We start from the raw sequence: 71,840 nt of genomic DNA, 5'->3' as shown, positions 1-71,840 counted from the left end.
ATTACTTTAACGAGCGCTTTCCAATTTAATTCCAGCAAGCCACGGCTTTCTGTGGGGAAGCAAAATGCATTAAACCTCCAGACCTTCTCCTTCACCTCCACTGTTGTGAGTTTCCAAAGCAACTGGAAGGTGAGCACTTTGGGCCCTCCTGTCATTCCCATTTGGCCCGAAGTTGTTGGAGAGGTTGTGGAGAAAGGGGAACCCTCTTACACTGTTGGTGGGAATGCAAGCTGGTACAGCCACTCTGGAAAACAGTGTGGAGGTTCCTCAAAAAGTTAAAAAGAGAGCTACCCTATGACCCAGTGATTGCACTACTGGGTATTTACCCCAAAGACACAGATGTAGTGAAAAGAAGGGCCATATGCACCCCAATGTTTATAGCAGCAATGTCCACAATAGCCAAACTGTGGAAGGAGCTGCGATGCCCTTCAACAGATGAATGGATAAAGAAGATGTGGTCCATATACACAATGGAATATTACTCAGTCATCAGAAAGGATGAATACCCAACTTTTGCATCAACATGGAACTGGAGGGGATTATGCTAAGTGAAATAAGTCAAACAGAGAAAGACAATTATCTATGGTTTCATTTACTTGTGGAACATAAGGAAGAGCATGGGGGCATTAGGAGAAGGAAGGGAAAAATGAAGGGGGGGATATCAGAGGGGGAGATGAACCATGAGAGACTATGGAATCCGGGAATCAAACTGAGGGTTTCAGAGGGGAGGGGGTGGGAGGGATGGGTGAGCCCGGTGATAGGTATTAAGGAGGGCACGTACTGCATGGAGCTCTGGGTGTTTTACAAAAACAATGACTCATGGATCACTACATCAAAAACTCATGATGTACTGTAAGGTGACTAACATAACATAATAAAAAATTATAAAAAAAATAAATGTCGAGTCCCGTCCTACACCGGTCATGCTCCGTTAGGAGCTGGATTCTGACATCAGCCCTGCAGGACTGGCCTCCTAGCCCCACCACTTGCTAGCTGAGTTCTCTTCGGCAAGCTATCTAATCTCTGTTACTTTCTCCTCTGTAAGATGGTGATGAGAACAGTGCCTTATCAGTAAGGCTGCCAAGAGGAGGAACTGAGATAGAGCAGGAAATTACCAGCACTAGTGTCTGGGAGCACAGGAAGTAGTCAGAAAGCAGAAGGGGTGATTGTTACCAGGCAGGTTTGGTTCAGCGGTGACTGACCAGTCACGGGAAAGTTCTAATCCACGGTCTCTTGTTGGTGCCTTATACGTACAAAGCTCTGGCCGGGAAATATGGAAAGACGTCGGTGATCTGTACCCTCACAGGGTTCATCTGTGCCTTGTAGCTGGCTGGCCTCCCTGCCTTCCCTGAATTCCTGCTCAAGAGAAGAGCAAGTCCTTCCTCCAGAGACGGGGGAATGGAGACACCTTCAAAGAACCCAAATTTCTCCAGCTGCCCATTTCTGTAAATGAAGTGTCACTGGAACAGAGCCGTACTCAGGTATACAGAGTCCTCTCTGGAGGCTTTCAGGCTCTAACAACAGAACCGAATGGTTGCCTCAGAGGCTGTATGGCCCGCAAAGCCTAAAACATTTACTGTCTGGCCCTTTACGGAAAGACATAGTCACCTCCTGCTCAGAACCACAGCTTCACGCTTCTTCTGGACAGGAGACAGGACGGCCCCTGCCCACTGTCTTCTGCTATAGATGCTGCTGCTGTGTAGTGTTACTTGGCTTCTGTTAAAAGAGGTGGCTGGCTGGCTCCGTCGGTGGAGCATGTGACTCTGGATCTCTCAGGGTCATGAGTTCAAGCCCCACACTGGGCATACAGCTTACTCAAAAAAAAAAAAAAATTAAAGATGTGGGGTAGTGATGATAAAGGACAGTTCTATTTGTTTGGTTTTTTTTTATTTTTTTTAAGATTTTATTTATTTGTGAGAGAGAGAATGAGAGACAGAGAACATGAGAGGGAGGAGGGTCAGAGGGAGAAGCAGACTCCCTGCCGAGCAGGGAGCCTGATGCGGGACTCAATCCCAGGACTCCAGGATCATGACCTGAGCCGAAGGCAGTCACTTAACCAACTGAGCCACCCAGGCGCCCAAGGACAGTTCTATTTGTCCCTCCACCATTCACCCCCATTCCCTGAATAGAGAGATTTGTCTTGAGATAGACTTTTTTTTTTTTTAAAGATTTTATTTATTTTATTTGAGAGAGAGAGAATGAGAAACAGAGAGCACGAGAGGGAGGAGGGTCAGAGGGAGAAGCAGACTCCCCGCCGAGTAGGGAGCCCGATGCGGGACTCGATCCTGGGACTCCAGGATCATGACCTGAGCCGAAGGCAGCTGCTCAACCAACTGAGCCACCCAGGCGCCCCTTGAGATAGACTTCTATGACTGACCAATGATGGTGACTTCTTAGCCGACTTTCTCAGTGCACCATCTTGGACCTCCTTCTCAGAAATCAGCCAGGATGCTTGTTAGAAATGCAGATTACTGGTCCCATCCCAGACTTCCAGAATCCGACCCCCCGAGATGGACCAAGGAAACACCATTAAAATGAAAACAACAGTAAGTTTCCCCCAGGTAAATCTTCAATCCATTCTGAGTTTGAGAATCTTTGTTCTTGGGAGTTCTGAGGTTATATCTTATTTAAATGTAAGCCTCCACACACAATGCCTGGCACACAGCAGATGTTCCAAAGACACCTGCTTGTTAAATCATGAAAAAGTGGTTAGTGGGAATGTGTGCTTGCAGTGCCACATGCAGACCAGAGTTGATAAATGGAGCCTTCTTTGACTCCTTGACCTTCAAAATATCCGAGATGTTTATTTACGCTTTAGTTGATTTCCCATGGTCAGTGACTCCTACCACTTCAGTTTTGAGGTTTTCTGCCTCCGAGATCTTAGTCGAGTTGCTGACTGACACTCATTTAAAAGGCTCTTCTATAAAATGAACAACCGCCTTCCAATCTGTCACTTGAGTTAAGGCTTTTGCTACATGGGGGACCCTGAGAGCAGAAACTCCTAGAGGCAGCTGTCCTCAATGACAATAGCCTACAACCATGCCTCTGTCAGCATTCACATTCTCATTCAGCTCCGGCCCCACCTTGCATGGGAACTCCAGAGAGGGGACATGACTTGGTCAAGGTCACCTGAGGAATTTCAAAGTCAGAGCAAGAATAGAAGTCTAGGCGCTACTGGGCCTTAGTCCCTTAGTCAGCCACATCTAGCCTTCCTGGAGAGCCGATGTTCTCCAGAAAACCTCCTTAGTTTGCTTGTACCATCAGACCATGTGGCGCAATTTTTTACTTGGAATCCACGGTCACATGGTCCCAAGCCAAATTAAAAGAGAAGAATGCGTGAGTGCTAGCTTCGGCAACACGCATACTAAAAGAGAAGAAAGCATGAAATTCCTCAAATTCACCAGTATAACTGACCCCCGAGTGCACACACACATATACCTGCACCCATATCTAGCCTCACCTAAGACCCACCTCTACAGAAGAGGAGTTGCTCTTCTCTTCCAAGGCCATTCCATCCAGTTGTGTTCAGGAGACCTGTATTAACCATGTCTTTTGTTTTCTGCATTTCTTTTGTGTTGACCTCTGGGAATTTGCTAAGCCTGGAGAGACTGCCCCTCCTGGGGCTAGCCAATTCCTAGAGATAGTAAACAAATCACCTGTGAGCATGCTTTTCAAATATAAACCTGCCCATCCAGACTCTACACCCCCAATCCCTTTAGGTCACTAGGTATATCAGGCAACTAGGGACAGCCTCTATGCCCAGAGCCTGCTAACATCACTAAAGAATAGCTCATCCAAGGCCTCCTCTGCCTTGCTCATTCCCTCTGCAGAAACCACAATAAAGGCTCTTGCCCTCAGTTCCTCCGCTCTCCTTCAACTTCCAGATTGCCCCTAACCCCAGGCTTTCCTGTATTGTCACTGGTATGAAATCTCAGCATTACCTCCCCTATGACATCTTCCTAACAGCCTTGGCATCCCCAGGCAAGTTTGGGAGAGTTTTTTTTCCCATGCTCTCATCATATATTGTACACAGCTCAATTACAGCCCCAAATTATAATATACCATGTAATTGCTTCTGTATCTTTTTTGCCATTAGACTACAAACTGAAGTCTGAGATTATTTTTTATTTTTGTCCACTTCTGACATATAATAGATGTTGAATAAATATTGAACAAACAAATGAATAAAATGAGATTTAGTCCAAGAACAAAAGAATCTTCCAAGAGGTATTCTGTACCCTTACCCCGTGAACCCACATTCCCTGATAGATTTAACAAATATTTATTGAACACCAACCACATTCCAACCATCCCATTCGGAGCTGGAGCCACAACAATGAATAAAGTAAACACAGCCTTGTCCCTATGGCATGGCAATCTCCCAGAGGAGGTGGACAATTAAAAGCAATTACAAGAAAGTGTTGAAGGGTGTTCGGGGAGCTGGAAGAAGTCCCGTCATCAAGTGCATGGCAATGAGAGAGGAGGCTGGAAGGGAAACGAAGCCGGGTGGCAGAGGGCCCTGTAAGCCTTGCTCAGGGATCTGGACTTTCTCCCAAAGGCAAGGGAGGATCACTGAATGTGTATCAGTACAAATGGGAGAAATCCCAGCCACACCAGCTTCAGCAAAAAGTCACTGGCACCAGCAGCTCATACCGCGGGGCTTGGGCGCTTTTATCCAGGGTCGGAATGCGCTGGGCTCAGAAGAGCCACGGGGACCTGGCCTGGCCATGTCTCAGCTCAGCTCTGCTCTTCTCCAGGAGCTGACTTCCCTCTGGGGCTCCACAGGTGAGGCCACAGCTGCGCTCGCCTCACAACCTCCGGCAAATCCTTTCTTAGCCGATTTTTCAGGTGATTTGAGCGAACGCCCTGGGCCTGGCCTGGCTTGAGCAGCGGCCCATCCCTGACAACCACTGTGGCCTGGAGAGTGAAATGGGACTATCTGTGAGCCAGGAGGCTTGTTGCATCCACCCAGCCCTGGGATGTGGGCCCAGAGAGGGGCTCGGGGAGGAGGTGGTGAGGATATTTGTTGCCGGTAGAACGACACATGGATACCGGGCAGCAAAACCACAAGAACAGAAACGGAAATCCATCAGGAAAGATTTCTGGCAAGGAGCGGCTTTGTTCTCAGATTCGTAACTAAAGAGGAACCACGGAACAAGCCACACTGTTGTGGCCATGTGGGGAGAGGTCGGGGGGAGCGAGACCGCAAGCAGCACCAACAGTGAGAGCCAGGGCCGTGAACACGTGATGGCTGCCGGAGGGCGGAGGGGCAGCCGGACAGACAGAAGCGGCGCCTAGAAGCAGACCTAATAGAGCACAGAGACCGCAATGTGGAGGCTGCCAGGGGTAGTGTGGGTGGAGGGGAGGAGAGGTGAGGTCTGTCCGGGTGATGTGGAGTTTGAGAGGCTCAAGGAAACTGCATGGAGAAAGATCCGGAAATTGGTTATGGAAATGGGTCTGGAGCTCAGGGGAGTGACCTGAGCTGAAGATACAGATTTGGAAGTCACCAGGATATAAAAGGCAGCTAACGCCAAAGCTGTGCAGGGCATGTGGAGGACCGGGAGAAGGCTGACTCAGAAGCACGGGGAGGACCAAGGCCTATGCAGTGAGCAGAGGAAGAGGAGGAGCTCAAGAGGAGGAGAGGCCTGAGCAATAGGAAACCAAGGGTGGAAGCCAAGAGAAGAGACAGTTGCAGGAAGGGGGCAAGGTCAGCAGGACCAGATGCCGCCAGGAGGCCGAGAAGTACTGCAGGGGGCCCACTGAATTTGTCCACAAAGAGGTCCCCACATCCTTGGGCAGAGCAGTTCCAGTGAGGGGGGTGGTGAGGCGAAGAATGAGTGGGAAGTGGGACTGCTTTTTGCAGAAGCTGGGTTCTGAAGAGAAGAGAAACAAGACAGACTGGTGAGGGACCGTGGCGCTCTCGTGATTCACAGGAAGGCTGTGCATTTACGAGGAGGCACGCTCTCCTTTGCACCACTGACAAGTACTGGAGGCTTTTGAAATCATGCCCCTGACTTATCTCCAGCGCCATCTCTTTTGACAAGATCAAAGCAGAAAAAAAGTTTTGTGATCATTCTAACCCCATGCTTCGTTTCTCCAGATGAGAAAACTAGATCCACAGTAATTAAACAACTTGTCCAAGGCTTCATAACAAGGTGGCTGTAGAGCCCAGGACTTCTGACTTCCAGGCCAAAGCTCATCCATTCTCTCTCCTCCCTGTGTGCCCAAGATGCCCTGATATAGGACCTCTGCAAGATCCAGCTGCCCAGCTGGGTCTCTGGCTTGGACAACCTTGTTCTAGTTGGAACGCTCAGGACTCTCATTTTGCAACGTGATGCCTCAAGACCGAACTCCGACAAAATTAATGCACGCCAGTAGATCCCAGTGTCTGCCTATATTCTCATAGCACCTTCTGTACTTTAACCATGAACTTGGAAAGTCATCTAAGGGTTGGAACTTCAGCCTTAGGTGAAGCAGATATGTGGGAAAGTAAGGCACTTCAGTTTTTCTTATATCCTGCTAGGAAACGTGTGTGTGTGTGTGTGTGTGTGTGTGTGTGTGTGTGTGTGTGGTGCTGTGTTTGGGAAGAACAAGGCTGTTCAAAGCCATACCCCAAAGAAGAGAATGTATTTCCTCACCCAGAGAGCTTCCCTACCTGTGGAATGCTCAAACACTCGCCACACCAGCTTTCAAAGCAGATGGGTATTTACTGCGCACAAATGTTACATTGACTTTGGAATGTTCTCACATGTGCTCTTGTGGATTAATGAGCTCCTAATATTGTGATAATAATCATTTTCCATAAATATGCATAGTCAGCTTTTAAAAGTGTCACATGGGGTAATTATTAGCTGTCTGGGTGCTCATCGCTTAGGGAAAATGTTTACTTGCGTGTGAAATGGAACCTGTGTTTGTTTTGTTAAGTGCATCGCCTTACAGCAAGCCCAGAGCAATTACCAGCTTGATTTAAAGGGACTTGGGATGCCAGGGAACCAGGATTGAGGGATGAGTCTCTGCCAGTTATCTTGGGCCTCATCCAGCTTCATAACCTCATTCACTAGGGCTTGTGAAGTGTTTGGTTGGATTTAGTTCAATAAAAATATTCTGAGAACCTACTATGTGTGTGGTATTTTTGGAAAGAGCACCATCTTTGAAGCTAGTAGAATGAGCCTAAATCCTAGTGCTTTCTGACTTCGGGTAAGTTAATTCACTTCTCTGTACCTCAGTTTGCTCATCTGGAAAATGGGGTAATATCTACCTCCTAAGGTTTTTAGGAGGTTTAAAGAATATACATAGAGTACCTAGCACAAAGTCTGACATGTGTTAGGCCTTCGCCAAATGAAGAGGTCTTTCCCTCTTCTCACTATGACAGACACATGGATAATAAATGTATAGCCCACACCTTCCTGGATTCTTCCCAGTCAAGTACCCACATGACCGAATCCAAGGAGAGCATGATGAAAGATGTTCTAGTAATTGGTGGAGGATGTGGAAGTAGGAAAGGTATCATCTACTCAGGGAAAAGTCAAAAATGGGTTCAAATCTGCAAGGAGACGTGGCCTTGCCCATTGACAGAGGACAAGCCTGGTTTGGGGAGTTGCCTGCATCTCCGATATGTCCCTCACGGCCACCTGAAACTTTTCCCTTCTTCAACTGATGTCTGTGATGCATTACACTTTCCTTGCATAAACCTGCCCCCACAGGAGTGGGACAGGGTGAACAGACGTACCCCAGTTACAGGGCAACAGGATCAAGGGGGCTGGGGTTGAGGAAAGGGGGATTTAAAAGGCCCTGAGGGGGGCAGATGAGGGGAAGGAAGCCCATCTTCTTATCTGGGCTGCCCCCAAATTGTCCCCATCCCTCCTGCACACTGGAGAAGAGTGTGTGGAGGATGACTCAGGGTGTTTTAGAGGCCGGGTCTAGAAGCAGGACACACACCTCTCGCTTCCCTCCACCGGCCAGACTCAACCGCACGGCCTCAACCAACTGCAGGGGGGAGGCAGGGAAATGCAGTTTCCGAAGAAAAGAAATGGGGTTTGGTCGCAGTGGTCTCTTGATGCAAGAGAAAGGTGCCAGAGGGAGAGAGAGCTGGAGGGAAGACGAGGGGCCTACGGTCCCCATCTCACACCCTGCAGAGTCCAAAGATGCTGGCGAACATCAAAGAAACAAAAGCCAGATGTTTAAAGTTTTAAGGATCACTAACACTAGAACCAAAAATAGTCCTGTGACTTCTGAGATCCGTCACCGAGGACCTTGCTATGGATTGACTTATAGACCTCAAAATACATGTTGAAGTCCTAACCCCTGGTCCCTGTGAATGTGACCTTATTTGGAAATAGAGTTTTGGCAGATGTAATAAAGTTAAGATGAGGTCATTAGGATGGACCCCTTACTGATGTGACTGATGACTGATATCCTTACAAGAAGAGGACAAGACAGAGACATACGAGAAGATGGCCACGTGACCAAGAAGGCAGAGACAGGAGCACCACATCTACAAGCCAGGGATGGCCAGCAAACACCAGAAGCCAGAAGACGCAAGAAAGGATTCTCCCCTACAGGTTTCAGGGGGAGCGTGGCCTACTGACACCTTGATTTCTGACATCTAGTCTCTAGAACTGGGAGACGAGAAATTTCTATTATGTTAAGCTCCCAGTTTGTGGTCCTTTCTTGTGGAGCCCTGGGGATGCTAATCCAGACTCACTCTCACCAGCCCAGAGCTGGAGACAAGTTACTAGGAATGCAAGCCAAGAAAACTTCTTCTCAGGAAGAAGACATCAGATGGGGAAGAAGCAGCTGGCTATGGAGGGATTTGCACTTGATCTTGCATGCAATGTAGGAAGCACCTAGAGGCTCTTCCCAGGGCAGACCTGGAACCTGCCACAGCTCACTCCTCTCCCATCTCTTTCCATGTGACCAGGGGAGCTCCCCAACCTGCTCTTGACATTAAAGGGCGTCTTGACTTTAAAGACTTAAAGAGATAGGAGTTGACTCCTTCTCTGGCGTTGCATAGCCAGCATTGCTAACTTCTAGAAAATAGAGGAGCCCCAGGGAAATCTAATAACAGCCCTACTTAAGAGCACACGACAATTATTACCTCCAACTGTGAGAGAGGCTGAGTAATTAAAAAGGGTTCTTTATTTTGATTAAAAAGATTCCTTTTAGTGTTTCTGAATCTTTAGTGAAAGCCTAGAACTCTATTTTTAGACACAAAACAAGATACGTGGCCAGGGGCAGGGGTGTAATTTAAAACATGGGATGAGCATTTGTAACGTGGAAAATGAGCACGCGCCCCCAGTGGCCCCCAGATCGAGCCCGTCCCCACCCCATGGCTTTCAGGAGGCACAGCAGCATGGCAGATCCAACCCCGCTGCCTGGATGAATAGGAGGCCCAAATTAATTGGTTTTAATCACTATAAATTTCCTTCCCAATAAAATTTCAAGAATTTCCAATCATGCTGATTTATATGTGTAATTAGAAATCCATTCACAGATGTCACACTGCTAGGTGGTGGGTAGTATAAGCCCCAGTTTAACTCCAGCTAGGGGCCTGAGCGATGAAAAATGATGAAGGGGAACTTGGCAGGAAGCTGGGACAGGGAGCACGCCCCCGCCCGTGGAAACTCTGCCCCCAAGATCACATGGGGGCTACTGACCGCCAAGCACAGACTTTGTCTTCTCTGGCCCCGACCCCTTCCCTGCCCAGAGACCCCGCCTAGACAGGAGAGGACCAGAGGAGCTTGGCGTGTACCAAACAGGTTGCACCATGGTAAGGACACTGGGCAAGGCCACACTCCCAGCCTCCCAGCCTCCCTTCTGTCCAGAGTAGCAGGGAGCGTCATAACCGTGGGAGGACAGGACCCCAAGAAGAGGGGAATCAGCCTACCATCACTTCCAACAGGTAGACTGTTGCCTTGATGAATTGACCCTATTTCTGATTATCCAAACGCAGCCTTGTCTGCAGAGGCTGGCACGCCGGATGGACTCTGAACTGCTGGCTTTCTGTCCTCCTCTGCTGCTATCCCCCCTCTGCCAGTGGCCCGTGTCATGGAGGGAAGAGGGAGCTGAGAAGAGAGGACAGAGACAGAGAACAGAGAAGACTGCATCATCCTCTCCCTACAGTGACCCAAAGGCACAGGAAAGTCTACAGGTGAAGGGAGATGCACCAAGAGTTTTATGAAGAACTTCACCAGCATGGAGGCTGATGGGAGAGGAAAGGAACATGGAAGCGGAGACAGGAGTGGCTGTGTGGCTTTTTGAGGTCACTCTCAGCCAGCACAGAGAGGGGAAGCAAGGACGGACATTCATGTTTCTTGAGCGTCTCTCCTATGCCAGGTGCTTGTGGTGGAACATCCTCACTGGAACCCTAGTGAATCCTGAAATCCGAAGAGGACAGAGAAGTGAGGCTCAGATCAGTAAATATTGAAGCTCTTGCCCACAGCACCACAGCGGGTTGGAGCTAGAGCCATGGGTACTCACCCAGAACAGAGCCAGCTCCCGGCGCCCCAGCGTCACATGCAGGGGGGCGGGAGAGGGTGGTCAGCAGCTGGGCTGAGTTTGCCAATGTGGGGCCAACACAAGTTAGACTTGCAGCTAGACTGCGAGCAGCCTGCGAGCAGGGACAGGTCCTGCGCCTTCCTCTTCTCCCACCCACTGCCTCAAACCCGGCAGGACCTGGAGCCACTTCAGCAGCTTTGCTCTGAGTTTAGGTCCAGGGACAGGGATGATGGGTTTTCTGGGTGCAAGAAGACTGTGGCACCGGGAAGTGCTCAAGAAGGGAAGACATAAGAGGTCATTCAGTGCGGAACTAGAGGGTGTCAGACCCCAGGAAGGAAGAGCCAGATCTGGGCGTCGATAAGAAACACCCTCCTCTTCTACTCCATTTCTGAATCAATTGAGAAATAAGACACAAGAGCCAGCCAGAGGGAATCCAAAATAACGGAGTTCTTGGTAAAGCTGGCTTGGAAATATGACTTGAACCACCAGCTCCCGCATATTGACTCCTGAATTAGACACGGATCCTCTCATCCCAGGTATAGCAGTGCCCCCCCCTCCACCACATCGGGCTGGACCTGCCTCTGTAAACTGACCACCGGGAGGGGAAGGTCAGGTTGCACCTGCCAGGTGAGGCCAAGCTGAGAAGAGAATGGACCTACGCCTCCCTCTGTAGAAGCCAGCTCGCCCATACTTCCAAACGGTGGCGCACCTGTTCTGTGGGCCAAGGCGGGAACTCTGGAGTGGCTCCCGCTAAGAGGTGGACAAAGGGAAGCCGGCACTGGTGACCCTGAGGTCAAACTTTGCCTCCTGCCCTGACCCAGCTGTGCCTGCTATTCATGAGCCCGCCTCCCCCGTCTCTCTGCGGGACACAGGAACACCCACCTGGGCTCAGCAGGACCCCCCACCCACCCTGAGCTCACCCCCAATGACATGGACACACTCAGAATTGTTTCCAATACTGCTCTGTCTGCAAAAGTGATTGGCTGGTTTGCCCGCTTAGCCCGCCTCCGCATGAACTTAGAAGAAGATCGTCTTTGCTTCAGCCTGATCCCTTAATGCGCCTGAAAGCTGTGGTTCTGGTCTAAAGCAGACCCTGGCCCGAGCAGGGAGTAGGTGGAGAGGTCTTAATGGGGAGATTACTGTCTGCCCGGGGGCCATGCCAGAGCAGGGTCCTAAGAGGAGATTTGAGAGGTTGGGCAATTTTTAAGGGCTTAAATGTTTGATAATGCAGGCTAAGTTCCGTTTATACATGTTGGGGCCCCGGCAGCAACGTACCGTCCAGGGCATAATGGATGTTGCAAGATTTGATTTTAGTAGTTTAAAAATACCCAAGTAGTCTGCAGGCTAATGGCCATCGGACAGACTCATTAGTATATCAATAATCATTCGGCATTCTGAAATCCTTTTAATGCTCCGGGACATCAAGAAGCGGGGCTGAGGGAGGGGAAGAAGGTCAGGAGGGAACGTGCAGGCCAGTTAAACAAGCGAAGACAATGAAGGGCCCGGGCATATACTCCGCGATCTGCAGCCTGGTTTAAACTGTGTCTGGTGGGGCCTTGCTGTAAATGAGCAGGGACGGGAGGTTTAGGGAAAAGCTTAACACCTCGTGCAGCTCCTCACAGACCAGCAGTCAAAATGGATTCCACCTTAATCTTGCTCTGGCCGACCCGTTCTTTACAGCCTCACAGCTTACACATTTCCTCCTCCTCACCTTGGCTCATGACCCCAGCTGGTAGAGTAACTGCCTCCAAACAGCTGACGTGCTGTCTAGCCTTCAAGTTCCCATCTCTGCCCAGGCCTTCCCCTGCTCCCCAGGCCACAGAGCTGCTACTCTCATCCATGACCTCGTAGCTGGTTCTGGACCGTTACCGGGCATCGCCCCCACTGAAACGTGAGCTCCCGGTCAGTCACAGTCCCGGCCACGTGGTAGGTGCACTGTTAGGCTTGAGAGCATGGTTCCGAATGTCGCTATTGTTGTTCTGACCCACTGAAGGCCTCTGAGCATTGGGCAAAGCTATGGGCTATCACACACGTGCACAGAAGCCTGCAGATGGACAACACAGTCCACGGGTTCGGGGGGCATACCCGTCCTCGGTCTCTTCCCAAAGTTCTGGAAGGATGATTAAGCCTTTGCAGCCTGGGTGGTTAGTTGTAAAGCTCTGTCATGTGAACAGGAGAAAAAGACTTCCCTCAGCTAATAAGCCACGGCCCTGAGGAGCACAGCATGTGATCAGGTTCTGATTTTGCACCTTAGGAGTCCAAGAAACGGCCTAGGAAAGAAAGAGCTTTGGATACCCTTGCAGATGGAATGCTCTATTGTCAAAGATGCTCTTAGAGCAACATCCCTTCTCCATGGAGCACTAAGGGGCAGGGACCACCAAGGTCTAGACCATGGCCAAGGGAACTGTGTCCACCTCTCAGGGTCCTGTTCACTCCCACCCTGAGGCTGGAGTCTCAGAGGACCTGGCTGGGCCATGGAGGAGAGGTGGAGGGGACAGAGGGCAGGAGGGAGGTGCTCTACACAGATTCCCTGGCCCGTCAGCCTTGCTGAGGACAGGCCTACAGAAGCCTCTGAGCACGAGTGAGCCTTATCAGTTTGGTCCCAACAAGGGTGCCTGTTGGATCATCACTGTACTGGAAAGATGACCTCCAAACACCTGCCCTATACATCTCATCAGGCGTCAGAGCACCAGTCTGCTCCCTACTTTTTTTTTTTTTTTTTTTTTTTTTTTTTTTTAATTTTTTTATTCTTATGTTAATCCCCTTACATTACAACATTAGTTTTAGATGAAGTGTTCCATGATTCATTGTTTGTGCACAACACCCAGTGCTCCATGCAGAATGTGCCCTCCTAAATACCCACCACCAGGCTAACCCATCCTCCCACCCCCCTCCCCTCTAGAACCCTGTTTGTTTTTCAGAGTCCATCGTCTCTCATGGTTCGTCTACCCCTCCGATTTCCCCCGCTTCATTCTTCCCCTCCTGCTACCTTCTTCTTCTTCTTCTTCTTTTTTTTTTCTTAACATATATTGCATTATTTGTTTCAGAGGTACAGATCTGAGATTCAACAGTCTTGCACAATTCACAGCGCTTACCAGAGCACATACACTCCCCAGTGTCTATCACCCAGTCACCCCATCCCTCCCACCCCACCCCCCACTCCAACAACACTCAGTTTGTTTCCTGCGATTAAGAATTCCTCATATCAGTGAGATCATATGCTACATGTCTTTCTCTGTTTGACTTATTTCACTCAACATAATACCCTCCAGTTCCATCCACGTTGTTGCAAATGGCAATATCTCATTCCTTTTGATGGCTGCATAATATTCCATTGTATATATATACCACATCTTCTTTATCCATTCATCTGTCGATGGACATCTTGGCTCTTTCCACAGTTTGGCTATTGTGGACATTGCTGCTATAAACATCGGGGTGCACGTACCCCTTCGGATCCCTACTTTTGTATCTTTGGGGTAAATACCCAGTAGTGCAATTGCTGGATCATATGGTAGCTCTATTTTCAACTTTTTGAGGAACCTCCATACAGTTTTCCAGAGTGGCTGCACCAGTTTGCATTCCCACCAACAGTGTAGGAGGGTTCCCCTTTCTCCGCATCCCCGCCAACATCTGTCGTTTCCTGACTTGTTAATTTTAGCCATTCTGACTGGTGTGAGGTGATACCTCATTGAGGTTTTGATTTGGATTTCCCTGATGCCGAGCGATATTGAGCACTTTTTCATGTGTCTGTTGGCCATTTGGATGTCTTCTTTGGAAAAATGTCTGTTCATGTCTTCTGCCCATTTCTTAATTGGATTCTTTGTTCTTTGGGTGTTGAGTTTGATGAGTTCTTTATAGATTTTGGATACTAGCCCTTTATCTGATATGTCTGCTCCCTACTTTACTCCACAACAACTTCACTGGGCAGGGACCAGGTCTGAGAGTCCCTGCTCTGCAAGTCAGGGAAACTGAAGCGCCGACCAAGGATAGAAAGCAGCCAAGAAGCAAACTCGAAGTCGACACTGTTGCTCGAGGGGGAGATGGTGAATTAGCTGCGTTGCCTGCCTTCCTCGTTGTGTAAGTCTTGTCTCATTCTTCCCATGAATCCCACCAAAACTTCCTCCTGCTGGAAACAGTCCCTGGTGGGCTGTCCCCCATCACCGCTCATCCATCCATCCATCTGTTCACCTGCTCATCCCAGCCTTCCGCCTCTCACGTCCCGCTCAGCCCCCGTCTTCACGACATGTTTGTGAGCGCTAGTGGGTTTGTTCTCCATCTACATTTTGCTTCCATGGTTTCTGGTGGTGTCCTGGCCCTTCTTAGATCGTAAATTTCTTGGTAGGGCATCCCATCACCAGGCTCTTACTGTATCTTTCCTTCAATAAACTTCAAGTACCTCCTATGTTACAAAGATAAATAAGACAAAAGGCCTTCCCTTAAGGAACACACAGGCTGGTGGGGTGCTGGATGCATGCAGCCACCCGTGAGGGGACTACAGGGGCAGGAGAAACATGGGGAAGGAGTCCACTAGGACGGGGGTCTTGGGGAGGTTTTCTGGAGTTGGGGGGGAACCTGAGTTGAGTCTGAAAGGATGGACTGCAATGCCCAGGCATAAGGGGCGGGCATGGGGAGAGTGGTAGAAGGTCTGTCAGGCACAGGAGCAGGGCCAGGGAGATGGGAAACACCATGGACTGTTGGGGGCCCACTGGCCGGAGCTTGGCCTTGCGGGTAGAGAGCCAGGAGAGCTGAGATGGGGGCAGAGGCATGGGGCAGATCCTCTCCTCACTCAGTCTGTCAGTTATTCTACAAATCTGTTCTGAGCCAGGCCTCCCTCTAGGTACCAAGGATGCAGCAGTGCTCCTAACAGTCAGTGCCTGCCTTCCTGGAGCCTCTTCCTAGAGGATGGGGAAAGTCCATGAACACACACACACACACAAATAAATATGTAGTGTGTCAGGGGACAACATTTTAGAGCTGTCAGTGGAGGGGTCCTGGAGATGAGCATTTTCGATAGACTTCTAGAGGAGTTGGCCTCCTGTCCTCACTAAGCAACTGAGCTGGTGAGACAGGACAGACCCAGCTCTCTCCAACCCTGCTTCAGAAGATGTCCTTGAGTCTTGGGCAGGGCGGGGAGGCAGCTTGCTACCACCTTGCTTCCAGCTTCCCTCTGAGCAGCTCCCACGGCAGGGAAACTAATAAGGCCAGCATTTTATGATCCCCCCCACCTCTGACGACAAGAGGCAATTTGAAGTCAATAAAAGGTGTGCTGTACCAAGGTGTTTTATGGCTCATCAAGCCATAAAACCCCACAGCCATGTGACCAAGGTGCGAGAAGGCGGCCATGGAGTGGATTCATCCGCCCTCTGTCTAGGAAGGCTTCCAAATGAGGACGGGGATGGACCAATTACAGCAGGAGGGGGCGGTTCCATGAAGGAAGCCTCCTGAGCATGCTGGCAGCTGGGCCTACGCTCTGAGGGGCCCCTGCCAACAGACAGAGCCCTCCTTGTGTGATTACAAGAGCCCCTGGGGATCCCCCACATTCTCCTGCCCCAAAGCACCCCTCACCCTGCCTGGGATGTTTAAAACCCCCTTCCCACGTGCCCAGATCTCTGACCACCCGAGGGCCTCTGGCCCTAGCACGGTAGCTGCCTTTTGGTCTGAAACTCACTCCCACCCCCCACTGCTCTGCGACCTTGAACCAACTTCCCATTTCGCTACAACTCCGTTTTCTGCCCCCATGGCTGGCTTGTTTAAGAGGTGCTGGCTCCTCGAAAATGCTCACGTTTAGAACCTGCTAGACCAGGAGAGGCACAACCTCCCTGAGACAGAGAGCTCAGGCCCCCGCACCTACACTCAGTGTCACCGACAGCCCTCGGGACATTTCCCAAGAGCACCCATCCACCCACCCCGTTACCCACCCATCCATTCATCGATCCGGCTGTCCTTCCTTCCATCCCTCCACCCTACACTGGGCACCGTCTGTGTGCCAGGCACCGTGCAGGGGCACGATGCTGAGCCAACACCAAGCCCCCGCCTGATGGAGGTTACATTCAAGTGAGCGGGAAGAGGTAGTCAGGTGGGAGTAAGTACTGTACGGAAAGACACCGCAGAGAGGAGTAAGACGAGGATGCCCTGTATCAAGACACTTGCCTGCTAGTGACAGGACATGGGCAACGAACCACGAGCAGATCAAATATGCACATGTGTGGGCGTGTGTGGGCACACGTGTGTGTGTGTGGTATAAATAGGGTGCCCTGACCGAGGATAATGGGCATGTCACTTAGATAGAAGTGATATTAGGCCAAGGACTGAAGATGGCGAAGGAGTAATGGAGAGCTATTCTAGGCAAGGGGAACCCTGCCGTGGGGAGAGGGACAGAGGTGCCGCAGAGGGCCCCGGATATCTGAGGTGGCATGGGACGCGGGCACCGAGGCGGAGGGAGCCTGGCCTGCTGGCAGCACCATCTGCAAGCACACAGCCCTGGGGCTCCCCTGATCTCCGGGGGGCACTAGCTTCCTGTTCGCTGCTCTAACAAGTTTCCACACGCTTAGTGGTTGAAAGCAATAGCGACTTACAACCCTTACAGTTCTGGAGGTCAGAGACCCCAAATGAGTCTGAAGGGGTTTGAATGCAAGTGTTGGCAGGGCCGGTTCTCCCCGGAAGTGCCAGGGGAGATGTCCCCTGGGTGGAGACGCTGGGGCACTCCTCGGCTCCTCCAATCCCTGCTTCCGTTGGCATCGACTGCGCCGATGCTGGCCCTTCGGCTTCCCGATGGGCATGAGGCCCATCCAGATTATGCAGAATAATATCCCTCTGAAGAGCCTCCACTTAATCACCTGATCCAGGGTGCCATGTAAGGTAATATTTGCCCAGGTTCACAGGCATCTTTGGGGGCCATTAGCCTTTCTACCACAGTGGTGCCTGGTGATCCCTGTGTGGCTGGCAGGGGCTGAGAAGGGCTGCAGTTTCCAGGGCCCCCTGGGGTAAAGTGACAGCTCTGTACCCCAAGCCAGAGCTCCCTCTCTCTGACCAAGGGGTGTCCTTTCCACGCTGATGTCACTTCCCTGCCTGGACATTCCTCCCCAGCCCCACCCCACACACTCTGCCGCCCCTCAAGGCTCCAGCGCCTCCTCTCTCTGGGCCTCCACCCCTAGGGCGCCAGCAGCAGTTCTCAGGAGAGGAAGACCCCCTCAGGCTGCCTGACCCCTTTGTGTCCTGACCCGGGCCTGTAGGAGATCCCCCCTTCCTGGCTTCCCAGGAAACGTGTCCAGCCCTGGCTCAGGGGTCTGGCCCCACTCACACACAGCCTGCCACCAGGCCCTCTCCTCAGGGCCCCATTGAGCCACATCCCCTCCACTCCTCACTGCAGTCACACCTCCTGTGGGCACCCTTCCTCGCCATTGATTTACTTAGTGTAGATGTCCAGTGGCAGGATGCGGGAACACTGAGGCCCCTTCATCACAGGCAGGACGAACAGGTAGATATAGGGCAATTTTCCAGGGAAACATGGGGGTGGAGGTTGCAGGAAGTCAGAGGAAGCGCACATAGCTGGAGCAGGTATGGGGGGGTATTTCAGGAGAAGGAGGCAGGAGGTGAATCTGGCAAGCCCCTCCCTCCAACCCTCATTGACCCTCCCTGCTCAGCACACCACCCGCATCCTGGCTTGCTCTGAACAGTCCGCACAGGTGGGCATTTGGAAGGAGGGATCCCGGGCATGACTTCTATCACAGGCCAAGACACAGCAGGTGCCTTCACAATCTCAGCACCCACCTGCTCAGAGCCAGAAAGGTCTGGAAGGAGGAATGAAGAGAGGTGGAGAGGCGGTGGGCATAGGGCCAGTCAGGCCCCTCCCTTGGCTACCCCCTTCCCTGCCCCAGCCAAAATTGATCCCCCTCCCCCTCCCGCCCTCATTGATTTTGTAATCACCAGTGCCCCTGGCTCCTCGTCCCCACCAACGTAAGCCAGGAGGCCTGGGCGGCAGCTCCATCAGGCATTAGGTTCAGGCATTAGCTAGCCTTGTGGCTCTGTGGGGAATGCTAATGCACCTGTTCTTTCTAGAAGTCAGTTCCCCTGGCCCTCCCCGCTACCACCTCCTTGCCTCCACCCCCACACTAGGCCCTTGCTGACCTCTGCCAGAGAGTGAGTCGCCTGAAATGATGGACCACTCCATCTTTCCTAATCCCTACTTCGCAAAGGCTAGGACACGGGTCCATGAAGCTGCTGTGCCCTTACCCACGGGTGGGCCAGAACCAGCGGTGTGCTGTTAAACATGTAACAACCAGCTCCCTGGGAGGAAAAGCCCCGACGTGTATCACTGGCCAATTTCTATGGTGTAAACAGCCCCGCCGCTGGATGCAGACTTGGGAAGAGATGCCCTAAGAATCCATTCCAGCACACAGCCAACCAGGCAATGCTGAAGTCACCTGCCGGCCCCCCAGCCCGGCACCGCCCTCTCCCGCAGCCGCTGCTGTGCAGGAAGGCACGGGCCTCTCCCCACCAGGATGAGGTGCTAAGGGGATGGCCTTTAGAGTCTGATCTAGAATGAAATCCCAGCTCTGCCATTTAATGAGATGGATGGTTTGGGCAAGTTACTTAACCTTTCCCTATCAGTAAAATAAGATGACTATAGGGCGCCTGGGTGGCTCAGTCATTAAGCATCTGCCTTCGGCTCAGGTCATGGTCCCAGGGTCCTGGGATCGAGCCCCGCATTGGGCTCCCTGCTCGGCGGGAAGCCTGCTTCTCCCTCTCCCTCTCCCCCTGCTTGTGTTCCCTCTCTTGCTGTGTCTCTTTCTGTCAAATAAATAAAATCTTAAAAAATAAAGATGACTATAACTCCTATCCCAGACACAGGAGGGTCACGAGCACCTGTAACAGAAGTAACTTAGCACAGTGCGTGCATAGGAAGAACTCAATACACGTAGCCAGTAGTGGGGAGTGAGACCCACGCAGCATGCTGCTGTCCGAGGAGTCTACCAGCAAATGCGGAAGGAGCCCCAGCACCTGGCACAGTTTCCGGCATCCTGTCCGAGCCTGCAGAGACCTCTTAAGAACTCGGCCGGGATTGGTTCTTTGCCTTAAGATCGGAAAGATGTTATTGTTCTATCTAATGTGCAAAGAAAAAAAGGTCGGCGGTACATATAGAATTAGTCTCCTACATTTTGTGATTTCAAGGGCACCAAGAAGCTCTCCTGCCCCAAATAATACCTTTCACACCTGCTCGGTGATGCTGAAATTCCACCATTGTGGCTTCATCCTGACACTGAGCGGCTGTTGTACGAATTCCTTGGGGGTGGTGAGCATCAAGGTGAAAGCATTAGATAGAAGAGCCTGAGGTCACCTGAGGTGTGCTGGCCACGGGAGGGCACTGGGTGTAGGGGACAGTGTGTGGAGAAGATGAGACCGGGGAGGGGACGGGCCTCTAGACCAATGTGACAGTGTCCCAGTTTTGCTCAGATGAGCCCCGGTGCAGAGGGAAGGTGATGGCAGCGGCTCCCAGGACCTTTGTTATTTTGGAGAATGTTCAGTCTGGGGCAGTGGAGGAGAGGAGCTCAGAAGACAGAGAGCCATGCAGCTGGGAGCTAGTGCATGGGCAGCAAGGGCCATGCAGGGATCTGGGCTGGTGGGATCCCCGGGGTCCAGAGAGGCTGAGAATTTCCTAAGAACACAGGCTAGTTTGAGTTCCTTAAACTCACTCCTTCACTTTCAAGATCCTTTTAGAGACGTCTGTGGGCAGGGGAGAGGAGGAAAGACAGGGGAATATAATGACAGAAAGAAGCCATCACTTAGGAGTTTGGTTTGTTAATAAAGTCTTACCCACCTAATGCATGGGCCAGGCAGGGCCAGGGACTGACAGGAGAGGGGCCCCAACTTCGAGAAAAGACTAGACAGAAGGAAGAGGGGGAAGGGAGGAAGGAGGAAGGGGAGAGAGAAAAGGTGAAGGACAGAGGAAGCCATCAAATAAGCCAAGGAAGGGGAGGAGAAGAGGCAGGAGAGGCAGCAAAGGGAGAGGAGGAGGAGGGTAGGCTCGGCGAGGGAGGAAGGAAAGCGGGGAGGGTGAGGGGCCTCGGAAGCAGCAGGAGGAAGAGCCGGAGACAGAAGACGGAAGACCTTGAGAGTCTTACATCTTGATCAAGGCATGACTGATAACATTCCAGCGGACCATCTTTCAGCCCCCTTGTTTGATGACAAAGCTCATCCCCTGTCCGCCATCCATTATCGGTTCTCCCTCCCTGAGGCGAGGGCATCAATAATGCTCTCTCTCCGAGATGGTGCGCCTCCCCCACGCTGCACGCAGGCCTGGCCATCGCTGGTGGGCATTCCCGCCGCACATCATTACCGCCCGGACCCGGTCCTTCCCCCACCTGCCGGGCTGCTGACCACCCTCCCCTGATGCCCCACTCCTGCAGCGAGCCCCTCTGCGGAGCGCTGGGCCCCAACCCTGGACCAACGGACAGTCCAAGTCTCCACCAGTGCCGGTGGATGATCCCTGACATCTTGGTACCAGGGCTTGATTTTTAAAAATGATTGTTTAGTTTTGTTTTGTTTTAATTAAGAGGGAGACTGAACTTCCCCATTCTGGTTGGCTCTTCTAAGAGACCTAACAGTTTGAATTTGAATGCAAACATTCTCAAACATCTGTTGCCGTAATTTGGTTGGATTAACTGTCTAGTTTGCTGGGCCATCTGCTGTTCTCCCCAAACCCCATCACTGCCTCTTCCCCGGGCTGGGCTGGCTATCTCACCTGGTTATCCCTCTGCAAGCATAAGGGATCCGGAAGGTAATCCCAGGTCAAAGCACCAGGTCTTCTCCCAGAAAAATCTGGAAACAGGCTGGCCATGCCCGACTGGGTTCCAAATGCCAACAAGGAAGACCTGAGGAGGAAGGGTGCATGTCTGGGCAGCTGGGAGGTTGGACCTCAGAGCTGTGTGACCTAAAAGAGGTTTTTCCTCTGAGGCTATCTGAATCCTCCTCTCCCAGGCCAGAGCTGCCATGCCAGCATGCTGGGATTATACCCCATACGGCTCCAGGAGTGCTGTTCTATATGAAAGGCATCCCTGGATTTGTTCAGTAGACAACCTGTGCAGCTGTATCGGGCAACCTTGCTCTCAGTCCCTGCAGAAACTCTTCTCCCTTTGCTGGTCACTCTTTTATAGGACAAAGGCAAGTGAGTCAAGAAATTTCTCCTCTGTCCCAGTGTCAAGCTAATGTGACAAGTACCTCCACCCAAGAGAGGCTCTCCTAGCTCCTGCCTGGACCCACCCACTCTGCCTTGGAGACGTTCTTCCTGTGTTGAGCTGACATCAGGTTCCTGCCCCTCCCAAGCTCCCTGCTCTGGCTCTGCAGGGGCACAGCCCAGGATGCCTGAGCTCCTGACCACCTGCAGGCAGAGAGCTGCCTCCCAAACAGGATTAAAGGCACAGGTTCCGAGAGTCCTGCAGCCTGCTTCAGGGGGCTAGCTCAAGGACTCTGTGCTATCACATGTGACCTCGGGGAGCCCCAGCCAGGACACACACACTTGGTTGGCCTTGCTCGAGTGTGGCATGCTCAAGTAGGGTGAGGCAGCAAAATGAGCAAAAGAGAGCAGGGATTCGGATCTTTGGATGTGCTCTTCCTCCACAGCCCTCCCCCACTTGTCCCTTCAGCCAGATCTCTGTTTCCTCACTGTCCCCGAGGCTGTGTTCACACTGTGGCTCCTGCCATTTTCTGACCACGCGTGCCTCACTCCATCTCGGGTCCAGCTCAGGTGCCTCCTCCTCTATGGAGCCCCCAGAAACAATCTCCCTGTTTCAAACCCCCATGAGGCCTGTCAGTGCCACGTGGGTAACAATTATCGTCCAGCTCCTTGTGTTACTTAATTACTTGTTTTCATCTGGACACACATGCTGGTGCAGGATTTGTAAGCATGAATGGACCGATGAACGAAACCTTTTGACGTCAGCATTACAACTCAGGCCCCAGGACCCCTGCAAAAGCCGAGTGCACGTTCAACATGGCACCTCTGAACCCCGGTAACTGATTTCAGGGCGTGCACAGGTTGGCGGGTGCCACTGGGAGAGTGGTCCGTTTCACTGGTAGCAACGAACAAAGTCAGCCAGTTAATAGAAACCTATTTCTAATTGCTCGACATATAATAGATACACCTCCAACCAGCTGAGACCGCCGGATCCCATTCAAAGCCCCGCTTCCCGGCTTACACCTAAGCCTTCCATATTTTATTAGAGCCCTGCACATTTCATTTCCTTTTATGTGGGGAGGAAAATGGACCCTTGGTTCTAGGAGGAGACACTCACAGCACACTTTTACTTGTCAAAGGGCAGCTCTGTAGAAAGCTGTAGTCCCCCTGTCTCAGATTTGTGGCTTCAGTTTCAGCAAAGGTGGAGAAGACAAGGGTCACTTTCTATCCCACAGTAGCATCCAGAAGCATGAAGATCCCAACTGCATGCAGGCCGGGGCCAGATCGCATATGGACAGAACAGTGTGCAGCCATTTCCCAGCCTTGCATTCCCACTCATGCCAAGAGCAAAGCAGTACCCCAACAAATCCCAAACTAGGAGCTGTGGCTAATATCTCAGCAGAGTTGAAAAAATCAGCCAACTCAGTCACAAACAGGGCTCTTGTGGCAGCCCTGGGGGTCCCTGTTTCTCCCAGCCTGGACACTGAGACCACCCCTAGCCACACTGGCAAAATGCCAGTAACCTTGATCCCACCAGTCTGTGGCAGCCTGGAATCCGTCATCATGCTGACCCTGGGGCATTGGCTGGGGCTCTCAGTGGCCCTCGGCCCCCGAGGGGGCCAAGCGTGGCAGGATTTTCTGAGAGCATCCTGAGGCACTTGTGCCCCAACTCCCTGCCCTGTCCTCCCCTCCCTGCGGGACTGGGGTCCAGTGTGGTGCATGGTGCCACAGGACCACTGCAGTCTGGCATCGTGGAACCACAACGCTAGTCACAGCCACCACCCCAGTTCCTGCCGCAAGTAGACCGCTCTTCCCCAAACGTGGCGTGGCGACTCGCTCACCTCAGACATGACCCTTCGCCCACACCCAAGCCTCTGCGGTGTGGACCCATCAGCAGAGAACCTCCAGGACACTGGGACACCGGCTGGTGGCACTCTGTCGTTGGCCAGGGCCTGGCACAGGAAAGCCCTTGGTTAAGTCTCCACGTGTTGGTGACAGGGAAGTCCTTGAAGCTTTATGACACCACGGGTGAGTGATCCACACCTGTGATCAGTCCCAAGAGCCTCGGAAGCTCCCCCTTGAGTCTCCTGTGCAGCAAGTCACCCGTCCCAACCGCACAGCACCACGTGGCCGAGGGGGATCTGACCCCCAGTGTCTGAAGCCCAGGGGACCTGAATGGACTGTGTCGGCCCCGCAGATCTCCACGGTGCCCTCCTGGCCTCGGTGCTCCATGTCGGAGCCTCCAGAAGCAATGAGAACAGATGGAGCAGTGACCTTCCCAGTCGGACAGGGTCGTGTTTCCAACAAGGGTAAATGAAGAACTGGGCTTGTCTGCTAGGGCCTCCAAAAATAACCACCGCAGCTAAAGCGTTTTAGAGAAAGGGGACAAGGGCAAGTGTAGAACTGGACCCAGATCAAGGACAGCAGCCCCACCGGTTCTGTGTCCAGGCAGGGAGAAGCCGCACAGAGCAGCGAGCCCCGTGGCCCTCGCTTCAGCCATGCGAGCTGGCGGGGGGGCAACGTGCTCCCATCATCTGCCTGCTTAAGACCTTCAGTGGCTTGCCGGGGCTCTCAGGATAAAGACCACAATCCCTGGTGGGCCTGGTCCTGCCCACCCCGGGCTTCCTCACGCACCAGGGCCCCCTCACGCAGCGCAGCCCCGCCCCACCCCAGCCCTGCTGCCCCCAGCTGCGCCTGCCCTCTGCTCACACCTCAGCCCTGTGCTGTGTCCCTGGGGGAGCCTCATCTGAGCTCTGGAACAGATGACTCTCCCCACACCTCCCGCTTCTCTCTTGTAACCCTCGAAACCACTGGCATCTTCCTTCAGTTGCCGGGCTATTGGGTTAAATCTGCCTTCCTCTGGACTGTCAGTCCCATGAGGGCAAGCGCTACGGGGTTCACTCGAATGTCCTCAGCCTCTAGCACAGCGCCTAGCACAGAACGGATCTGTTGCACAAGTGAATGAATCCAAGAGTGCTCCATTGACAAGCAAAGGTTCAGGACTGGAGAGATGATGGGGTGGGCCAGACGCTGCCTGGCAAACTCCAGGGCTTTGGAAGCATGAACCCCACGCTCAGATCCTTCGATCTGTTCCAACCCTGCCCTGACTCTGCGCGTCTACTCGCACACTCTGTGTGTCTACAGCGTGCAGCTGACATCTGACAGAGCACTCTCAATACAACCTACTCCAATCCTAGCATCAAACAGTCTCATTTCTCAGATGAGAAAATGGTGTCATATGGTGCTAAGTGCCAAAGTCAAAAGTAAGCCTAGGGCTTCTCCCCACACATCAGACATTATTTTTCCCCCAGCACCCACCATGTAAATGATGTGGGTAAAAGTAGGGGTGGGGGGAAACTGGGGGTTCAGTACAAGGTCTTTCACAGAATCCCCCTGTGTTCAGCTGAGTGGTGCACTGCACCCTCCACTGGCCTGTTGTTTAGTATGGAGCCTCTCTTGTCCAGAAAATAAAATACCTCCACAAAAGGGAGGTGAGTGGGAAAGAGAAGGAGGTCTGCTTGCACCGGCTGGGGAGGAGGCCTAGGGTCCAACTCTTGGTATGTAAACAGACTTGCAACCAATCCTGCTTGAAACCTCACACCTCCTTCTGGAGGAACCTGCTGGGGTAACCTGAACCTCCATGCGTGGGCCCCTTGGAGGTCCTGTGGGACAGACCCGTCACTTCTCTTGGCCCTTCTCCTGTGTAGAATCTTAACATTGTGGTCTCCTCCTCTCTGAGATCTGAAGCACGTGCTTCAATCTACCTTCCACTCCCAAAATGTCATCAAAACCCTCTGTGCACCATTATCTGCTCTCCTATTCACTTTGAACTTGTGACTTCACCTATTTTTTATTTCTCTACTACCATGGTAGTAAATATTTTAAGATAGAAGAGATAAGAGTGTTTTACTGAAAAAAATGTTTTATTGAATGAAGCCCAAAACTTGGATTCTGCTCAAATCTTCACTCTAACTGATTGATAACCAATTGATAATGGTCAAGTTATATCTCCAGCAGCCCTATCCCACCAGACCTCCTGCTTCTGGATGAATGTTCCACCTGCCACATGACGAAAAGCACCTGTAATCTTTCCATTCGCTGCCTACAACCCCACCATCTTCCAAAATACTCGGGCATTAAGAACGTGAAGACCTCATATCCATTTCCCATTATCCTGTTGGTGAGAGAGTGACTCCCCAAAAACCGTGTGCACTGGAACCTAAGAATGTGACCTTACTTGGAAATAGAGTCCTTGTGGATGTAGTCAAATTAAGATGAGGTCATTTGTGTCCTCACAAGAAGAGGGAAAATTTGGACACAGAGACACACACAAAGAGAAGGCCATGTGATAGAAGACAGAGACTGGAGTGACCATCTACGAGTCTAGGAGCACTAGGGATTGCCAGGAGCCACCAGAAGCTGGAAAAAGCAAGGAAGGATCGAGATTTCAGAGGGGCATGGCCCTACCGACACCTTGATTTTGGACATGCAGCCTCCAGAACAGTGAGAAAATAAATTTCTATTGTTTCGAGTCACTCAGTTAATGGTATTTTGTTGTAGCAGCCCTAGGAAAGCAATACAGTGACCATGACCATTGTTTTCTTCACAATGTTCTTGAGTCTTACCCATTTTTCTCTCTTAATCATTACTGAACCCCTACTATATGCAAAGCATAGGCTTAGGCTCTGGAGAAGCAGAACTGACTAAGGTCAGGGAGTACAACTCAACACCCTCAAGAAGCTTAGGATTTAGTCAGAACCAGAAGATTCATCTGGAAATGGCCCAGGTAACAAGCAGTGTGCAGTGTGGCCCTCCGAGGGATGAAATATTTGCCAGGGGAGTTCAGGGGACGGGGGTAGGGGGTGGAGGGTGGTGGGGGTGGTCTCTACAAAGAAGGCACTGTCTTGGAAAGAGGGAGATTTAAGGCACACCTTTTAAGGATGGCATTGAGTTTGGGCTGAGTAAAGCTGAGAAGGATGTTCCACATAAATGCAGAAGTATTCCATTTGGGGAACATTTGGGGAATGGCCAGCCCGGCTGGGGTGGGGAGTCGTGTTGGGGGGTGGAGCTGGACAAATGCATGGAGCCTGAAACACAGAGCACTGAAATGCCAAGCTAAGGATTAGGGCTGCGCTCCCAATAACTGGGGTGAGGGGAGAAGGGTGCCGAAAGGCTTCTGTTGCGGGCTGACGTCATACTGTCATGCATTGATGGGGGCGACCAACCTGCGGTTGTTCCTGCTATTTTAAAGTCTTGGTGAACGAACCAGTAGAAATGATGGTTCTATAGTGATGGGTTAGAGACCCACTTCTCTGCTCTACCATTGGAGTGACCAGGCACCAAGTCCACTGAATGGTTTCTTCCCAGACGAGTCTTGCCCTGACCCTGGGGAAAGGTGGGACAAGAGGGCCGCTATGGTCTGGGTCCCTATTGGAGTTCAATCAGAACAAAGAGAACAGAGCTTCATGTCATTGCAAAGTGGGATTCCAGTGCCCAAAATGCAATGTGCACCTCACTTTATCTAGCACATGGCTCCGGGGGAGTCTACACGCTGGGCTTTAGAGAGAGCCCTGTCCTTCCACATGCCAGGACAAGTCCCGGACTGCCCGGGGACCCTCTCATTTGGCTTTTGCACAAGTTCAGCACTGGTGTTTAACTTTTTTCCCTTTTTTTTTTCCCTTCCCTGTTATTTAAATGGTTTTAAACATGAAACTAGGCCAGGAAAAGGGGGTAGCATTGTTTTAATAATTAGCAATTATGATCGCTGCAATATTAATTGCATATTTCCATAGCAAACACGTCCCCAGAGGGCCAAAGGGAGTGGTGGTTGGAGACTGCCAGAGCCTAAAACTGGAATTCCTGAGAACAGAAAGTGGAGAGGAAATCAACTTCTTCCATTTAAGCAAATTACCACGGGGACCGCAAGGCCCCTCTAATTAGCCCAGCTCACAGGAGCTGGGGAGCAGGCTGGTGGGGAGTGGTGCTTGGTACCGCCGGGCCTGCCTGTGCGGGGCCCTTGCCCTGTCATTTCTTTTATTTTTGTCATTTGGGCAAGACGGCAGCTTGTTTCCAGGGGGCAGCTGGGCTGGGTTGGAAGATGATGCTCCAGACCTCGGTGCCCCGGGCCCCCAAGCTGGGGTCCTGGGTTCATCTGTGCAAATCCTGACCACAGAAGGGCAAAATGGGACAGGACCGCAGGCGATTCCGCGTGGTGGCGCTCCAGGGAGGCTACAGCAGGAGAGGCCGCCGAGCCTGCCTTCCCAATTCTGGGACACCGATTGAGGGGTTCAGGGTGGAACAGGGGTGGGGATGGGGGACAGGAAACAGCAGGGGGCGTGGGAGAAGCAGGCATGAAGGGCAGAGAGGGGGGAGACAGGAGGGCCCCCAAGAGAAGGTGGTGCTGTAGAAAGAAGCGGCAGCAGAGAGAGGCAGGCAAGGGAGTAAGGGGGCCCGTGAACAGAAGGCCAAGGAAAGAAATAAGGGACAGCAGGATAGGGATTACCAAGAAAAGGCAATGGAGTCATCAGGCCAAAGATGAGATTAATCAGGGAAGAATTCCTGGAAGTGGGGTTCTTCATGACTGCTGTGCACTCACCCCAGGAAGGGCGTGTATAAGAACGGGGCACTCCCGCTGCAGCCCCCAGTTTCAGGGACAATGACAGGCTCATGAAGAAGTCCCCAGATGAGGCTGGAGAAGCAGGACAGTGGCAACAACACCAACTAGCCTTTCCTGGTTATTCTCTGTTGGCGGGGGGGAGGGGGGGGGCACGGGGAAGAGATGAAAAGACAATGAGCTCAGAGCCCAGTGGTACCCCAAGTTTGCAGATCTCGCAGGTGCCACATGCCACACTCAATTCATCTACAGTGTGACAGGAAGGCAGCAAGCACTATTTCCATTTTACAGGAGGGAAGACTGAGGACTCCTGCCCAAGATCACATACTTAAAAGAGGCAAAGCCTGGGGCTCTTTCCAACACATCACACCCCCTCCCCAGCATCACCTTTCCTTAGCCCCTGAGTTCTTAAAAGCAACCTTCCTAACAGAAGCACGCCCTGCCTGGCTGTGTCCAGGGCCAGGGGCCACCTCACGGGATTTGGGAAAGTCTCATCCCCCTGTTCCTGGTCTCACAGGGTACACGGTCTTCATTTTCAAGTTAATTTGCTACGCAAAACTCCAAATTCACAGATAGAGACATTACAGGGCAATAATTCTCATTGTAAAAGGGATTGCCCCTAAGGTGCCTCTAAATGGGGGAGCTCCCCTGTGCATGGAGGCGCTTGTTTACAGGTCATCGACTCCTCGATGGAGAAGCTGGGAGGCTTGACAGAGAACCTTACAAACAAAGTGTCTCTAGCTGCTTCCAGTGGAAAAAGATAAAGGATGAAAATAAAGCGAATGGGCTTCAGGAGCAGGGAAGGCAGTCGTGGGACAGTAAGGACCGTGACAGTCCTCGGTGCACATGAGCACCCGCCACCTCGCAGCGCTCCCCGGGCCCCCCGGCCCCTGCCAGGACAGTGGCGATGCTGTCACCCATGCACTGGCCATCTCCTACGGGAGGGCAGGGATCAGAGTCCCCAGTGGGCAGGTGTGTGGAGACAGAGAGCCCACCTGAGGTCACGGCTTGCGTGGGTGGACTCCGACCCTCTCCCACCCTGCTGTCTCTGAGGCTGTTTTCATCCCCTCCTGCTCCCCGTAGGGACGAGGGAGGGATTCCCGCCCTAGGGGACAATTCAACACAACACCCGGCACCAGGCAAGCGAGCTGGGCAGCAGCTCCTTAGTCCCACAGACTCAAAGCCCCGGGGGAGGACGACGCCGCACGCTGTGCAGAGCCACACGGGGAGGCCCTCGGTGACAGAGGGGACAGCAGGTGCCACGGGAGGCAAGCTTTGTAGTAGGAAAAGGGCGAGGTGTCCCCTGGTTCCCTAGGGAAGGTGTGCTCAGCTTGTTCAAATAATTCGGGGACAAGCACGAACAGTACCTGGTCCCGCCAATAAGGAGGCTAGTCTGGTTGGGGAGCCTTATGTGTGGAAGCAGAGTGGGCAAGGGAACATTAGGTTAGGTCACTGGGGCCCTCCTAATTTCACCAGCTGTCAAGGCAGCACCTTAATCAACCTTAATCTCAGGCCTCACACCACCGAGGTCCCCTTACTGACCAGGTCCTGCATCCTGCAGCATTGCAGACAGCCCATTTTTCGGTAACGTGGCCAAAGGCTTCTAAGAAACAATACCAACCAATGCCCAAACCAGGTCAGGAAACAATGCATCCCAAAGGCAGCCCAGGGCCAGCAGCTCCGTCCCAGAGCAGCTTCCCCAGCCCCACCGCCCACTCTGGGCTCGGGTGCGTGGGTTATTGGCACCCCGGCCCATAAAACGCATTGCCCTCCCACCTTCCCCTGTTAACAAGTCTGGAAGGCTTTGCTCATTCTGTGTGTGTACAAACATTACCCGGTCTATTTTTTATCCCTGGGAATCTATCTCAAAGCCGCCACTGGAAACTCCTAAGCAGGATGTAATGCATGGATTTCAGCCTCTGCTCGATAGTTTGCAATGTAGTTATTCCCCAAGCCTTAGCATGCGGGAAGAAACAACCAAAGCACAAATGTGTTTAACCAAACAGCAGCTTGGAGGTGGGGGGAGATGGGGAAGGAAGGGAGGAAGGGAGAAAGGGAAGGAGGGACGGAGAGGGAAGGCCCAGAGCAGCCCTGTGCTTGCTTCTTCCAAGAAGTCACTCAATGATTTCTATCTATGCTCCCCAGTAGAAGCTGCCTGCCTCAGCCCGAGTTGCCTTGGCTCCCCTGGGCCAGGGGTGCCCACCGGGCACCGTGGGCAGAGGGAAGTATGGAGGGTGGTCCAGGGGCAAGCAGCGGGCAGGAACATGGAAAAATCCTCGACATAACATTTGAAGGTATTTTCAAGTTTAAAGAGAAGAACATAAGGACATAAAACATGATCCCGGGGCATCTGGGTGGCTCAGATGGTTAAGCATCTGCCTTCAGCTCAGGTCATGGTCCCAGGGTTCTGGGATCGAGCCCCACATCGGGCTCCCTGTTCAGCGGGAAGCCTGCTTCTCCCTCTCCCACTCCCCCTGCTTGTGTTCCCTCTCTCACTGTGTATCTCTGTCAAATAAGTAAATAAAATCTTTAAAAAAAAAAAAACAACACATGATCCCACTACCATAACTCTATGAGGTGAGCATGAATAGGAACAAAGATGAAATGGCAATCTAGAAAAATTAAAGCACTTTGTAATAACCCTGTGGTGGGTGGGATGTTGATATTTCCCCCTTTGAAAAGGCCTTTATTATAATAAGAGTGTTTGGATAATCATAATATTTTGGCATGATTATGAATAGTAACTGGTAAGAATCGGGAAGGAAAACAGGATGTGGGATCACCCCTCTGAGAACTCATCATCCAGACGAAGATGCCACTTGAAGCAAATCTCTCTTAATTAGAAGCAGGCAAAGGGAATGCTGGGTAGGCTTGAGATAAAGGACCGGCCTATAAGAACAGGTGGCTTCTGGCAGGAAGAAACAGCCACACGGAGTCTCCTTCAACTCGCCTGCTAGCCAGGCCAGGTCTGCAGATGGGATTAGTTTGTCCCCAGTGTCCTTTATCCTTTGTGGAAGACCAGAGCACCACCCAAATCACCAAGGACCCAGAGGTTGCATGACCAGGTCCAACCTGCCCTAGGACAGGCCGCTGCGGGGACAGGTGCAGAAGGTGAGGAAGCCCAACCGGCCATAACCAAGGCTTCCGGAAGGGCTCTGGGAGTCTCAAGGTTAGGTGATGAGGCTCAAATGCTCCCTGCTGAGCTCTGGTTGCTCAGTACATCTCTCCAAAACATGTCCACGTTGCGTTGCCACGCATCGAGGTTTCCAGAGAACCTGGGGGCTGAGGGTTTGGAAGAGATGGCGGCCACAGGAGCTCCAGAGTCTTCATCACATGGATGCCACACAGAGAGCAATCCGTGTTTACTGAGTGGAACGGGGAGGGAACAAGGCCACCAGCGGTGGGAAGGGGGTCTGGAGTGCTTCGTGGCTGAGCCCTTGGGCACAGATGCTGGGAGAGGCTATGTTGGGCTTGTAGCTCAAAGCCCTGAGGTCCTATCCAGTTCTTCATAATCCTCAACCCCAGCTCCCACGACACAGCTCCCAACATTACTTCTGTGCCCGGCCAGCTCCCCATATCCCACCACTGCCCCACCCCCACTCCATGCTCACTACACGTCAGCACACCCCAGGGCATCCCATAAATTGTTGCTCTCCCCGTTGCATCTGTGTGGACTATTTTATATTAAGTTATGTTACACTGTATTATAGTCTCCAATATCATTGTTATTATATTCTCCAATATCACTGTTATCTCCAATATTATTATTATTATCTCTAATGAGTGGATTAGTTGTTATTATAAAAGTAGATATCTGGGTATGTTTGGGCCACAAAGGTGGACCAAGGACAAGTCCACGCCTAAGTGCCAAGTCCATTTGGATGGGCAAGGTCAAAGGTCAAGGAAGTCTCAGAGATGAGCGAGGACCTGAGAAGTGAGCTGCGGCAGGCAGAAACAGCTAGACAAGCCCAGGTGTTCGGTGGTTACCTGCTGAGCAGAAACGCATGGCGAGGGCTGGTGAAAGGGCAGGCCTGGACGGGGGGATGCTGAGGACAGAGAGCTCTCACTTCCTCTGATGCCAAATGCCAGTCCCACTGAAAACTTGCAGACACTATGTGCCATGCAGGGAAAGAATGTCAGAGATGGACAACAGCCTTGAATTATTTTGGAAATGAGTGGAGGCAGAAATAAGTAAGTAAATAGGTAGATGAAATAAAAAGTAAATTTGAAAAGATAGAAATGTCAGAGCTGGGAAGGAATATTAAAGATTATTCTGGTTGAACCTCCAAGTCAACAGACAAGGACATCAGGCGCCATGAAGCTGTAGGATTTCCCCAAGGTCAGTAATAGATCCAGGATTCAAAACAAGGACTCTTAATCCCCAGGCCAGTGTCTGTCCACTCCCCTTGCCCAATGTCAGGATACTGTTTACCCTCTGTCTCTTCCACAGAAATATGAGCCACCTAAGAGCAGGGATGGTCTCAGTCTTGTCTGTCTGGCACCTAGAACACTGCCTGGCACATAGTAGGTGCCCACCAAATGGAATGGAATCCAATGGATGGACTGGAATAGAATGGGTGGAATGGAATAGAAGAGAAGAGTTAGCAGAGCTGGGACTGGGATTTGGGCATATAGGCAAGAGAACCTCAAATGCCCTCTCTCCTGTCCTCCCACCTGTGGGATGCTCTACGTCTGTCTCCACTTCCCATGTCTCCAGCCAACTAATCTCTCACCCCAAACAAGTAAGGAAAGGGTCTCCAGCACATGCTGGAGTGCTGGGAACCAGGAGCCAGCCCTTTGCCTTGGGGATGGCGGACAGAGAACTAAAGTCCACATCCCTTGTGAGAGCAGCTTTGGAAGGTGACGGGCAGTTGGCTAGTGAGAGGTAGAGAGGCAGACCCTAATCCAAGCTGACTCTTTTTAGCCAGAGAAAGCATGAGAGACAGAAGGAAGACTCAGGAAGTAGGGCTGCGGGCCGTTCCTGAGCCCCTGCTACAGAGACTCTGCCATCTCTCCTGTCTGCTAACTTCTCTTCCGAGGTGCACAGCAGGGTCATGGCCAATCCACCAATCCCACAATATTTACTAGATAACCTCGAATAAACTGGATCCTTGGACTTTGAAGGAGTTTGGGTGAGGAGTGGGGACTTTTTACAGCAACCGTAGTGATAACTGCTTCTAATTCCTTGACTGTGTTAGGGTGGCAAGATGCATGTTTCCAGCACTCACATCTTGACCCCTCCATTCTTCCTGATGCTGGGGCGCTGGCTCTCTGTCCATTTCCATTCCCTCCTCCTCGATGACCAACCCCACAGTCACCACTCACGAGCCGTTAACTCTTCATTGTTAAACCTGCTCCCGCTGGCAGAGCCCAGGCTAACCACATCCTCAAAGTGACTCTTGCCAGCGACAGAATTCAAGCAGAGCTTTTGGGGCTGAGATGGACAAGAGCCCATTGTCTAGTCCTCCTGTCAGTGCTCTCTTAGGACTTAGGACTTGTTGGGACTGCCCGCTGGAGCCATGCCCTGACTTCAGGAATCTGTGTGTCTCCTGGCTTTTTAACACGGGCCTCACATTGTCCCTAAATCTCTGTTCTCTTCGTGTCTCCCTGACACTCACCTCCACCAGCACCACCACAACACCACTGAATGCCCACCACTACCACACCACCCATGAGGAAAACCCTGGGACCTCCCATTGCTATACGTTCAGTGACCCCATTGGCCCCTCTGGGCTTCAGAGCACCTGCTTGTATTGCGACTGCTGTCTCCCAGGTCCGCGTCCCTCTGGTGTTGCTCCCAGCCTTGCCTCAGCATCTCCGGCTCTGACTCCCCAACCGGTCTGCCCACAAAAGCCCGCCACCCAACATGGCGCCCCTCTACCACCCCACTCTTCACCTAACCTGGGAACTGGCAATTGGCATCCAGCACTGCTCAGCAAGGGTGGCAGGGTGGAAGGAAAGAGAGCCAGCAGAACAGTGGGCTATTGACTATGAATTCCATTCCTCTTCCCACCTGGGGCTATTTAAACAGTTAGAAGACAGGCTTTGATCACTGTGTGTATACACATATTAGCTACACCACTGCCTATCCTACTTATCCTCGGGAATTTGTTTCAAAGCCGCCTTTTGGAAACTCCTAAGTAGGATGTAATTCGGTGGATTTTATGTTCCGCTCGCTGGCTGGAAAAGTCGTTTATTCCGCAAACCCCTGGCATAGCAGAGAGGAAGAAGATGCATGGAACACGGGGTTGCTCGAGACCCACATGCCCGACGTGTCACAACCCCGGGCTGAGGGAGGCACCCCCCTGCCTAGACAGAGTCTGCGGAAAGTTTCTTCGTGGCGAAACTTCTACATTCTCAACTTCAATAACTTGGGTTGTTAGTATGAAAGAGAAACAGTCTGTAAATGGCATTTAAAAGCAAATTGGATTTGCTTCCCCCAGCTGATACAGCCCCCAGTGCTGCCTGCCAGAGGACGCTGTTCACTTCTCATCTGAAGCAGCCATTTGTCATGTGTCAGAGGATCTGAAATAAAATTCCTTTGTGTACGACTGGCTAATAAAGAGGTTCTTAGCGTTAATAATTTACTCTAAATGCCATTCACACATTGCTTCTCTCATACCTTCAATCTAAGGTATCGAGGCTGAGAGGTGTGCAAGGATTTCCGAAGATCCTAAATATGTGTTCCGGAATAACATTTACATCAAACATCCACCTGCTTTATATGCGAGGCCAGGGGCTCTGCGGGTAGGTGTTAGCACGCATCAGGAAAGCCATCCGCTTGGCAGGGAGGAAGCTCAATCCATGGGCCGCGGGAGGGGAGAGGGCAGGAAGACGCGTTTGTGACACAGAAGGAAGAGAATGGGACAGGGGTGTTCGGACACCATTCGACCATATCTGTTGAGGGGCTCAGTGGGCCAGGCTCTCTGCTTGGCAGTGGGGCCACAGGCACCAAAGCAAGGCCTTCCTCCCCTCCAAGACCTTTCTGGAATGAGGTGAGGCACAAATCAACAAAATTAACAAACGTAGACAAAACTATTCACCTTTGTAAACAAGGCTTACGTGTTGCTGTCCTGGCCCTCCCTGCCCCAGCGATGGGTGTCCTTCCTCTGGCTTCCTTTCCCTTAGGACCCCCGGCACTGTCACTGATGTGGGTATCCTAGTCAGTCTGGGTGGCTGTAACAGAATACTCTAGACTGGGTAGGCAGCTTAAACAACAGACACTTAATTCTCCCAGGTCTAGAGGCCAGGAAGTTCAAGATCAAAGTGCCAGCAGACCCGGAGTCTGGTGAAGGCCCGCTTCCTAGTTCACGGACACATTGTGTCCTCACATGGCGAGAGCAGAGAGGTGGAGAGCAAGCTCTCGTGTCTCTCCTCAAAAGGTTGCCGATCCCATTCCTGAGGGCTCCACCCTCATGCCTGATCACCTACCCAAGGCCCCACCTCCTAACACCATCACACTGGGGGTGAGGTTGGATTTCAACATGCAAATTTGGAGATGGGGAACACAAGCATTCAGTCCATAGCAGACTGGACGATGCAAGGTCAAGGACTAATCTTTTTGTCTCTGCATCCCCAGGGTCTAGCACGGTGCTTGTCACATAGAGAGCACTGAACAAGTGGTTGCTGGACAAACGAAAGGCCCCATGCCTGCCCTGACGTCTAGTGCAGGGGGCAGGACCTAACCAAAGCTGCAGTGTGGGGGCCGTGTACCCCATCGGGCAGCTCAGGCTAACAGTGCTGCAGTGAGCCCAGACCGCATGGCTTCCAACAGCAGACATTTACTTCTTACCCACTTCCGCGAGCATCACAGCTGGCTCTGACCCTCTGTTCTACACCCTCTTCATTTTAGTACCAAGGTGGAAGGGGCAGCCACCATTCCAAGCGTGCAGGGCCTGTGATGAGGGGCGGGGAGAGAGAAATAACAGAGCAACCTGAAGGTTTAGAAGCATCTGCTCCAAAGAGGCCCGGGTCACTTCCACCCACATTTCATTGTCCAAAATACACTGCATGGCCCTGCCTGCTGTCAGGGAGCCTGAAATGTCCTCTCCCACCAGATGGCTTGGTCGGGATGGGTAGCAAACAGGGAACCACAGTACAGACAACCCCAAACACCGTGCTAGCAGGCCACCTTGGGCCTCAGTGATCGGTCAGGGACACGGCATTCGGCTGAGTATGAAGGGAGGACTGATTCCAGAGAAGTGAGGTCTTCGGTGACAGCTGCCGGTCCTGGGGTCCTAACCTCAGGGAGATGTCCCCAGCGGCCATGTGGAAGCCCGCACATTTTCCACATTCCCAAGGATGGAAGAAGCAGCAGCTGTATCCAGGGCTCGTGGCAACTCTGCCCCAAAGCCGGTGAGATGCTGAGGAGTCACTGGCTTCAGCCCAGTCCAAGGATGCCCGTTGGGCACCCTCCCTGCCTCCTGACATGGCACACCCATTCTGAGAGGTGCAGAGCTCACCCTCGCTCTCGCAGGGTCGGCAGGGGACAGTCGTGGCTGGAATCAAGCAAGGGCAGGGTCACAGAACCTCCGAATGACCCTCTGTGGTCCCACGCCGGGGCAAGTGCCTCAGCATATCCTAGAGATGTCCGTCATGTCCGGATGCGTCCACGCCCTTCCGAGGGGCCAGCACCAAACACCTGCTGCCCCTCTGTGTGTCTGGACCAGACGTGGGCACCCAGTCCAAGGGCAGCCACACCGCAGGAAGGATGGGGACCTGTAAAGGCCTGGTGGGAAGAGATAAGCTGATCCCCCTCTCACGACTCTCAACCAGAAGCTAGTGAGAGACGGCCTGGGGTGGAAGGTGGAGCACGCCGGAGCCACACTAAGCTGGGGTGCTAAGGGGCCCCCCAGGATGAGGAAGGTGGCTGGCAGAGGGAGAAGACTAGAGAGGGCCTGCACAGAGAAGCAGATGCTGGGAGAGAGAGAACTGCGTCTGCCTGCACACAAATACCATTCCCAATCCGACCCACAAGTGGCTGGACAAAGGCCTTCTGTTCTTGAGTCAGCTCTCCGTCCCTGGTGGCCAAGAGTCCAGCCTGAATCCACCACCAAACACCCACGGTTTGAGGCCCTCGAGCAGTGGCCCAGGGCAGGAGAGGCCCAACCTGACAGGTACAAGGTGACGTGGGACATGTTTCCAGGAAGGATGGAAACTTGGGAGAGAGGGAAGGATTTTGAGAAAAAGAATGAAAACTTTGAAATATGTAAAAAATACAATGGTGTCCTTTATAAACCTAAAGATGCACAAGGTAGGAGCATTAAAGGGGACAATTAAATTTTAGTAATGAAGTAACCACTTTATTAACGTGTTTATAGTATACTTGTCAACACAAAAAGCTGAAGGTATGAGTGAAAATTTTGATGTGAATGTTTTTTTCAAAGTCACCATTTATTCTTCCATTTTCCTCTTGTTGCAGCTGGGGTCCATTTTTAGTTCCTGCTGTTGCTTATTCATATCCATCTTTGCTGTTCTTCATCAATGTTGGCAAAGGATTTTCTATTATAGTGGCCTTTAAAAGAGAAAAAAAAAAGCTTTTGGCTTTATGAATTAACTCTGCTTTTTGTTTTCTGTTAAATTTATTTGAGCTTCTGGCTTTTTAATTCTGTTTATTGTCTTTGGTTTTGTATTGTTGTTCTTTATCTAATTTCTTGAGTTGAAATCTTAGGTCATTTATTTTCAGACTTGGTGTCTTGTCATTAATGGATCTAAGGCTTTAAATTATCTTCTGAATACCCATACTCCGTATGTTTTAACATACTGCATTCTTATATTTATTCTAATAATGTAATTTCTTTTGTGATTGACCCTTTACTCCAATAATTATTTAGAGGACTAAGTTATTTAAATGACAGATGCACAGATTTTATTTTTGTGATCATTTTGTTGAGGATTTCTCATTTTGTTGCATTATGGTTACTGAATGTGACATTTAGGTATGATAGTGATCTTTAGAAAGGTATTGATATTTTATTTGTGACCTAACACATGGGCAATTATGTGAATGTTCCAGATATGTTGGACAGGGATTTGTGTTCTCTATTTGTTTAGCATATGTCACATATTCTGATGTCATCACCCTTGTTAATCATGTTGTTTCCTTTATATCCTTACCTGGTTGTCTTGTTGATCTGCTGAGAGCTAAGTTAAAGCCTCTGATCTGATACGGTCTTTATCTGTTTTTCCCAGGAATGCTATCAATTTTTGCTTTATATATTTTCAGGTTTTTTAGTATGTGCATAACGGTTTATGATTATTATATATCATCTTAACAGGAAGTTCCTTTCATCAACATAAACTATTCCTCTTTATTTTATTTTCTATGACTATTGCTATTCCTGTGTTTTATTTTATTAGTTTTCCCTGATAGATATCTTTATATTTTTCCTTTGGTTTTCAACTTCTCTACCAGCTGTATACATGTATCTTGCAGGAAACTTCGGATTTTTTAAAAATCCAGTTTGAGAAGACTTTAACTCATTCACAAGAATTGTAATTGCTGATATGCTTAATTATTCTAACAATCCTATGTGCATATATATATATATCTGTGTATCCTATTTACCACATTTTCTGGTTTGGTTTTTATCCATTTTTCTGCCTTTTGCTAATTTGTTTGAGCTGTTTTTATTTGATTCCATTTTTCTAGTAGAAACTATACCCTAGACTTCTACTTTTCTAGTGTTTATAAAATTTTGTGAGTAATCCCTTGCATTTCTGTAACGATATCTACACTAGTCAGTATCTAGAGTCACCCCTAGCTCAAACTGAAAACAAACTGCCTGCCTATCACTCCCTCCCTCACCACTTCTGCCTGTATCTCCCATGTTGATCGTACTTAAAATATTTGTTCTAGATTTGCTTTTGAAATATTTTTACAACAAACAACAGGTTTTACTAATTTCTCTTCACTTTATTGTGTCTTCCTTGTAGATTATTTGGTATTTGTTACATGTGAGATACTCAGTTGTATAAAACCCATCTCAACTTTATTCAGATTTATTTTTTGAGGGAAGAATTACATGCCTTTATCCTACAGGCATTGAAAGTTATTTGAAAGTGTTTTAAGAGTTTTTTTGTGAAGGGAATATATATTATTTTGTTCATATAATTTTAGGAATAAGTTTGGCTTTAACAGAAAGTCCACAGAATAACAGCTTAAAAACCTTGAGGTGTATTTTTCTCTCAAGTAAAAGAAAGCCCAGAGGGAATCAGTGCAGGTCTAGGGTAGTCACTGAATGGTGTCAGGAACTTGGGCTTCTGTCTTGTTGTTCCATAGAACATGGCCCAAAGCCACCTCATGGTTCAATATGGCTGCTGGGACTCCAGCCATTACATCAAAAATAGCAGGAAGGAAGAAGGCAGAAAAAGAAGGGCACCCTATCATTTTAAGGAGATTTCCCGGAACACAATAATTCTACTTATATTTATATGCTATACCTAGCTGTAATGGAGGCTAAGAAATGAGGTTTTTTTTTTTAATTGAACGGAGATGTGCCTACATTAGGGCACATTACAGTGAAATTTAAGAATAGCAGGAATCAATAGAAGGTCCTAAAAGCTTCTAAAGAATAGAAAAAAGTCACATTAAAAATAAAAGGTCATAGGGCGCCTGGGTGGCTCAGTTGAGCATCTGCCTTCGGCTCAGGTCATGATCTCAGGGTTCTGGGATTAAGCCCCGCGTCAGGCTCCCTGCTCAGCGGGAAGTCTGCTTCTCCCTCTCCCTCGGCCACTCCCCCTGCTCATGATCTCTCTCTCAAATACATAAATAAAATATTTAAAAAAAATAAAAGGTCACATTCCAATGATTCAGAATCAGAATGTCCACAGCAACAATGGAAGCTAAAAAGCAACATACCAATACCTTCAAAAGTCTGTGGGAAAAGGTTCTCCAACTTGGAATTCTATCTCCAACCAAACCCTCCAATGCGAGGGTTTTCATTTTTCACAGGGAGGTACTGAATGATGCACTTCACCAAAATGAGGAAGTGAGCCAAGAAAAAGAAAAACATGGGATCCGGGAAACAGGAACCCAACCAAGAAAAGAGGTGAGGAAAAATCCCAGGAAAATGGCTGAAAGAATAGTTAACACATTTGAACATAATGAGAAGAGATCTTCAGGTCTGTGGGAGAATTTGGGAACAGATTCACCATCGTGTACTAACAGGTATATAAACTAAGCAAATAAAAATGAAAACAAGTCTTAATCCAGAGGGGAGAACAAAAAGAATTATACTCCTAACTCCTAATTACACAGCTTAGCTTGACTAGTATCTCTATGGTCACATGAATATGTGATTCTCACCAAAACTTCTGCTGGAGCTCCATGGGCGGAGGTGGGACAGATAAGTGTATTTGGTGGGGAGGAAATGAGCACGTGAGCAAACTAAAATCTAATTTTCCACAGTTGCAAGTCAACAGATAGTTCTTAAAAGAGAGAAATCAAGAAATAGCTACATATACCAGAAATGGAGAAATACAGAAGTAAACAGCAGGAGAAATAGCTAAAAGAATGGACAGTGGTTGCTCCAGGGAGTACGAATTTAGGATGCAGAGACAGGGGGGCATGCCGCTCTTTCACATTATAGCCCTAGTAATACTTTTTTCTCTGTATAAATGGCACAGTTTGCTGAACAATATAAATCAAATACACTTAAAGAAATAGATTAATGCCGGGCAATTTGGGGCTCCTTCTTCCTTGTTGGCAGGGGAGGTGATGGGGAAAGAAAGCATCTTCCACACTAGCCAAATACATTAATTCTTCCAGAGGTGAACTGGAAGGCTAGTAAATGTTCTGAGTCCATACTCGTCTGATAGGGCTTCATTTTGCCCTCACACTTGAATGATAATTTATGTTCAAAGCCATTTCCCCTCAGAGCTTTGAAAATATGCTTCATTATTTTTTTGTATCCAGTTTTGTTGATGAGGAGTATGATGTCAATCCAGTCCTGGTTCCCAAGCGTAGCAGGTTGAATCGTGCCCCCCCAAAAGACATGTCCACGTCCGAACTCCCAGCAACGGTTTTGAGGGTGACCTTCTTTGGAAAGATGATGCACGCACATATAATTAAGTTAAGGATCTCGAGACGAGATCCCATAGGGTGGACCTTAACTCTGAACACTAGTGTCCTTATACCAAGAGAGGACACACGGAGACCTAAGGAAGAAGGGCGTGGGAAGGCGGAGACAGGGGTGGCAAGCCAATGAGGGGACAGGACCGGCGAGAGCTACCAGAGCCAGTCGGGACAGGCACCCAAGCAATGCTTCCTCTGAGCCTCCAAAAGGAACCAGTGCTGACAACTTCTTGATTTCAGACTCTGGCCTCCAGACCAGTGATAATTACCTTTCTGTTGTTTGAAAGCCGCCCAGTTTGTGATACTTTGTTACAGGAAACTGACAGACATGCATATAATTATTCTCCTCTTGGAACGTTTTTAGGGGTCTCCCTGTATCTTTGATGTTCTAGAATCTCATTGTGACGTGTCTATGTCGGTGGATTTTTAAATTTTGTTGGCCATCCCCAGGCCCTTTAAGGCTGAGGATTTTTATCTTTCTTTGGTTCTGGGCAATTCCCTTCTATGAATTCTTTTAAGTATTGTCTCTCCTCCATCATTTCTATTTTCTCCTTTTGGTACTCTTAATTCACATACGCTTGGTGTTGGTTCACTTTTCTCTCCTATTTTCTATCTCCTTCCCTTTTGCATTGCATCCCTAGAGAAATTCTTGTCTTTTCAGCACTCTTCCTTCATCCGTGCTCATTTTGCAACTCAGTGCAGCTGTGAGATTTTTTTTAATGTCAACTAACAAAATTTTAATTTCCATCATCTCTAGTTGATTTGGGTTATAGGGATCCAAAAGCCTCCATATCTTTGAGGAGACACCTCGTGGTTGGAAGGAAGTTGCAGTGTGTCCTCAGAACACCATCATCGGGTACCTTCCTCAGATCTTCCTATTTCCAATTAGGAAAGGAGTCCAGAACTTGTCTCTGATTCTGACATTCACTGCTGTTAACTGCACCCTTGCGAGGCAGCAGGCAATTTGCTGAGCACTTAATGTGAATCACCTTATTTAATGCTATTTATTTAACATTACCATAAGGATGGTAATATTCATATCCCCATTTAATAGATGGGCAAGCTAAGCCAGAGTAGAGTTTACTTGCCGCTGATCACAGTAAAGCTAGTCAGTAGTAGAGATGAAATATGAATGTAAGTATGGCTGGTTCCAGAACCTGAGCCTGTGGCCACTCCATTATTCCACCCCGAATGATGTTGCATATGATACCACCCATCTCTAGATATCGGTTGGTGCATTTTTTAATTGTTAAAGGAGAATAGTGTAGAGAAGTGGTGCTCAACCAGGAGTGACTTTGTTCCCTAGGGGACACTTGACAATGTCTGGAGACATTATTGATGGTCACAAAGGGGAAGAGAGGAAGGTGCTCCCGGCATCTAGTGGGGAGAGGCCAGGGAAGCTACTAGTCATCCTACAACGCACAGGATGGCCCCACAACAAAGAATGACCCAGCTTCAAGTGGCAGCAGTGCTGAGGTGGGGACACTGTGGTACAGAGCATCCAGAACCTCTTCCAGGCCTGCGAGTCCATGCTGACTAGTCCAGAATGTCAGGGCTGAGTGCAGGAGAGCAGCCCAGAAAGGCTTGAGTGGGCAGAGGCTGGCCACTGCCATGACAAAGCACACTGTAAGGGTGAGGAACAGGTGTTCGTCCCAGGCCAGAGAGCAGCAGTGTCCCAGAGGTCATCAGCCGCTCGAACCCCAGACTCCACACTAGCCTCTTCGGACCAAGTTAACATTCACTGGGTAAGGCCCTCTGAGACAGGACATGTAGCATATAAATGTGGGAGTTTCCGCTTTGTTTCTTCTTTCTCTTCATCTCAGACAGGCAGCCATGCCCTAGTCCGCTTCTCAGCCCCTCTGCTCTCAGGATGGAGAGCAGAAAAAGACCCAGGGACAGACAGGTGGCCAGGGCGGCAGCCAGATGTGGGGGCAGCTGCAGAGGCTGTCCCCAGGCTAGCAATCCAGCCTCTCCAAAGGAAAGCACGCCTCCAAGGGAGGGGAGTGGGGCGGAGCGTGGAGGGGGCCTACCCAGCTGGGTTCAGGTAAGGGGCTGAACTCAAGCAGCGTCCTACCTGTCTAAACTGTTATATGAGGCAGTCCCTTGGGAAAGCCTGCAAGCAGAATGGGGAGGGGGTGTCTGGGCCTGGCTCCCCTGCACCCAGCGTGATTCCAGAGCTGCCACGCATCTGGGGCCAGCCCGGGCCGGTGCTCAGGCATCTCCCAGCCACTCTGGGCCCTCCGGCACCCATGGATTTCTCTAAAACTACCTGCCTGCCTCCCCTGCCAACCCCACCAAAATGAATGACGCACAGAGGGGTGAAAAGCAGGGAAGCCCCCCCGCCCCCGCCTTGGAACATGTCCCGGGCCCAGTGTGATCAGTGGCCCAGCAGTGGTGAGGTGAACCAACCCTCCCACTGTGCTCCTCCCTTCCCCACCTGCTGACAAGGAACCAAGGCCAGGAGGAGGAGACGAGCGGGGCTAACACAGTCCCCAGTCTGAGCCCCATCCCGGAACCCCTGGGAGCCCGCCACACCTCCCCACAGCCAGTCTGAATCCTGGTGAGCCCCGCTCTGTGCAGCAACAAATGGAGGAATGAAATCTCAGCTCATCAGTCCCTGCTCTTCAAACTCAAAGCCCATGTCCCTATTGACCCACTGGAACATTTTGGAGATCGTTAATCTTCATTTCTGATTGATTTTCTGTCAATATCTCCCTGCCTCACCCCCACCCCAGCCTTTCCATCAAGTAGTTAATGAGCTGTAAACAAACACTTGGATGCGCTAGGGGGGTGGTTTTCCAGAAGCCTTCGAATACCGAATCAGGAACTGCCCCCTCTAGTTCTCCTATGGGTGTGTGTGTGTACGTTTAGTTTTTCTCACTTGGGGTTGCCACTACTGATGAGGTGAGAATAACCTCTCCCCTCTCCAAGAAGTAACTAGCAACTTCCCATCATGAAGGCAGTGCGTTGAATAAACCCCAAATCTCTCTCCTCTGCCTCCCACCACCCTATCACTGCTACTCTGGGTTAAGGGCTCCAGAAGGAGCAGCTATGCAAGAGGTGGTGGATTTAGGGGCACAATGTAGGAATCAGTTTGCCTCCTGGCAGGTCCCAGGATCTAGCTGGGTGGGATCCAGCCTGGAGAAATTAGGAGGGAAGGCCTGGGTGGGGCACCTAAGGAATGTCCCAGGGTGCCACAGGAGCCAGAATGACAGTGGGCTGGAGAAGCCACCCACGACCCCTCACGGTGGGGGTCTCAGTTTCCTCATCCATCCGATGGGGTCAAGAATTCCTTTCCTATCTACCTCCCAGGAGTGTTCGAAGGATGTGGGGACACAGGGCTTGGGAAAAGTCTAGAGGAATTACAGATGTCAGCGAGGTGACCATCCCCCTCCCCCCGAGTCCTCTGGCCCCTACGCCCCTCTCAGGGGCCCCACCTGTCATCCCCACCCGCCAAGGCCCTGGAGTTTTTCTGCAGCCCGCCTGAATGTTAACACGCAGGGAAAACTTCAAGGAAAACATACAGCTGATAAAAATTTAATGCTATATGTAACAAAGCAGAATGAATATTTAATCCGTGCTTTTATGCGAAACCACATAACCAACCGGCCCCACGCGGCGGCGAGGACCGCGCGGCCCCTCCCCGCTCGCGGCGCCCCGCGCCCGGCAGAGAAGCAGTTAAGCTGCTGGCAACAAGCAGCTCCTAATAAACACTCGGCTAATTCTGTAGGAAAAGCACTAATTAGAAAAGCAATAATAATCGGTGTAATTGCTCTAAATTACCCTCCTAACAGAGAACTGCGCTCGAAGCCGGGAACGCAGCTGCCGCCGCCCAGCCCCGCGCCCCGCGGCCCCGCGCTCTGCTGCCCCCTGGCGGCCGCCGCGCGCCGCGCCCGCCTGGTCGCCAAGAGCCGCCGCGCGAACCCCGGCGTTCGGGCGCCCCCTGGTGGCCGCGCCGGAGCACTTACCTGCGGACAGGCTGGAGGTCCCGAGCACTAGGGGACTGATACTTGGATCTTCTCCTCTGCCCTCAGCCTTTCTCCCAGGGGACTGCTGACAAGGAACCCACGTCACATTGGCTGGACTCAAGGAAGAGAGAGCGGGGTGAAAATCATAACGGGATGAGTGGACCTCTAAAGAGTCCTCGGGATTCGGGATGGTGTGTATTTGGGGCATTGCTCTGGGAATGGGGTTGAAACAGACAATCTCAAAGAACGGGGGCCTTCCGCAAACGTGGGAGCTCTATATTACAAGAGAGATGGGCTGTTCTGAGAAGAGCTTCTCAGAGCCCAGCCTGGCGTGAGCATTGGAGGGTGCTCACCCTGGGCGGTCAGGGAAGCCCTCTGGAGGAGGCGTGGTCTCAGCCCGCCCCGGGAAGCTAATGCTAGAGGTTTACAATAAGGATCCTGGGAGCTTGGATGGATTCTGGTACAGCTTACCCCTCTGCAAAGGGAACAGGGAGGGATGTGTGCCAAAGAAAACTCAAATACTGCTCCCCTGTCCCCCGCCCTCACATGACCGTACCCCCTTCCTGACACCAGCACCAGCCACCCTCCTCTTCACCCCCAAGCCAAGGGGGGGGGGTGCACAGTCTGGGGACCAGACTGCCTGGGTTCGAATCCTGGCTATTCCATTGACTCACTGTGTGACCACGGGCAAGTTGCTTAACTTCTCTGTGCCTCGTTTTCCTCCTTTATACAATGAGGATACTAATAATAGTAACCTAACTCATGGGATTATTGGGCAAACTAATTGAATCTGCAGTACAGCACGCACTCAATACGGGTTAGCTATTAATATTGTCTGATTCGTGTAATAGAGCCGGACATACCACGCTGAAACAAAGACGCGTCTGAAAACCTCTGAATTCAATGATCTCCAAGGTCTCTTCCAGCTTCAAAATTCTCTGATTTTAAAATGATTTCTCTTCCTTTACTCACTTTCCCACCTCTGAGCCTCTGCGCCCGCTGGTGTCTGCCCCACACACGCCTCCTCCCGGCCTCGTGGCTCGCTGTGAGAGCCCTTCCCTGGGCGGCTTCCGACGCCGGCCCGGCAGAGGTGGTCTGCCCCTCCTCCCCCAGGCTCCCGGCCCTCCCCCTCCCCCTCCCCCTCCCCCTCACCGTTTGTCCCCCTCCTCTGTTTCCTCATCTCTCCTACAGGAGCCCCGGGAACCTGGAGAGCTAAGGGGGTCGCTCACCTCCCCCACACCTGGCCTAGAACAGACTGTTCCACTGACGCTACGTTAATGTTGCAGATGAGGAAACTGAGGCACAGAGGCACGGCGCCAATTGCTGGAAACACCCGGTCAGTCAGAGCCAGGCGGAGAAACCAGGGCCCTGGCTCCCGGGCTGGCTCTGGACTTCTCCTCTCGGCGGGGGCCGGGGTGGGGGGTCGTTCTCACCAGCTCAATTCCGGGGCAGGCTCCGGCACAGCCGAGCGGCAGACCTCTCCCCTCCAGGCATGCAGACAAGGGCCCGTGCACGCGCGCGCACGCACGCGCACGCGCACGCACACCGAGGCCGTACCATCTCCGAGGGGGTCTGTGGGTATCATCTCACATCCGGACCATTGCAGAAGCTTGGACTCGGTCTCCCTGCTTCCACGGGGGCCCCCGCTCTAGCCCATTCTCCGCAGAGCAGCCAGTTGACCTGCTAAAATCAAGTCACTCCCCATGCAAGACGTCAATGGCCCATCTCAGAGTTAAAGCCAAGTGCTTCCAGCGGCTCCCACGGTCCCGCACGCTCAGACCCCAAGCTCATCTTCCCCCATGGCCCTCCCCCGCCCACTTTGTTCCAGCCACATTGGCCCATTTGATATTTTCAGACACCAAGCATAGTCCTACCCAGGCCCTTCCATCCACCTGCAATGCCTTTCCCCCGAGATGGCCACATGGCTAACTCCCTCCCAGCCTTCTGATCGCTGTTCAGATGCCCCTCCTCATTTTAAAATCATAGAATTTTAAAGCTGGAAGAGACCTTGGAGATCATTAAATTCAGGGGTTTTCAGACACGTCCTGGCCACCGTATTTGAAAGAACATCCAATCATGCCTTATCCCCCTACCTATCTTGGTTTCACAGAACTTCCTCACTTGACATAAAATATATATATATATATATTTCATTATTTTTATCTACCTGACTGGACTGAAAGCCTACAAAAGCAGGCATTTTGCCTTTTGTTCACTCATGTATCCCCATATCTGAAATAGTCTTTGCTGCACAGTGTGAGTTCAGTAAAGGTTTGATAAATGTTAAATTAATTCCATAGTGGTGAAGTCATAAAAAAAAGAATTTCTAACGGTGGAATTCGATGCATTGCTATTGAATGGGGCAGAGTGAATGCCAGAAAAGATTTGTAGAATGAAGTGACTTCTTGATGTCTCTGTACGCATCCGGCATCTCCCATGTTAAGGCAGGTGGTTGGTGTGCTCCTTCATTAGAAAGGCTGTCAAAGTACAATCACCATCGTGTTGGTGTTGGATGGTAGGTTTGCTTGTCTGTTTGACTGGTTTTCTGGAGCTGAGTAGCTGTGGGGCACTCCCAGTCTTCACGAGGTGCGGTTTACCAAAGCACACACAGTAGACACCATCTCTCTCCCCAGTGGTCTCTCCTGACTCTAGGTCCCCACCCCCAATTGTTTCCGGCCCAGCCAAATGGAAAATTTAATTTCCAACTAATTAGCCCTGAATTTGGTGCCCCTTGTCAAGTTACAGGACTACCCCTTTTCCAAGGGAGGTGGTCTCCCCACCCACATGTGGCCAACATTTGACACTCCCTCTGGAGGGAGGGAGACAAAGGCCCCCAGCCCTGCCATTGTCTGCTCAGGAGGTCATGGGCAGGCAGATACAAAAGCCTGATGAATTCTTCATTACCCTCTGAAAGGGTGGCTCCTGCAGGCCCCTCTATCACTGGTCACAGGTGGGCCCTTGAATAGAGGAGAAGGACTCTATCTTCTCAACCAACCCGTTTCCTTTCTTGAGTCTTTGAACAGGGCTCCCTCAACCTCCTTCCCACAGCCTCCTCCCCTTAGAGGTGCCAACCATGCAGTTTAGCTGAAACCAGAATCCCTACCGCCAGGTCAAGGCAAGGTCGCCCCAGCATCCAGAGAAACTCCCCTTCCTTCCACACCACAGCCCCTGCAGCTGAGCAAAGCTTCAGGGATCAGCGGGTGAGACCCTGGTTCTTGGTGGAGCTGTCCCCTTCCCTGCTCCAAAAAGGGTTTCCAGGGAGAGATCTGCCCCTCCTTCCACATGGACAGGCCTAAGGAGGAAACACCTTCCCCCAGCAGCTTCCCTGTCCCCCAGGAGTCCAGAGGCAGGATTGGGCCTGAGTCTGGAAAGGAAGGGGCCACACTCTGCCACAGCGCCCTCTGCTGGTGGATCCCTTGCATGTGAGGACCGCAGATTTCACGCCGGGTCCTGACTCTAGTGTCCAAACCACCGTCCCCTGCCCTCAAGTTTCCTCCTCACCCAAGAAGCCCTTCAAGGTGGCACTCCTCTGGCCAAATCTTTTCTCCAGAAATCAATGGAGGGGGAGAAAAGAAAGATGAGGCCTGGGGGGAGGGGTTGGTTTGAGTTAATGAGCTATGTGCTTTCCTTTCCCTATAATCCACGGTATTTGATGTAGTAGCCAATTTAACTTAGCTGTGGGATAATTTGTCATGGGGTTGTTAGGATGGGGGAAGCTAGAGTGGTATGAGGAAGGGTGGGCAAGGCAGGGCCAGAGAGAAGAGGGGACTCTCTCAGCACTTCTAGAAATCCTCCTAGGAGAGAGGCATACTCCGTGCACCAGGAGCCCAGAAAGAGAAGAGTGGACAGGCTGAGGACTGCTTGGGGCAGAGCTAGGATGGATCGGGGAGGGAGGGATGGGCCCAATGTCCGCAGGACCGAGCCCTGGGCCAGGCAGAAGGACCTGGCCTCTCCCCTGAGGACAGGGCTGTGTCTGTGTGACTCTCCAGGGCCTGGGACTCTTCATACCTATTTACAGGATCCCTATAATCCAGGGACCAGGAGATGGATTGATTGGGTCCAGGGACCAATGATTGAGCTCCACACAAAGCTTCTCTGCATCCCAGAATGTGACGAACCAGGACATTCTGGCCTCATTTCTGTGTCCCTGCCTTGTGCTTCCCTTATAGCCAAAAATCAGAGGATGTCAGAGTTAGATGGTCCTTAGAAGGCAACTCATTTTACAGAGAAGCTGGATGGCCATAGGTCCTGGTTTGCCCAGATACCTGTCCCAGTTTCCACCTATTGTCCCAGGGTAATTGTTAATAATCCTCCCTTCCACTCACAAGAGCATCTTTGCAATGTGGACAGTTAACTGTATGTTCCCCTGCAGAAGAAGAGACAGGTGGTCATGCTCCGGTCCCCTGATGTCCTGTGTTCTTCCTGCTATGCTGAAGCACAGCCAAGCGCCAAGGCCCTGGCACTCAAGTCCACAAAACTGGAGGCCCCCTGCCCACTGGAACCCGCATCCTGCAGGAAGCCCCACCCCCACCCCCCGCCCGCCATGACTGCAACCTGCAGGGACCCGCCCGCATCTGAGCCCTGCCATCCCAATCCTGGGCACAGCACTGACCTGTTTCTCCACCAAACCGTGCCAAAGTGAAGAGTGTGAGCGGAGGTGTGTGGAAGAGGAGGCTGGCCGGGCAGCAGGGGTCAGAAGGGGCCAGAAGGCCGGGGTCTGGGACCAATCACTACACATTTCTCACCTGGCACCTGAAACTCAGCAGTGGCTAAAGGCCCGACTGGGAGCTGGGGAAGCCACCCATCTAGATGGGACTGGAATTACAAGGTGGATTTGACCATTTGTGGTCCTGAGCAGAGCGGGACGGCCAGGCCCTCTCCAGTAAGGCCCTACAGGCTGCTTTTCTGGTAGCATGTTGCCCTGACGTGTGTCCATCCCACCACTGCAACCTGCAGACCCCACTCTCAGAGGGTCCATTTGACATCTGGTCCACCCATTTTTCTGCTGGCCTGCTTTCTGGGTGGCAGCGCCCACCAGGCACAAGCTGGAGTGCTGGATTCTCTCTCCTCCCTTCTCTTCTCGGGAGGTGTGCGGTCTCCCTCCTCCAGGCACTCCAGCCTTCCCCCTTCTGGATAGACCAGGCTCCTTTCCCAGGGTCCAGAGCGGCCTGAAGCCTGCCTCTTGCGCCAGCTGCCGTCCACTCTCTGGAATGTAGCACCACCTAGTGGCAGCCTGCAGCCTAACAGCGCCCCCCGTGAAATTTCAGTGAGTCAACACATTTTTCAAACATCAACCAACTACCAGGTTGGTAGTCCAGTCCACCAGGGATGGGCAGAAGATCCAGAAGAAAAACCAAGGCAAACAAACAAACAAGAAACCTAAGACATGCTCCCTGCATAAGAAGTCAGCTACCTTTGAGCATGAGCATGAGTCAGACCATCGAGGGTTTAAATCCCTCCTACAGCACTTACTAGCTGTGTTATCCTGGGCATGTTATTTAACCTCTCTGTGTCCCAATTTCCTCTTTTGTAAAATGGTAACAATAAAAGTATCTCTCTCAAAAATATGTTGTAAAGATGAACTGAGTTGAAGGATTAAAACACTTAGCACAGAGCTCAGCAGACAGTAAATGAGTTTTTAAATGGATGCTATTCTTCTTGAGATGATAAAATTATTAATTCATGTTGTAAGAACTCAGGGGAAGGTCCACCCAGTTATGAATTGGAATCACGACAGACAGCTTAACAGAAGAGGTAAAGCACTGAGTAGGGCCCTGCAGAAAATGTAGGGCCTATAAGTAAGTCAGTAAACCTCTTTAGGCCTTGTCTTTAAATGAGAACAAGACAAAGTACTTGAGGTAGAGAACACAAGCGGATCATCCTTAGGGTAACATCTTTCGGTGATTAACATGTAACACACCTACCATGTGCCAGGCTTTGGGGCTTCAGAGATAAGGAGATATAGTCACCGACCTCAAAATCGCAATTGCAGTCTGGCTCACATCACAGAGAGAAGAGGTTGTGGGCCTTCCCCACCCCAATCCCTACACCAAACGCTGAAGACAAAGGTCAGGGCCATTTGTTAGGACTGTAACCACAGCAGGTAGAATCTCCAGGATGTCGCGCCCCCGCCCCGCCCGAAAGCGTGATCCAGGGGTCAGTGGGGCTGTGGTCTCATCAGATGCTTAACTGGGGAAACCCCCTTCTGGGCTCCCTTGAGTCATCAACAGCATTCATCTTCTCTCAACTTATGACTGAGGGCCCAGTGTTCCTGCTGCCTCTCAGCATTTAAAGGTTTCTTTAAAAAAAAAAAATTTATTTCTTTGAGAGAGAGAGAGCAAGCCAGGGGAGGGGCAGAGGAAGAAAGAAAATCCTGAAGCAGACTCCCTGCTGAGTGCAGAGCCCGACACAGGGCTCAATCCCAGGACCCTGAGATCATGACCAGAGCCGAAACCAAGAGTCGGCCATTCACCCACCTGCACCATCCAGACACCCAGACACCCAGACACCCTGACATTTGGAAGTTTTGCACACCTCCCTGCCACATGGCCCTCTCTATGGACCGTTCACACATGTGATTTTGCTTCTTCAAGACTAGCAAAGAAGTCTTTCTCTTCTAGTAGCACAGAATCCTCTGTAAAGAAACATAATCATGGCAGTGACTCCCTATCATCTCTGCCATATTCTATGGATGAGAAGTAAGTCACAGGTCCCACCCACACTCCCAGAGAGAGGACTGTACAGGAATATGGATCACTGCGTGTGTCTGCCACAGTAAGTCAGACGGTGATTCGCTTAAATCAAAGCCTTGAACAGGAGAGTCAAGATACTGATTAGCTTTTGATTTGATTAGATTAAGCCTGCTTATTAAAGTTTCTAGGGTAACCACTAAAAGGATAGAACCAAGATATATAACTCCAAATTAATGGAGGGGGGAGTGGGTGAGAGTCCTCAGTACAAAAGAAAACAAAAAAGGGGGGAAAAAAGAAACGAAGAAAATTGAGCAAGTAGAAAATGCAAAATAATATAAATAAATCTGCATTTTATCAGTAGTCTTAACAAGTGTTAAGTGGATTAATTAACTTGCCAGTGAAAAAATTAAGTTCGTATTACTCGTTTTTTAAATCACCTAGCTACAAGCTAACTGCAAGAGACATTTTTAAAACACAAAGATGCAGAAAGTAAAAGGGTGGAAAAAGTAAATATACCATCAAAATAGTATTCAAAAGAAAAAAGACTGGATAAATACATTGTGATGTGGTCATCAAGTGGAGTATCTTCCAGCAGTGAAAATGAGTGAATCACAGCAATATTGACCAACATGGACAAAGACTACAAGAATGTTGTTTTTGTTTTTTTTTTTTAAGCAAATAAGTAAAAAATAAATAAGCTAGTCATAAAAGAATGCATGCAATATGATTCCACTCAAATTTCAAAAGCATCCAAAACTAAATAATATAGTTTATAATACACACCTATGATAATTATAAAGAAAAAAGAAATAAACAGAATTTTCTCCAGAGATGGGGAAGGGATTTGGAAAGGGCACAAAGAAGTTACAGAGTGGGGCACCTGGGTGGCTCAGTTGGTTAAGTGACTGCCTTCAGCTCAGGTCATGATCCTGGAATCCTAGGATCGAGCCCCGCATCGGGCTCCCTGCTCAGCAAGGAGTCTGCTTCTCCCTCTGATCCTCCTCCCTCTCATGCTCTCTATCTCTCATTCTTTCTCTCTCAAATAAATAAATAAAATCTTTAAAAAAAAAAAAAGAAGTTACAGAGTGATTACAATGGAAATTTGGTAATGTTTGAATTGAATGATAATACAATACAGTACACGAAAACAATTTCTTAAGCTTAATGCACAGAGGATGCATATTCATCTTATTTGTATTTTTAATATCTTTTATAAGTTCCTGTGTATAATATTCTTTCCAATGTGTTTAAAATTCAGTAAGTAGTTAAAATTTGTTGAAATCCTGATAGTTTACTGTATTCTGGACCCAGAGGAGAAGTATAGCAATGGCACCATGAGAAGAGAGGGCTTTCCCTGGGATTGCTGCAAACTTCACATACACCAACTTGTAGCATCCTACAAAGTCAAGTCTCTACCCACATAGCCCAATAAAGACACAGAACTGCTCATGTCCATTGCAGCCAGAAGACACTCTCTTGCCAAGGATTTGAGGCTGGACCAAGGGATCCTTGTTCCTTTTTGTCTTTCCAGTGAACCTGATGGACGTCCACTCCATTCTGGGCATCTCAGAATTCCTGTCCAGGTGAGAAACTTCCCCACCATGCTACGTGATACTATGTGCTTGGGTCCATTTCTCATTTCATACCATTTTTGGTAACACCTGCCATGTGCCAGACCATGGGCTGACTGCCAGGGGGACCAAAATGAAATACGGCAAACACAGTCCCACCCCCAGATGCTTAGAGCCCAGGAGTGCTGCAGACAAGCAAACGGGCAAATGCAATAGGGAATGTTCAATGCAGTAAGGGCCTGAGCTCCGTGCGTGAGGGGAGAAGACGAGGAAGGTTTCCAAACTCAGAGCGGAGATAGGGAGCCTGGCTGGACAAAGTGGTATCCAAGCCTAGAAGGCAGAGGGCCTACAGTGCCATCCTCCCAGCATCAACCTGACTTAGATTCAGTAATAAGAGTTCATGTATCTATCCCCCAAGGATCAAACCTTTCCTGGCTTCTACTGTATAGTTCTCTGACACCCACTGGGGTGATGAGCCCCACTGTTTGACGCTGTGCTTCTCACACCGGGGCCCTCCTTTGGATTGTCCTGCAGCGTGGGGAGCACCCTGCTGAGATGGTGCCCGCAGGTGCCCACTCTGTCCTGCCCCAGGCCTTTGGCAGGGAGTCTGGCCTGTCGGCCTGCTGTATGACAAGCAGAACTGGACAAACTGGAACACAAGACTCTTGCCTTCCCACCCTGAATTCCCTCCAGCAGAAGCACACAAGACCAGTCCAAACTCTTAAGCCCGGGGAAGCTCAACTTGGGGGCACCAGGAGAGGAGGTGAGGAGGCTGGGAAAGCTGGAGGTGTTCATCTGTAGTGGGGAGACCGGTTCCACAACTGTCTAGCTGTGTGGCTTAGGCAAGTCACATCACATCTCTGGCCTCAGTTTCCTCCTCTATGAATTGGGCATAAACTATGCCGGCCTCTCAGGATGGAAAGAGGGTGAAGGAGCTGATTCAAGGAAGCCCACTGAGAGACACAAAGCTCAGTCTTTGTTCTCAAATCTGGCCAGAGACTTGAGACTCCATAGGCCAGAGATTCCTCCCTCTCCACCCAAGGCCACTCTTGGCACACCATCCACCCAGACCAGACCCAGGCTCACTCGGTTCCTGACTCTGGACTCCCATGTGGGCTCCCAGGGGGCTCAGAGGAAGCTGAGTGCAGAGTGGGTGGAGAGCAGGGGATCAGACCCTTTCCTACAACTTGTCCAGACAGAAAGTTGCTGCCCCCCCTGGGGGAGGGGGGCGGTTCTCCTATTGCCCAAAGGATGCTATGCAAGCCAGCACCACCAGGTGACCCCAAGGAACCAGCCACTGCTTGGATCTCCACTCCAGGGGCTCCTGAGAGACAACACATTATTGTAAAAGTACAGAAGCCTGAAGCAGAGAGACCTCCATAGAGAAAACCCAGGCCAGCCTCCTTACCTTTTTGGAGGCCACAGACTGCTTGAAGAATCTGATGAGAACTATTGACCCTCTACCCAGAAAAATCCTCCAGCCCATATACTCAACTTAGGACATAGGAAAGACTTCCCCCTTGTTGGTATCCCTGGGGGCCACTCTGTCTTCTAAAGAGAGGGCACTGAGCAGAGATAAGATTTTTCTCCACATTACAAGGTCAGTTTCAGGTTATTTATCCTGCAGTTGTTTACTGGGTGACAGCTCTGTACATGCCAGGCACTGTTCTGGGCACTGGGGATGCAACAGTGGCCATCAAGACGGACATGGTCCCTGTCTTGCAACCTAGTGAGAGAGACACTCTAGAAAATAATTACTCTCCTAATTAATCATGGTTGGGACACAGGGATCAAAAAATACCATGCTGTGGGAATATATAAGGGAGGATCTGAAGGAGAGGAGAGGAAGGAAGAAAGGCTTTCTCTGAGGAAGTGACGTGTAAGCTGAGATGGGGGTTGGATAGGAGGAAGTCCGGTGGAGAAGGGAAGGACAGCATTCAGGCAGAGGGAACAGCAAAGGTGAAGGAGTGCAGCCGGTGGAAGCCAGTGTGGCTGGAGCAGCGGCCCCAGGAACATTATCAGGGGTCTTCACGGTTTCAGAGATACCCTCGAGGCTACTGCAGGGGTCGGGGACCAGGCAGAAACACTGCCATCTGCTCTCAGAAGAGATGGGCGGATCTGCCCTGTCGAACCACAGAGAAACACCTCATTAGTGGGTATTCGCGACCAAACTCAGTTGGGTCTTACTGTTCAGAACTGCCATGGACACATAGAATCATAGACCTAGAAAGCCCCAATGAGACCATCTAGAGCAGGATGATGATCCTGCTGCACAATAAAATCACCCAAGACACTTGGAAAAATATTTAGGCTCAGACCCTACCTATCCCAGACCAACTAAATCAGAATACCTGGGCACAAGACTCAGTCAGGGGTACTTTGCAAGGCTCCTAGATGATCCCAATGAGCAGCCAGGGAAGAGAATAACTATCTTTATTTTTTTTTAAGAGATGGAACAACTGAGGCCCAATTAGTTATCCTAGAAATGTACCCATATTCACATTATACAAGAATTGAAAGTGAAGAAAGAGAAGGGGTCATAGAAATCTCATGTTTAAAATACGGTTGAACTTAGGGAAAAGTGGATCTCACTTTCTCTTGCTTTGTCCAGAAAAGCAGTGTTTATAAGGTGAATGTATAAGCGTTATGGAGAACCACATGCAAAAGAATGAAGTTGGATCCCTTCCTTACCCATGCAAAAAATTGACTCAAGATGGATCAAAGACCTAAATGCAAGAGTTAAATAATAAAAATCATAAAGGAAAACATAGGGGTAAATCTTCATGCCCTTGGGTTAAGCAAAATCTTCTTAGGTAGGACACCAAAAGCACAAGTAACGAAAGGAAAAAATAGAATAAATGGACTTCATCACAATTACAAGCTTCTGTGATACTAAAAATACAATCAAGAAAACAGAAGAAAACAACCTACAGCATGGAACAATTTATTTGCAAATGATGTATTTGATAAGGGACTTGTATCCAGACTATATAAAAAAACTTTACAACTCAACAATGAAAGGGCAAATAACCCAATTTTAAAAATGGGCAAAGCATCTAAATAGACATTTCTTGAAAGAAAATTTATAAATGGTCAATAAGCCCATGAAAAGATTTGGAACATCATCAGCCATCAGGGAAATGCAAATCAAAACCACAATGAAATGCCACTTCACACCCACTAGAATGGCCATCTCCCAAAAGACAGAAGATGTGGCAAAGATGTGGAGAAGCTGGAACTTTTATACAATGCTGGGGTCACTTCGGAAAACAAATTATAAGCTCCTCAAAATGTTAAACATAGAGTTATCATGTGATGCTGCAGTTCCACTCCAAGGTATATAGCCAAGAGTGGTGAAGACACGTGCCCACAACCTGTACATGAAATATTTGCATCACCATTGGTCAGAATGGCCAGACAATGGGAACAACCCAAAACCCATCAACTGATGAATGGATAAATAAAATGTGGTGTCTGAACACAATGCAATACTATTCAGTGATAAAAAGGAAAGAAATATTGATCACGCTACAACGTGAGTGAATCTTGAAATCATTCTGCTAATTGAAAGAAGCCAATCACAGAAGACTGCATATTATATCATTTTATTTATATGAAATGTCTACAAAAGGCAAATCTATCAGAAAGTAGATTAGTGGTTGCCTGGGGCTGGGAGGATTGAGGGGGAAGAGGAGTGAGTGCAAGTGGGTACAAGATTTCTTTTGGGGTGATAAAATGCTCTGAAATTGATTGTGATGATAGTTGCACAACCCTGTGAACATACTAAAAACCACTGAATTGCACAGTTTAAGTGAGTGAATTGTGTAGTGTGTAAGTTATATTTCAATAAAGCTGTTTCTTAAAAGCAGTGTTATACCCACTTCCTTATTCTGGGTAGGATTGGGTCATTGCTTTCTTACATTTCATGTTTTCCATTCTTTGCCTCTTTCCATTGTTGTAATCCCATTCATCTATCTGGATTTGTTTCTTATGTCTGATCTGGTGATCTCTCTCCCCCTCTCTCTCTTTTGTCTCTTATCCCTCCCCTACTTTATTTCTTTCTCTCATCAAGAAGTGTTGCCTTTGCAGATTTGTTTACATAGAGAGTTGGTAAGTCATCAAGCAAGTGGCTCTTCAGTGACCTTCAGGGCTTCCTCCTTGTCCCAGTTATGGGCTATCCAAGTATATTTGGCATATCACATCAATTGTGTCTTCAAAGAAGAACAAAGTGGGGAGACCTCCGAAGGCAGATAGAGCGTATGGCCAAGTTGATTCCTTGGCAGATGGAACCACTTAGGAAAAAGACTTTTCTGACATCTTCTCTTACTTGGGTACCCTATCCCCTAAAGGGGGCCAACTCAAGTAAGGCAATGATGACGGAGGGGACACTGGATGAAAGCAGGAAGACTGAGTGGCCCAAATGTGGCAGATCACATTTCCCAAAGGGAGGGATAGCAATATTTCTGAACCCACATGCTCTTCCAAATTCTTGGACAATCCTGCTTAAAAAGTAGAATCTAATTCCCCTCCCGTTGAGTACTGCTCAGCCTTGGGGTCTTTCTTCTAATGAAGAGAATGCAGCAGAAGGGATGTTGTACTTCCTGATGCTAGGTTAGAAAAGGTGATATGGCTTCCATCTGGTGCTCTCCCTCTCTCTCTCTCTCTCCCTTTCTCTCTCCTTCTCTGTCTCTCTCTTTCTCTCCCTTTCTCTCTCCTTCTCTGTCTCTCTCTCTCTCTCTCTCCCTTTCTCTCTCCTTCTCTGTCTCTCTCTCTCTCTCCCTTTCTCTCTCCTTCTCTGTCTCTCTCTCTCCCGATCTCTCCTTCTTTCCCTCCGTCTCTCTATCCCTCTCTCTGTCCCTCTTTCTTTCTTATGTCTGATCTGGTGAGCTCTCTACCTCTCTCTCTCCCTGGAGACCCAGCCTCCTTACTATGAGGAAACCCAAGCCTCATGGAGAAACCACACTTGTGCGTTCCAGCCAACAACGACCTAAGGTCTCAGCCCACAGCCAGAATTAACCTCCAGACAAGTGCAGGAGGGAAGGAGGGCAGAAAAGAGGAAAGGAAAGAAGGAAGGAAGGAGGGAGCTTTCACATGATTTCAGTTCCCAGCTTCCACACGCACCTAGCTGACAAGTAAAAGACAGACACACTATCCCTGCTAGTCCTCTCCAAATTGCAGATTCCTGAGATATTAGTTACCTATTACTACATAACAAATTACCCTATAACTTTATGGCTTGAAACAATATTTATGTTCCCACAGCCTCTGTAGACCAGGCATCTGGACATGGCTTAGCTGGGTCCTCTGCATCAGGGTCTTTCAAGGGCTGTAATCAAGGTGTTGGCCAGGGCTTTCATCATCTCCAGGGACCCCTGGGGAAGGCTCCGCTCACTCCTGTGGTTGTTGGCAGGATCGCCTTCAGTTCTGTCACATGGGCCTCACATCGCACTGTGGCTTACTTCATGTAAACCATGGCAATAGAGCAAAAATGGTTGCAAGATGGAAGCCATCTTATAACCTGATCAAGGAAGTGACATCCCATCATGTTCGCCATACCCATTCATTGGGAGAAAATCACTATGTCTGGCCACAGATAAGGGCAGAGGATCAGACAAGGGTGAGAATACCAGGAGCCATAATCAGAAGCTGCTTTAGCACTTAGCAAAATCAATGTCTTGTCCATTTAGTCCTCTAGGGTTGGGGACGGTTTGTTATTAGGTAACTGGAAAACACCAAAACACAGGGAGTCGGGAGAGCTGGGTAGGAAAACTGTATTTGTTGGATATTTACTAGGTGCCAGGATCATTTTATAGATGGGAAAATTGAGGCTTAGTGTTTAGTGACTTGCCACCACTATTGTGGCAGAATGGGAATAAAAACCAGTTCTACTGGATGCCATAGCCCATGACCTCTTCACTTATCCCCTCTTTCCTATCCTCTGAAGAGAAACAATTCCAAACCATTTGAATATCGGATAGCATTTTACCAATGGCTTTTTTTTTTTAATCCCTAAATTTAACCAGCAGAGATTATTTCTAGCTACACTCCCCAACCGTACTCCTTCAACTCTCAGTTATGAAGGACTTTCCTTTTAATGCAAATTCTGTATTTTATAAAGCTGGCAGAACCAACCCATTATGCTTAGCTGGATTTTCCTCCATAAAAACAAGCTTTCTGGAATACTATTATTGCTTACCCATGGTGAGGACATAGACAAAGGCTAAAAAAAGAACATGAGGCAGACATCTGCTTGAGTAGAGAAGAATGTAAAACCCAACTCCTCCTGTTGCTGGTGTGACCAGGCCCTCCCCAGCCCCTGCCAACAGTCCCTTGGGAGTGTTGGTTCAGGCTGAACCCATAACAAAATCTGTGTTTGTTGATTTATAGTTCCAGGATAGGAGGGAGGCTCACTTTTAATTGCAAAACTTTTTGCACATTTTTTTAAACATATAATGTGCATGTTGATTACCTTTAAAAAAATCTGCTTAAAAACTAATATCAGATGAGAGATTTCTATTAAGGGAAACTGAGACATTTGCCGGGTTGGATTCCATGATTGTTGTGTCCTCCTGGGTGTTGATTCTGGGATACCCTGCATTTGGTCAGGACCAATTCCATCCTCAGGCCTGGGAACTCAGCAGGGGCTTAAGGAGGCAGACAGATGGTCCCTTCAGGAGCACCCCGCCTGCTGGGAAGACAAGGAAGGTTTTTCCAGAAGCAGCAGATAACCCAAAGCCAAACCCTCGATGCTCAGGGTTGTATGATATTCTAAAAGATTAGCCGGATCAGAGAATGACCTCACTCTTCTGCAATCCACAGCAATAATAATGGTAATCATAATGCAAATTACTATGTGTTAATTGGAGTGTTTAGTCTATTAATATTTAATTATTGACATGATTGGAATTAGGTCTACCATTTTATTATTTGTTATGTTTGTCTCCTCTGTTTTTGTTTGTTTATTCCCCCTTTCCTTCCTACTTTGGGCCATATAAATATATTCTGGAATTCTATTTTAATATATCTAGTAGCCTTTTAAATACAAATATTTACATTGATTTTTAGAGGTTGCACTAGGGATTATAGCATATACCCTTGATTTTTCAGTGAATATTACACTATTTCAAATAAGATGTAGAAACTTTACAACTGTATAGTTCCATCATTTATCCCTTAAGCTAGCCCACCCCCAGCATTGTTTATGCTGTACTTGTCACGTGTATTACATCTCCGTATACACTATTCTAATTTCTTCCTAAAATAATCGTATGTTTTTTGAAGAAATCAAAAGGAAAAAATAGTTTTATATACTTACCCTGATATTTACCATTCCCGATGTTCTTTATTCCTTCCTGGAGGTCCGCACTTCCTCTGGTATAATTTCCCTTCAGCTTGAAGAGTTTGCTTTTGCCTTTCTTCCAGTGAAGATCTGCTGGCAATGTAAAAGAATGTCTACCTCGCTTTCTTTTTTGAGGGATATACTTGCTGGGTATAGAATTCTAGGTTGACAATTTTTCCCTTGGGCACTTTAAAGATGTTCCACTATTTTCTGGCTTCCATGTTGTTTCATAAGAAGTCAGTGGGTATCAAAATTACCGTTGCCCACTATGTCATGTGTTATTTTTCTCTAGCTGTTTTCAAATATTCTCTTTCTCTCTAGTTTTCAGTATTCTGACTATAATGCATCTAGATGTGGTTTTCTTTACATTTATCTTCTTGGGGTTCCCTGGATTTCTTGAATTTGTAAATTTATGTCTTTCACCAGATTTGAGCAGTTTTCAGTCATTATTTCTTCAAATGTTTTTTCTGCCCCATTCTTTTTCTCCTCTCCCTCTGAGACTTCAATAACGTGGATATGAGACCTGTGATAGTGTCCTACAAATCCTGGAGGTTTTGTTCATTTTTTTCAATCTTTCTTTCTCTTTCTTCTTCAGATTGGATTATTTCTATTGGTGTGCCTTTACAGTCACTGATTCTTTCTTCTGTCATCTCCATTCTGCTATTAGTCCTGAGAGTAAGGCTTTTCACTATTGGAGAAAGAAGCTACAAATAAGCAAGAGAGAGAAAGGAAGGCTAGAATAAACTTGGTTGTATTAGATTAGTGTTGGAGATATCAGTAGAAACTCATTTGTGATGATGATGAGAAAGAGAGATGGGTTCACATGAGTTAGTATATATACATACATTCCTAAATCTATACACTGAAAGGATTTAGAAGCAGTAACATCCCAATAGCGATGAGAACACCTAGTGTTCAGATCTTGGTTTCTAAATACCATTCTCCAAGCGAAGGAACCGGGGTTCTTTGGAGAAATGTTTGGTTCTCGGCTGGGGCAGGGAAAATCAAGATGATCTTTGAGCATCCTGCAGTACCTGAAAGTAAGGAAGTGCTCAAAAAAATTATGAGAGCATGTCAAAGGACACTGGTCTTTCTGAAAAGGCTCCCAGTGTATTAGTACTGGATTATATCCCCCAATAATAAAGTAAATATCTTTTGGTCCATACTGATATAAACAAATAATTGAATAAATAAATGAATGGGGGGGTGAATGAGACACCTCCTCCTTCATAAGAATTCCAACTAATAAATGTAGAATGAAGTGGAGAAATAGAAAATCACCATTAGAACATCCCAGTAACAATAGCTACAGGCAAGATCCACTAACAAATGTTCAAATTAGTGAGTGAAAGTTTAAGGAAAAAATAGGATATAGCTTCAAAATATCTTCCTCAAAATATTTCTTAATTACTGTGGTGGCATATATTCACAAATTCTTTGATACTCCTCCCTTCAGGAGGTAGACCTTAATTTCTCTCTCCATGAGTGTAGGCTGAATTTAGGCTCTCCTCTAACAAACAGACTATAAAAAGAGAAAAATACTAACTCTATAGTATAGTAGAGAAACCTGGCAGACACCACCTTAACCAAGCACTCAAGATTAATATCACCAGTAATAAGACATATTGACATCATATACCCTGTGATATGATGCAGTGAGAAGGACATGTCACCTCTGGGGATTCTTCCCCCAAATCTATAATAGCAGGCTACTTGTGAGAAAGCATTTTACTAAATGAACTTCAGGAAATTCTACAAAATACCAGACCAATAGTCCTAAAAAGTGGCAAGGTCATTAAAGAGAAGGACAGAATGGGGAACTGTCACAGATTAGAGGTAACTAAGGTAAATGTGAAGATTAATGCAATGTGGTATCCTGGATTAGAGCTGGAACAGAAAAAGAATATTGGTAGAAAACTTGAGAAAAATCTACCTTTAAGATGTAAAACATCTTGAGCATCAGGACAGAGTTATTCTACATCCAAGAGCTTAGTATAAAGCTTTCAACACTGACTTCTGGATGCATTCAAGCCAGACATAACCATAGTAAAAATAGCTGCCACTTGTTGCATACTTAATGTATGTCAGATGCTCAGTTCGGTGCCTTACGTACAATTGATCATTTAATCCTCTCCACAACATCATCAACTCCATCATAAGGGTGAGATGTTGAGCACAGAGACACACAGTAATTTGCCCAATGTCACACAGCTAGTCATCGCAGGAGCCAAGAATTGAACACAGGAAGTTTGGCTTCAGCACTCACACTTTCTATCATGCTTGGTCTGGGGGAATATTTACCAAATTATTGCCTTCGGGAATTAGGTAGCTTAGCTCTGCTACAAGACTACTTTGAATCATCAAAAACAAGAACTACAAAATACCGAAGGAAGAAATATTTAGATAATTCTTTCCAAAGTGGCACAATCTATATCCTAATTTCCCTGGCTGTAGTCAGCCTCCAGCCGCCTCCTTGATTCCGCCCTCACTGCCGTAACCTGTACTCTTAGTCATTTAATATCTTTTAAATCAATCCAATTGTTTTGCTTAAGTAAATTATTTTAAAAGGAAAGTGACCTCATGTCACTATTGTAAATGGAAAAGAGTATCATTTACCTTAAGTAAATGGTAACCTAAAAATAAAGACCATAGAAACAAAACAATGTCGATAAATTACAGTTAGATGTTAGTGCCTGCCAAAGGCTCTGAGCCTCAACGAGTGATGTTCTCTTGGCTGAAGCAGGGGAGATTTAAGCAAGTGTTAGAGAGGTACCAGCACCAGAAGTAATCAAAAGAATTAACAAAAAACTGAAAAAAAAAATTATTAAAGCTTTCTCTGTAATTTGGGATAAGGAGACAGAAACCCCAAAGGAACAACGGCTTAAGCAAAAATGGAAACTTACTTCTGTCTCACACAGAAGTCCAGAGGTAGTTGGACTGGGACTGGTGTGACACCCCACAGGGTCATGAAGAAGCGCGTTCTATTTTGTGGTCCCACCAGGTGTGGCTTACAAGGTCACTTCAAGGCCAAGATTGCTGCTCTGATACCAGCCATCACGTCTACCTTCCAGGGAGCAGCAAGAAGGAAAGGGGAAGAAAAAGGAACACTCCTTCTCTTTAAGAAAACGTCCTCACTGTGGCTTGCATCCTGTTGGCTAGGACTTAGTCACATAGCCAGGGAGCCAGGGAAAAGTAGCCTTTGTGAGGTGCAGCTAAGTGCCTAATTTTTTAAAAAAGGGAGGGAATTCTATCACTAGAGAAAAAGAGGGAAGTGGGTGGACAATAGCAATGTCTGTGATTTCATGGCTTTCCATGCTGCACCAGTGCGGACCCCTGAGTCAGCCCTCGGCCAGACTTGAAGCAGACTGCTCCACCTGCCTCTAAAGTTGGCCTTACCCCTGCTGCTCCTTTGGACACCCCCTGAGCTGAGGAAGGCACTTCTCTTTCCCCACGAAGGTTATATTTTGTTACTAGGCCCCTTGAAGCCAGCCCTGCCCTCTGGGTCCACCTCCTACAGGCATGGCATGATGCCACCACAGAGAAAGGAGCACTGCTTACAAAATCAGTCGGGCCAGGGCTTGCTTCCCGGCCGGGCCCCCGACTAGCTGCACCAGCCATCACTGATTCACCCTCAGAGACTCTCCGTCACTGAGCTTGACACCACAGTGCCAGAGGCAGAGGTCCTGGCCACGGGCTGGAAGAATCCATGGCCCCAGATCCAGTTACAGGCCGTAAGTAATTCTATCCCGATGCTCAAGGAGTCACACTTCTTACGGGGAAGGTACCCACGTGTGACACAAAGACATATTCAAAAGTCATTCTCAACACGAAGATATATACAGAAATTGCCAAGGATGATCTTAGCAACTGGCAACAAATTGGAGATGGAAACCCTTTCATAGCAGATGACCTTCAGTTATAACCCAAGGAGGGAGGAGGATACGGCATGACCAGGGGAGGGAGGGAAGTTAGGGGACACAGCAGTTGACGAAGACGGATCACAGATGCTGGGCTCCCACCACCTGGATCACTGAGCCTGAGGGCACCAATCCAGTGTAGGGCTGGGATCACGGGCTTTTAGAGCAGGCAGCAATCTGGGGTCCTCAGCCCAGTTGTTCTCCACCTTTTTAGAATCAAACATGCCTTTTAATAAGACCACCCCAAAAGACTTCTATTTGAAGAGTTGCTTGCCAATTAAATTGTACAAATCATAATTAATTCATGTTTCCTGCCTTTTTCACCTAAGAGGGTCCAGTGAGCATGGGCAAGATCACAGGACCAAGCTGGACTGACGGATGCCTGACAGGTGGGTGTCCAGCTCAGGCTCATGTTGGAGAAAAACCCACCACTTTATAAGGAAGTTTTAAACACCAAAAATAGCTGGTCAGCCAGCCCCACACTTGGCCTCTTTTACCTTCTTTGCAGATCACCCACCTCCTCCCAGTTTGGAAAGAGCTAATCCTCCCGTCCAAGCCCCTCAAGTTATTGGTGGGAAAACGAGGGCACAAAAGGGGATGTGGCTTGGCCAAGGCCACACAGCTCTGGATGGACAGCTGGCGTTGGAATACGTGTTTGTGGACCCCAGGGGCCCTGTCCTTCCCCCCTCGACATGCTCCAGCCAACAGCACAGCGTGGGAACCAGCTGTGTCAGAACCAGAGTCTCAGGAGCAGGGGGGTTGCTCCCAAGGCAAGAAGTTGAGAATCATCCACACCCAAGGATACAAAGCAGAAAGGACGCCTGGATCAGAAGGCCAAGGCTGTGCCAAAATGCCGAAGGTGCCGTAAATTAAGCCGCCAAACATGCCAGGCTCGTTCTAATTACCCAGCGTGCTGACAGCGTGTCTGAAGGCTGCAGGCACTATGACGAGTCCCAGGACATTAACTTGGCTTGTTATATGATCTCGTACAGGTGATAAGTGGAAAGTATTGTTTTCCCCAAATACCGTCTAGATCCAGCTCAGAACAGACCACCCAGAAAGCAGTTGTCACCGGTCATGCTTAATAGAAGAATAAATTGCAATATGTTTTTCCTCCCAGCCCCTGACTCTCTCCTATAAAGCGCCAAACGTCCCGTGACAGTGTCGAGGCAATCAAGTGTTAGCTCGGTTTTCTTAGCAGCTGTGTGACCTTGAGCAAGCCCCGCTCTCGGGGGTCCCCAGTGCCTCCGTCATAAAGGGGTAATATTAGTCCCTGGATTAGTTCGCTGCGGCTGCCAGACAGACGGCCCACAGACTGGGGAGCTTTAGCAACAGAAGTGCACTGCCTCCCAGTGCTGGGTACCGGAGTCCAAGACCCAGGCGTCCGCAGGGCTGGTTCCTCTCGGGGGCAGTGGGGCGTCTGTTCCACGACCCTGCTGCGGCCTCCAGCGCGGTCCTGGGCCTTCCTTGGCTTGTCAACACATCACTCCGACCGCTGACTTCATCTTCACATGGTGCTCTCCGTGTGTGCACCTGTCTCCACGTCTCCCCTTTTTATAAGGACTTCGGTCATCTTGGAGAAGGGCCCACCCGTCTTAACCCGTTCCATCTGCAATGACTCCATCCCCAAATCGGGTCACATTCTGAGGTTCTGGAGGTTAAGACTTTAACATATGAATTGGAGGGGGGACCCCACTTCAACCCATAACTCTCCCCCTTCCCCCATCTCAGCAAGGCCCACAAGCATCACAGAAGGCCATGCACGTGACAGTATGTAGGGGTAGATAAAGCAGACAGGATGGAAGAGACCATGGGGTCTCTTCAGGCCACGGGCGCCCCAGGGATGCGGCCGTAGCACCTCCAAGAGGCGGGAGCCTGGAGGTGCCAGGGGTTCGTGGCCATTCCGGAGCGCTCGGCAGAGAGTGTGGGTGGGCAGCGTATCCATGCTTCCCTGAAACTCTTGGTGTAAAAAGGGAAACCCATGAAAGTGTTTTCAGAGGCAGGGCCTGTCGGTTGGTCTGCAACTGGCTGGGGAGTCTTTGCTTTCTTTCCTGCCCCAGCCAAGGGTCTGCTGCGATCTACAGCAAATTTGCTTCACATAGACTCTCTTGGTGTCCCCAGTGAGCATGCACACACGGTAGGACTGAAACGGAAAGGACTGCTGCTAAGATAACTCAATCCCCCATGTGGCCCTTTCCTGCCGCCACAGAGAAATATGATTTGGTCCGTCTGTGCCAAGTAGCCCAGCTCAGCAGAGGGTGAGGGTCACCTGCCCCCCGGAGCTGCCCCTGCTCCCCTCTCCAGCCACCTGGGCCACCCTCTCTGCTGGCACTCCCTCCCTCCTGGCGCACAGAGAGCCGAAGGAACTTGTCCCAGGTCCCGCAGACAAGTGGCAGAGCCAGCGTTCAGACCCGGCCAGTGCGGCTCCTAAACAGCATGCTTGCATCAGACTGACACTGTGCCCTACGCAGACCGAAGGTCCTTGGTGTAGGATGTGGTGTTAAGGAAAGGACTTCACGGAGGGGCTTAGCCTGGGAGAAGTGTGGAAGTTTCCACTTTGTGCTTTAGATTCTTCCAACTAAGCTCCTTGAAGAAGAGGGGGCAAGTCCTGGGGAGCAAAGACTGAACGCGGGACAGGTGAGTCATTTGGAGTGGGAGGAGCTTTTTTCATTAATTGATCGATTTTATCGGAAATATCAAACATACGGACAAGCACAGACAATAAAAATCCTCCCACCACCTGGCTCTATCAGATTTAACACTAAGCCATATTTACTTCATATTTTCACTCCTAAGAAATGGAACAAGAGCTGAGCTCAGGTGCCCTGTGGACCCCTCCCGCCCTCCTCCTAAAGCATCCGCTGTCACGCAGTGGTCACTCCCGTGAACATTTTCATCCTTTCAATGCACACTTATGCATCCATACGCATTTTGTAGTACTGATCTGCAGGTCCTCAAGCTTGGTCCCCGTGGTGCCATACCGAACATTCCTTGCATGAATTGTTTTCTTCACTCAGCCTATGTCTTTGTTTGTAACAATGTTGATACGTGTGGCTGTGGTTCATTCATTATCACTGTTACATAAAGAGGCCACAAGGTCAAAATTTTATTTTCTGGTTGTTTCCGCCCCCCCCCCTTTTTTTTTCTGTTGCACATGATCTTAGAAGAGGATTCTCTTCCTGACCAGACTCCCGTGCTCCCCTGTGGCAGAGACCGAGAAATGACGGATGCCTGGGGCAATGAGGCAGGGGCATCTTCAGCTCTTCTGGCTATCGCCGAACTGCTCGGGAAAGTGTTTCTCCAATTTAGACTCCCACTGGCAAACGTTTGAACTCACCACATCCTTGCCCACACTTAGTATGAACAGACTTTTCTGTTTTTACCAAGCTCATGGGCATGAAATGGTGACTCACGGGGATTTCAATTTGCATTTCCCCTTATTAGCAGTGAGATTGAGTGGCTTTTCACGGTTTTACGTTAAGGGCCTGAATCTTTAGGTATCTCCCCCTGTGAGGTTCAAGGGGAAGTGCAGAATAGCCTGAACTTAAATCTTTGTCCGGGTGCTCAGTAACTCCAGAAACTCTCCCAGCCCCTAGGTAAGATATTCCCCGTTGCCTGAATAGCCTGGCGTCGTCGATCTTGCGGAGGCTGAAGGGGAGGAGTGAGAGAGGAGAGGAGGCCCGTTCCAACCCATCCATTCACAGAGGCTGGGACTCCAGTGCAGCACCCATGGTGTTTGGGAGGGCAGACCCCTGCAGAGCTCCTCAGTGATGTACAGGAGCCCACGACAGTACCGGAACCTTCTGGAGAGAATGTAAACAAGAGAAATGGATCAAGAGACTGCTCCCCCCTTGAGCAGAAACCACAGGGAAATTCTGGGTGATATGCTCTAAGTAAACTCTAGGGAAATATAACAGAGGCTAGGAAAGTACACAATTTTAAGTGCTCGGCCCAATTGATTTTCATAAAGTCAATGTATTTGTGTAATCACCACCCCGATCTAGAAGAGAATATCACCAGCCACCCCAAAAGTTCCTCTCATCTACCCTCCCATCACAATTCCCTCTCCCCTCCAAGGTAGGGCTACATATATATTTTTTAGTCTGTTAGTCCGGCTGTTGGAGGGTAGGAGAACACAAGTTTTCTGGATCTTCCCTTGAATCCCACTAGGGGAGGTACCAAAAGTCTTAGGTCATCATAATACCATATGAATTTTTAAATATTTGAGCACAGAGCCTCCAAGGATAGCAAGGTCTCTGAGGTCCCTTGCTGGGGCCTACCGGAGGGAGGGAGGTTGGTGGTTGGGATAGGGCTGGAGCCCTGGGCTGGGGAGTGGCTCAGGGCAGTGATAATTTACTAACTGGGAGGACAGATAGTTCTTCTGACATGGACTTGCTCTGTGTGTAGCTGAGGCTCAGCAGAGGGTGCAAGTGAGAGCAACAACGCCATTAAGAGGCCTCCGCAGTGCAGGTGAGGGAGGGCAGTGGCTTGGCATGACTGTGTAGAGAGAATGAGAGAAATGAATGGCTTGTCAGGATATATTCTGGTGGAAGAATTCACGGGATCTGGTGATGGATTGGAGGCGGGGGTAAAGGTGAATGAAGGAGGTGTACCAGGGTTCTGGTACATTTGCCAAGACAGAGTTGGCCCAGAGGAAGAGCAGAGTGAGGGTGAAAATCATGAGCTCTGTCTGGGACACATTACATCTGAGGTGCCTCCAAACCCAGCATGAGGAAATGTCAAATCGAGAATTAGAAATAGGGTTTTGGAGCTGAAAGAAAGATCTGGATTGAAGATTTAAGCCTGGAGTCATTGGCTTATGAAGACTGCTTAAGACCATGAATGTCAATGAGATTCCTAAAGAGAGAACCCATGGACCTAACTAGTTATTGTTAAATAGACTTGAAGTGTGTTAATGATATGAAGGCTATGTGTTTTGTTTTTGTTTTTGTTTTTTTTTAAAGATTTATTTATTTGACACAGAGAGACAGCTAGAGAGGAAACACAAGCAGGGGGAGTGGGAGAGGGAGAAGCAGGCTTCCCGCTGAGCAGGGAGCCCGATGCGGGGCTCGATCCCAGGACCCTGGGATCATGACCCGAGCCGAAGGCAGACGCTTAACCACTGAGCCACCCAGGCGCCCCGAAGGCTATGTTTTTAAGAGTCCTTATCTTTTAGACAAATATACCAAACATTTACACATAAAATAATGGGTAGTATGGTACTTTACCTCAAAGTAAACCAGGGGAAGAATGACTATTATGAATATGTAGGCCTTAAGTTGGTAATTGTTGAAGATGGGTGATGAGTACCTAAGGGTTCATTATACTCTTCTTTCTATTTTTATCTATGTTCGATCGCTTCTCGGCCTTTTGGCTAAGATCAAGTGTATTTTTATCTATGTTTGAAATTTCCTATACTGAAAAGATTGAAAGAAAAACAAGGATGCAACATAGAGCCTTGAAGACCTCCAGCATTAGGCAGTCCAATGAGGGAACGTGGAAAAGCCTGTAAAGGAAACAGAGGAAGAAAGCCAACCAGTAGAACGGGGTCCCTGGAGTTAATGAGAGGGAGGGACCGGAGAAGGAGCGAGATGGCAACTGGCCTATTAGGGACTCAGAGGGCAAGTCGGACAGATGTTTGGTTGTGTCTGCCGGGTTTAACAACATGGAGGCCACTGGTGACCCCAGCAAAAGCAGTGCCAAGAAAGCAAGGTCAGGGTCAGGACCCCCCCCTGGAGTGAACTGAGGATCAGGAGACATGGGAGAGGGCAGGAAGATGTGTGGAGAGCTCTTTTGACAAGCCTGATTGGGAATGAGAGCAGAAGGCGGGCAGCTGGGAGCAAGGTTTTCTTTTGCAACGGGAGCGACTGAGCATTTTGATCCAAGAGAGAAGGAGAAATCAAGACGCAGGGTGGGGTCAGCGAACCAATGGAGTGAGACTCCAAGGGACCCCTCGCCGCTTGTTACAGGAGGGCAGGGGAGAAGCCGGTGTGGACGAGGCAGGCTGGAAGGCTCACAGGCCAGTGCCCAGCTGGTGGCTGTTCTTCCCTTTTCCGGGAGCAGAACACTTGGTCCTCGGGTGCCTAGGAAGGAAGGGCACATAGGGAGGTTGGGGAGAGTGAGGTCTGCTTGAAACGGTCGTGGAGAATGCGCCGTGGGCAGGTTAAAGGAACCCTGTCAGACTGTCTCCCCCACCCTCCAGTCACCACTTGTGAATGCAGATCTTAATTCTTGTTTCAAACTCAGAGGGCATGACTGCTCACCAATGTTGCAGGAGGACCAGGAAGAGGGAGGGTCACTGCACTCGGGTTGGAAGTCACTGTGACACCGAAGAGAGGGGACCCATGCCCGAGAGCTGGAGGCCACCTCCGAACAAGAGACAGGGTCAGAACTGACTCAAGACAAGGCTCCAGGAGTGACGGATGTCCCCACGCTTGGCAATGATGTGTGAAAACACCGTAACTCCAAACCTGAGATATCAAAGAGCAAAGTAGCCACGAAGATCGGCTTGATTCCATATTTCAACAACTTGCCTTCTTCTGTTTATTTCACAAATAAACATTTTACTTTTTTCTCTTTTTCCATAAACTGTGTATTCATATAATCTGGCGGAAGTAAAAGAGATGGGTGACAGTTTCTGGTTAACTACTAGCATTTATCTCTGGCTTTTTCTCTATTGCTTCAGAAAATTGATCTTGACTTAAATATTTGTCATCACCTCCCCCTTTTAAAGGCTGATACATTCCGCAACTGGCGTCTCCCCCCAGATGGCAGTGCATTTATTAAACCAAAAATGGTTTAGCAAGCCCGCGTGCGCACAATGCCCTGCACTTTCTAAGCCACGTCTTCAGCTGCAGCGGGTTGGAGCTTCATACAGGCTCATGTTCCATGCAGTTGGCAAGACAGGGTGGTGGTTCTTTCGTTTTTCATTTTAATCTCTACTTCCCAGATGAAGAACATGGGGGTCCAGGGGGAGACATGATTTGCAAAGA

At 49.5% G+C, this 71,840-nt stretch overlaps 1 long non-coding RNA gene across 1 annotated transcript; it reads right to left on the bottom strand.

The window, feature by feature from the left end:
- Positions 1-37,600: 37,600 nt before the first annotated feature.
- Positions 37,601-67,647, bottom strand: LOC135362454 (uncharacterized). Its single transcript, XR_010407190.1, has 3 exons — positions 63,835-67,647; positions 60,908-61,635; positions 37,601-37,800 (listed from the first exon to the last, which is right to left on the bottom strand). It is a non-coding gene; the product is annotated as an uncharacterized LOC135362454 (long non-coding RNA).
- Between the last annotated feature and the right edge of the window lie 4,193 nt (positions 67,648-71,840).

Source organism: Mirounga angustirostris, unplaced genomic scaffold (genome assembly GCF_029215605.1).
Source record: "Mirounga angustirostris isolate CCGP_5_RB_7025 unplaced genomic scaffold, mMirAng1.0.hap1 SCAF_14, whole genome shotgun sequence".
NCBI classification, from domain to species: Eukaryota; Metazoa; Chordata; class Mammalia; order Carnivora; family Phocidae; genus Mirounga; species Mirounga angustirostris.
Note: the sequence above shows the minus strand (reverse complement) of the source record. Positions and strands in the feature narration are given on the sequence as shown.